Source organism: Carex rostrata, chromosome 27 (assembly GCF_964058835.1).
Source record: "Carex rostrata chromosome 27, lpCarRost1.2, whole genome shotgun sequence".
Classification (NCBI taxonomy): Eukaryota; Viridiplantae; Streptophyta; class Magnoliopsida; order Poales; family Cyperaceae; genus Carex; species Carex rostrata.
Window position 1 is genome coordinate 639,357 of NC_135944.1, and position 72,089 is coordinate 711,445.

Genomic DNA, 72,089 nt, shown 5'->3' on the forward strand with positions numbered 1-72,089 from the left:
GAGGTTGTGGATAATTAGGTGGCGGCATTTGAGAGGAACTATCAAAATAATTTTGTGAATAATCTTGTGGATAATTTGTAGTTGGTATTTCGGGGCCAAAAATATCGGTCGACATTCTCGCGATATCTTCTTGCACCGAATCACGATGAGATGACATTTTTAATAAATCTAACATATTCAAAAATAAATACAATTACTTAACATATTCAACAAATATATCTAACCTAATTATATAATGAATTTCAAATACAACTTTATTTAAAAAAAACAGAAAAAAATAAAATTAAAAAAATCTGGAAAAAAAACAGAAAAAATAGGAAAAACAGAAAAAAAAAAAAGAATTTGAAAAAACAATGATAAAATCTAACCTATTGAAAAATAAATCTAACATATTCAAAAATAAATACAATTACTTAACATATTCAACAAATATATCTAACCTAATTATATAATGAATTTCAAATACAACTTTATTTAAAAAAAACAGAAAAAAATAAAATTAAAAAAATCTGGAAAAAACAGAAAAAATAGGAAAAACAGAAAAAAAAAAGAATTTGAAAAAACAATGATAAAATCTAACCTATTGAAAAATAAATCTAACATATTCAAAAATAAATACAATTACTTAACATATTCAACAAATATATCTAACCTAATTATATAATGAATTTCAAATACAACTTTATTTAAAAAAAAACAGAAAAAAATAAAATTAAAAAAATCTGGAAAAAACAGAAAAAATAGGAAAAACAGAAAAAAAAAAGAATTTGAAAAAACAATGATAAAATCTAACCTATTGAAAAATAAATCTAACATATTCAAAAATAAATACAATTACTTAACATATTCAACAAATATATCTAACCTAATTATATAATGAATTTCAAATACAACTTTATTTAAAAAAAAACAGAAAAAAATAAAATTAAAAAAATCTGGAAAAAACAGAAAAAATAGGAAAAACAGAAAAAAAAAAGAATTTGAAAAAACAATGATAAAATCTAACCTATTGAAAAATAAATCTAACATATTCAAAAATAAATACAATTACTTAACATATTCAACAAATATATCTAACCTAATTATATAATGAATTTCAAATACAACTTTATTTAAAAAAAACAGAAAAAAATAAAATTAAAAAAATCTGGAAAAAAAACAGAAAAAATAGGAAAAACAGAAAAAAAAAAAAGAATTTGAAAAAACAATGATAAAATCTAACCTATTGAAAAATAAATCTAACATATTCAAAAATAAATACAATTACTTAACATATTCAACAAATATATCTAACCTAATTATATAATGAATTTCAAATACAACTTTATTTAAAAAAAACAGAAAAAAATAAAATTAAAAAAATCTGGAAAAAACAGAAAAAATAGGAAAAACAGAAAAAAAAAAGAATTTGAAAAAACAATGATAAAATCTAACCTATTGAAAAATAAATCTAACATATTCAAAAATAAATACAATTACTTAACATATTCAACAAATATATCTAACCTAATTATATAATGAATTTCAAATACAACTTTATTTAAAAAAAAACAGAAAAAAATAAAATTAAAAAAATCTGGAAAAAACAGAAAAAATAGGAAAAACAGAAAAAAAAAAGAATTTGAAAAAACAATGATAAAATCTAACCTATTGAAAAATAAATCTAACATATTCAAAAATAAATACAATTACTTAACATATTCAACAAATATATCTAACCTAATTATATAATGAATTTCAAATACAACTTTATTTAAAAAAAACAGAAAAAAATAAAATTAAAAAAATCTGGAAAAATACAGAAAAAATAGGAAAAACAGAAAAAAAAAAGAATTTGAAAAAACAATGATAAAATCTAACCTATTGAAAAATAAATCTAACATATTAAAAAATAAATACAATTACTTACCATATTCAACAAATAAATCTAACCTAGTTATATAATGAATTTCAAATACAACTTTATTTAAAAAAAAACAGAAAAAAATAAAATTAAAAAAATCTGGAAAAAACAGAAAAAATAGGAAAAACAGAAAAAAAAAAAGAATTTGAAAAAACAATGATAAAATCTAACCTATTGAAAAATAAATCTAACATATTCAAAAATAAATACAATTACTTAACATATTCAACAAATATATCTAACCTAATTATATAATGAATTTCAAATACAACTTTATTTAAAAAAAACAGAAAAAAATAAAATTAAAAAAATCTGGAAAAAAACAGAAAAAATAGGAAAAACAGAAAAAAAAAAGAATTTGAAAAAACAATGATAAAATCTAACCTATTGAAAAATAAATCTAACATATTCAAAAATAAATACAATTACTTAACATATTCAACAAATAAATCTAACCTAGTTATATAATGAATTTCAAATACAACTTTATTTAAAAAAAACAGAAAAAAATAAAATTAAAAAAATCTGGAAAAAACAGAAAAAATAGGAAAAACAGAAAAAAAAAAAGAATTTGAAAAAACAATGATAAAATCTAACCTATTGAAAAATAAATCTAACATATTAAAAAATAAATACAATTACTTAACATATTCAACAAATATATCTAACCTAATTATATAATGAATTTCAAATACAACTTTATTTAAAAAAAACAGAAAAAAATAAAATTAAAAAAATCTGGAAAAAAACAGAAAAAATAGGAAAAACAGAAAAAAAAAAAAGAATTTGAAAAAACAAAGATAAAATCTAACCTATTCAAAAATAAATCTAACATATTCAAAATAAATCTAATTATTTCACAAGTTCACATAATAAATCTATCATAATCGAAATAAATATAACTTATTCAAAATAAATTTATCATTTTCAAAAATAAATCTAACATATTCAAAATATTTCACATATTCACAAAAATGAATCTAACATATTTTTTTAACCTATTAAAAATAAATCCGAATTTCAAAAATAAAATCTAACATATTCAAAATAAATCTAATTATTTCACAAGTTCACATAATCACATCTAACAAATCTAACATAAATTAAATAAATGTAACATTCAATAAATCTAACAAATCTAACATAAATTAAATAAATCTAACAAATCTATCATAAACTAAATCTAACATTCAATTTAAATTATACATTTATCTACAACAATAAATCTAATATCAAATTTTAAATTACTCTACAAAAATAAATGAATCTAACAAAAATGAATCTAACATATTTTTTTAACCTATTAAAAATAAATCCGAATTTCAAAAATAAAATCTAACATATTCAAAATAAATCTAATTATTTCACAAGTTCACATAATCACATCTAACAAATCTAACATAAATTAAATAATTGTAACATTCAATAAATCTAACAAATCTAACATAAATTAAATAAATCTAACAAATCTATCATAAACTAAATCTAACATTCAATTTAAATTATACATTTATCTACAACAATAAATCTAATATCAAATTTTAAATTACTCTACAAAAATAAATTAATCTAACATAAAATAAATCTAACCTTTAAATTTCGCGGAAAAATCTTGCGGGAGGTGCCGAACTTTGTAATTTTGATACCTTCGTAATTCCGTAACGGGTTTAGCGAACCTCTAATTCCGTTTGCGTATTGGTAAAATGAATTAAATTACAACTATATATTTTTTTAAAAATAAATTTAAAAATTGAGAATAATGAAAAATGAGAATTTGAGATTGAGTTTGAGGGATTGAGAATTTGAGAATTTGAGAATTTGAGAATTTGAGTTAGAATGTGGAGAGGAAGAGGATTAGAGGGGTGTATTTAAAGAAAAAATTGGAGAGGGAATAAAATTTGAAAAAAAAAAAAAAAAAAAAAAAAAAAAAAAAAAAACCGACGTGACCCGGGTGGGTCCGGCCGGGTTTGATTTGACCCGGACCGGGCCCCTCTTGAACCGGCGGTACAATTCAAAATTTGAATTTCAAAAGTGGGTACGGGTAAAGTTGGCGGGTACGGGTAACGGGTAACGGGTACGGGTAACGGGTACGGGCAACCGGGTAAAGGGTACGGGTAACGGGTACGGGTACGGGTACGGGTAGGCGGGTATAGGGGTACGGGTAGGCGGGTACGGGTTGGCGGGTAGACGGGTACGGGTACAACGGGTTATTTTTTAAATCACGTTCTCCGGTCCGTTTATTACCCGTACCCGTCTACCCGTCTACCCGTTTGTACCCGGGCAACGGGTACGGGTACCACGGGTAACGGGTACGGGCCGGGCAAAACGGGTGCTACCCGTTCCGGGTTTAGCAAAAGTCTAGTTCAAACAAGAGAATTGTTATTAATTAATATTAAAAGAGGTATTTTTCTAACCAAGTGTGCTATCTCTCCTTTTCAATTTGCAAGATTTCTTAATAGACTACTTCAAGTGAAAACCATAAATATAAAAAAAAAAAAAAAGGTTTGTGAAAGAAACAACAAAATTTCAGTAAAAACTTTATGTTACTCGACCATCGAAAATTTTGGCGGTCTAATTCTTTTCTCGGTTGTCAAAATTTCGTCAGTTTGAGCATTTCTAATTTTTTTTCAAAATATTTGAATATTTATATTATTTTTTTAATGTTGGATATTAAAAACAAGGAAATAAATCTACTGTGATTCAAGAATCACAGGACCTTGCTATTACAAATCCTACCCTTTACTTTATAAAATGTACAAATCTCAAAATCAATAGTTTTCCAGTGTACGAATCTCGAAATAAATGAAGAGATGGATTTGGAATAGCAGGATCCTGTTATTCCCAATGTTTTAAAAGTCGGTTTAGTCTTGCATAACGCAAACTTACCGCTGGCCTAGTAAAGTCAGTAGTAATACCATTTTCTGAGATTTTGACAATATGATGTTATGCTTGAATTTGGGAAAAAAAAATCGACTATAATATTGATAATTACATGCCACCAAAAGAATAATGCAATACAGTCCGTTGAACATGATAATTATCTTGACACGTGTTTTCAAAAGAAAAATAAGGTAATTATATGTTGTTTCGCTCTAGCTAATATTGATAATTACATGCCACTAAAAGAATAATGTGATGTGATTTTGGTAGCTTATCAATTTAATCACTAATCCCAATATAATTCGGTCACAAGGGCATGACCTTATCGCTTAGTAATTTGGGTATCGAACCACAATGAAGTATTTTAAGTACTGGCTTACCGGTTTTCAGTAATCTAGACAAGCAAATATTGAGTGGTTTTCTTTTAAACTAAATTATAAAAATGCTGGATGAATTAACTAAGTGCATAATGAATTATAAACTAATGTAGACTAAATTCCAGAACCTCAGCCTGAATTCCAGACAGAATGCAGATTGAATTATCTGAATGCAACTTGAATTAACAGAATCCAGAATAAATTCCAGAAACAAAAAATGATGAGAAATATCAGAGGGAATAAATATCTAGGATTATGGTTTCACTATGATACTTTTAATTATGTATTTCTAATTGTTTTTATAATATTTGGGTTGCAATTATTGAGGGGATGTTATCTTAAGGTAGATGTTTATCCACTTTCGTGGCTTCGCACCGTATCTAGATTAAATAGGTCTCCTATGTTTGTAGCTTACCAGTTTTAATCTAAACTCATTAAGCTATTTGATAACCCGTGTTTTTCCCCAAAAGCCTTTTGGACTACTTTCGTAGCTCCGAGTACTTAAGTTTGTTTATGTTGTTCTAGCAATTCAATTTCTCCTTTCGGTCCATCACCAAATTCACCTAATATTATTTGCATAATTATCATTATTTTAAAAAGTACTTCTAATATAAATTTCTCCTTTCGGTCTCAATTTATTATTAGCGGATCCCTTAATAAAATAAGAAATAACTAAACAAACCAAGCAAGCATTTATAAACAAATCAACATCACAACCACAAATAAAATTCAAACAATTAAATTAGCATAACAAAAGTATCAAGTTACTCTCATATCCCTAGATAAAATGTTTAGCCAAGCATAATTTCAACACAAACACAAGTCATATTTGATTACATTAAAATCAGAAAAATAAAAGAAAAAGAGAAGAGTAAGGGCTCCCTTAATCAAGTGCAGTTCTCTTCCTTCGATTTTTGCCTCTGACCCGAATCTCCTTTGGCTCCTTTCAATTTCCTTCTCTGGCCGAAATCCCCAAAAAATTACAAGCAACGAAATTTGATAAAAAAAATGCTAAAGTGAGATGCCCCCCTAATTTTTGTCCCTGGCCAAATATATATCCCTCCTCTGATTCGATGAAATTTTGGTAAGAAATAAAAAAGTTGCTATGCGCCAGCTATATATCCCAATTAGCTAAATAGAATTGGCCGAATCAAATGTATTAATCGGCAGCCAAAATAAGTAATAAAGGTCCAAATGATTGATGCCCTGCCGATTACTCTCCAATTCTTTCTTTGTAAGATTTTCATTGATTTGTCTCTCCATTCGGCTTGACATTTTCGATCTTCTGTGCACATACAAATTGCGAGGTTTCGTGCTCCAATTCTGCAATAATTAACAATTTGCGCAGTATCTTGTGTCTTGACTAACATTAACTAATATTAAATGAAATGATAAATAAAATGCAATAAAATATGGTAATTAGGACCAATTTTGAGCTTAATCATATGTCAAATAATGCGTCAAGTTATGGTTCATCAAACTCTCCCAAACTTAAACTTTGCTTGCCCTCAAGCAAAACAAATCCAAACTAGGGTACGTGGTTGGTGCCTAAACTAATTATATTACCATGAATTCCTTGAGAAAAATGTGTAAGTGAAAAACCTAGAAATCATGTTTGAAAATCAAATGTTTACCACTAAAGGCCAAAGAATACTAAGGATGTAATTAGGGTAATTTTGGTTCACACCACACATAAACAACGAATTTGACATGATTATACTACAATACGAATAATAGACCTCCTAAATTATTTTATTCTAGATCATGTAATTGAGAACTCTAAATTTTCTCACAAATTGACTTTTGGGGAATTGTTTCAAAGTTGGGGCATAATAAGATATTATTTATTTACCCTTTTTTATGTTTTTTTTTCTTCTTCTTTTTATTTTTATTTTTTATATGACACATGTCTATTCTCGATAAATTGACAATAATTAGGGTGCTTTGCATACTCATAATCCCTTTTTTCCCTTATCTTCGCGCGAATGCAAACATGGGGCACATGAATGCACCCGACTACTTATCGGGCCGAGATCAGCAGAGTAGTGTGTCAGTTTTTTTTTTGGTGTGCTCCTTTCTGTTTTTGAGCTTTCTGTTTTTCTTACACACCCCTTCTACTAATTCCAACATGTTTTTGCAAAATCATTTAGGTTCTCAAATCTTTGTTCTTAAAGAAAATAAATTCCAAAGAGCTATTAATCGAGCAATTTAATCAAAACAATTCGAATGTGTATTGTGGTGTTATTAAAACATCCCCTCACTATCTCTTGATATCCCTTAAAATTCAGTACTAAACATCCAATACCAAGCATAATTCCTAAAATTTTGCCATTTTCACATTTATCCCAAGAGAAATCATAGTTTTAACCTAAATGCAATATGAAACCTATGAAACCTAAATAAAACAAATAAAATCAAAGAGACTTTTAATTCAACACCCCCAAACTTAAAATCTGCATTGTCCCTAATGCAGACATAGAGATAAAGAGAGGAAGAGAAAAATAAATAGGGAAGCTGAAAAACAATACCTGATCATGGCTGGTGTGAGGCTCAAGGCCTTGCTTGATGAAGTGGTCGTACAACTCCTTATGACAGTGGAAGTTATGCTCAGTTATCAGGTCCGGGTGTGCAGGTGGTAGGGGTGGCCGTGGGATGTGCTTTGGGATGGCACTCATTTGTCAAATCGGTGGTGGTGCGTCGTCTTCAATGTCGTCTATGGCCACTCCTTGGACTGTAGCTGCTGATGTCTGAGAGAGAGAGGAGGCAGTCACTGTGAGAGAGGGTGGCAGTGGGGATGGTGAGAGGGAGAGGAGTTTCGGCGGTGGAGATTATGGGGCAGCGTAGGAGAGGGTGGAAGTGGGGGCGGTGGCTGTGTAGAGAAAGAGGTTTCAGTGGTCGGTGGTGCTGTCGGTGAGAGGGAGGAAGGCGGAGCGGCGGTGCTGTAGAAGGAGGAACGGCGGTGCGGCAGTGCTATGTTGTGGCGGCGGGAGAGAGAAAGGTGGAGCGGTGGCGGCGTTGTTGCTAGAAGAGAGAGAGAGAAGCGACGCTGTGAGGGAGAGGGGTTTCGGGACTGGAGAGAAAGAAATGAAGAAAGGAAGGTGGTTCGGTTGGTAGGGTTTAATGGGATGGGGTCGGTTCAGGTTGGTTTAAGTCTGAGTCTGAGTTTGATTGCCCTCAAAGTGTGAAAGGGAATGCAACCTGCATTGTTCTGGATGCAGCCTGCATTTTTCTGTGCAGGCACGCGATCATCAGTGCAGCCTGCATTGTCGATTTGGGCTACACTTGCTGGTGCAAGTAGTTTGGAGTTGAGAGAGTCATGCTCGATCTCATCCTCTTCACTACTCGGGGAAGATTGGTCTTCGGGATTGTTCGCACATAATATATGCTACAAAGTTTCGGTATAGCAAACTATACCTTTTAAACCTTTGTTATACTCTGTCAAATCAGATAGCAAGTGTACTATCCTGTCGATGAGTATGCTCAGGTATCGATCCACAGAGACGGAAGAAAATGATCGGACTCGTCTTAAAATTACTTGAGATTCTAGAAGTGAGAGAAATTGGTTTGATTTAGTTCTAATAATTCTACTGATTTATGACAAATTTAAAAGACAATGAAGAGAATTAAAGTTGTTTTCAATTGATAAAAAGGCGTTTCCAGGGTTCATATTTCATTTCTGTTCAGCCCCGAGGCATACGGCCCGTACGGTTTCCCGTATGGTCCGTAGGGGACCCCGAGTTAATGCTGCAGCTACTATTTTTTGCATTGATGCTAATGTTTAGGGTTTCTATCGACCAGATCTAGATATCTAACCTCAACTTTCGCATTTTGGCCTAGTACCCGATTACCGGACTCAAATACTTCCCTCTTAGATGTGTTAAACCTCAACTTTCGCATTTTGGCCTAATTTATCCAAGTTACTTGTTGGTTTACTAAAAGTATCCAAGGACTTTCGCCTCAAGGAAAGTTTCACCTTTCGGGTACTCCTTGGTTTCACCCTACTTCATATACTTTATTCGGTTGGATTAAATGTCATAGACTTGGCTCCTAACACTTAGATGTGCACATTCATCTAACGGGATGACTAATCAATTCAAGCAAGCACAAATAAAGCAATCAAAATACTACTCAACAAGGTAAAAACAAAGCATTCAACACAAAATCCAAGTAGCATGCAAACAAAGCCAAACTAGAAACTACATCTTAGCCCTAGAAACAAAATAAATTAGCTACTCATGTTCACAAGATAACACAAATAACAAGAAATGAAAGAGTTCATGACAAAATAATGGAAAATCCGAAAATCCGTTGCAAACTTGCGTTTTTCACTTCTCTTCCTCTTGTCTTTTGCTCCAAGAAAAGTTGTCCCAGTTCCAGTAAATGAAATCCCTTTTTTTGGTGTGGAATATCTCATTTAATGCCTCAGATCACGCCCCCAGGGGCTTCCTTTTTGGCCTCCTTAAATTATGCTCATTTCAGATTCCAGCTGAATTTTCCGAATTAGCGTCCTACGGCCCATAGGGGACCCCGTACGGGCTGTATGCCTGTGCTTTGTCTTGGAGACTTTGTGCCTCTATTGTGGAACCTTTTGTGTGGTTGGGCAGATCTTGTACGGTCCGTAAGGAATGTCATACGGGCCGTATGAAAAGTAGTCAGATCCAGTTTTTCGCCCCTTCTCCTGCAAAATACCAAACAAAGCATAACAGTACCACATTTCAAAGTAAAAGTCCACATTTATAGGCTTTAAAGCATAGGTTTTAGTGTAAATCAGGGCTGTAATTTAGATATAATATGGAGATATCAGGGATCACTCGAAAGGGATTCAGAAGTGTTTTTCAAAATAAGCTCATCAAAGAACTCTCTAACAATCCCATCAATCGCCTCAATCATGTAACATGAGTTATCATCATCAGAGGGATATTTGATGGTTTTAGAAAGATTGAATTCCACCTTTTGTTTCCCTGAGTTCAGGGAGAGCTTGCCATTTTTCACATCAATTTGAGTGCCTGCGGTCGCAAGAAAAGGTCTCCCTAGAATGATAGGAATGTGTGAATCTTCTTCCATCTCAACAATGACAAAGTCCGTGGGAAAACACATTTTGCCCACTTTTACAGCAACGTCCCTAAGCATCCCCTTGGGATATTTAACTGATCGATCGGCCAATTGAAGAGAAATGCAAGTGGGCTCCAACTCACCGAAGCCAAGCTTCTCAAAGACACCTAGGGGCATCAAACTCACGCTCGCTCCAAGATCGCACAAGGCTTTTTTAAATTTGGTGTTGCCAATGACACAAGGGATTGAGAAACTCCCAGGGTCTTTCAATTTTCGGGGCAACTTGTTTTGAAGGATTGCACTACACTCCTTCGTCAATGCCACTGTGCTACACTCTTCGAGTTTTCTCTTATTGGACAAAATATCTTTCAAGAACTTAGCGTAAGAGGGCATTTCTGTCAAGACATCGATAAATGGAATGTTGACTTGGAACTTTTTCAACATTTTAGGAAATTTACCGAATTGTTTATCAAGTTTTACTTTGATAAATCTTTGTGGGAAAGGAAGTGGGGGCTTGTATGGGGGTGGTTCGACGTACTTAGGCTCCTCACTTTCACTCTCTTTGTTCTCAATGACACCTGCATTGTTGTCAGTGCGGCCTGCATTTTGTTGTGCAAGTGTATCTTTGCCAATGTAGCTTGCATTGTTGTCAGTCAATACGGGCTGCATAGGTGGAGTCGGATCAATCGTTTGCTTCCCACTTCGCAGGATCACCGCATTGCATTGCTCTCGAGGATTGATTTCTGGTTGACTAGGTAGTGTGCCTGGAGCTCTTGAAGAGGAGTTCGCCTGTTGGGAAAATTGGACGAATTGTGTTTCTAGCATTCTATTTTGGGTTGCTAGTTGGTCAATTTTTGATGCCAAATTGGAGATATTTTTGTCCTGATCATTCATTCGTTGGTCTTGTTTTGTCACAAAATTCTCAAGCAAGGTTTCTAGACTAGACTTTTGTGTGGCTGGTTGAGGGTTAAACTGCTTTGGAGGGAAACCAAGAGGTTGATTGTTTTGTTGGGGAATTGCATTCGGGTTATTATTCTTCCAAGAGAAATTCGGGTGATTCCTCGAACCAGGATTGTATGTGTTTGAAAAAGGGTCATTTTGGGGCCTACCAAAACCATTTAAGGCGTTTACTTGTTCAATTTTTGACTCTCGAGATTGAGAATTGCCAAACTGGCACTCAAGAGTCGAATGGTCACCAATCCCACAATTGTCATAAGAAAAGAGATTACCTGTGCTGACTGCATTTATGTTAAGTTTATCTAACCTCTTTGTGAGAGCATCAAACTTGGAAGAGAGAAGCGTGACTGCATCGACCTCATGCCTACCTGGTGTAGCCCTTGGTGCGGCTGGTGTAGGCCTTTCTGAAGTCCATTGATGGTGGTTGAGAGCTATGTCCTCAATCAACGTGTATGCATCATCCACCCCAAGATTCATTAATGCTCCATTTGCAGCTGCATCAATGGTTAATCGAGTGTTATAATTCAATCCATTGTAAAAGGTCTGAACTATCAACCATTTCTCTAAACCATGATGTGGACAGGTCCTAATCAATTCCTTGAACCATTCCCAAGCCTCATAAAGAGACTCACCATTTTTTGCACAAAAGAGATGATTTGGTTCCTGAGTTGAGCTGTTTTGCTAGGCGGAAAATACTTAGCAAGAAAAGCCTGAGTAAGCTCCTCCCAGGTAGTGATGGTACCGGCAGGTAACGAATGTAACCATGCCCTAGCCCTACCTATCAGTGAGAATGGGAATAACCTAAGTCTAATGGCATCATCAGACACACCATTAACCTTAAAGGTATTACAAATTTCAAGAAAAATGGACAGGTGCAAGTTTGGGTCCTCATTTGGTAAACCAGTAAATTGGTTTTGTTGGACCATTCCCAAAATTGCAGTTTTAATTTCAAAATTGTTTGCAGCCACTGTAGGTGCACGGATGCTAGAAATGATGTTTTGCGTGGAGGGGATGGTGAACTCGCGCAAAGATCTCGGTTGTTCCGCCATCAGTGGTGGTTCTGTGCCAACAGGGATGGTTTGATTGGTGGGGTCAGCCAGTTCTGGATGATTTCTCAGAAATGCACGAGTTATCGGCCGATGAGCTACAGGGGCCAGTATCGTGCGAGTCTAGAAAAAGAAATAGATTAGTTTAAAGAGAATAAGGAAATACAAATAAAAAGAGAATATCTAGTCTCACTTACACACCGGTTATACTAATATTTCGTTACCTCCCCGGCATCGGCGCCAGAAAAGCTTGATGTGATTTTGGTAGCTTATCAATTTAATCCCTAATCCCAATACAATTCGGTCACTGATAGACCTAAATTATATACATATTCGATCTGATTTTTATCACAAAATAACATCAAATATCTTGTATTTTGAATATAAAGTGAATAGAATACATCTAGGATCGTATTCGATAAGGCGGATATGGGTAAGATTTTTTTTTCGTTAGCTTATTGGGTATGGGTATGGGTAAGAATTTTTTTTCGTTAAATAAATGGGTAAGGGTATGGGTAATGACTATTTCGTACCCGTTACCCTATAGGGTAATTATAAAATTCAAATATATATTCAATTCAATTTCCAACCCACTTAAATGTATATTTAATTCAATTTCTAATCCACTGAAATGTATATTTGTGTTTTTAAATTTTTATTCTTTATAAAAAAATAATTTAGTTGAAATTAATTGTACATTTATTTTATTTTTTTATTAGAAATGCAATTATATATGTGTTAAAATGAATGAGTTTTTGATGTTTAATTTGTAAAATATAATAAAACTAATTATTATACTAGTATTATTCGTTATTCACCCGCTACCGTTTCGTTACCCGATAATATTAACGGCTAAGGGTAGGGTAGGGTAAGATCAATTTTTAATGGGTATGGGTAGGGTATGGGTACGGTCAATTTTAATGGGTATGGGTATGAAAATGTCTCCACCCGACCCGTACCGTACCCATTGACACCCCTAGGGATCAAGTTACTGCGTTTGCTTGGTTTTAACTTGCAGGAACTGAAGAAAAATGCTCAGTGCGGACACACAGTTTGCGATATGGCCACAATAAGTACTTAGATCGATTTCTGGACGTGCACCAATTTTAAAAAGGTATAATAAGCTATACGTCAAAATCCGTGCGAACGCACGGATCTGGATGCAGCCGCACTCTGGTCGCACAGGAAAATTCCGAGCCTAGTGCGGGTGGTGCAGACGTAGTGCGGATGGTACTGTAGCAGTGCGGACGCACTGTAGCAGAACGCATAACTGGAGCCTGATCTTAAAATAGCCATAACTTTTGACTCGTAACTCCGATTTAGGCTTGCGACCACTTTTTGGAAAGCTAGGAAGAAGATTTACAACATGATAAACTAAAAAAGAAAATTTGGAGTCAGTAGGACGCACTAAACTCGCAGACAGCCAAAATTACACGTTTTCTATACGGTTTCTATTTTTGGCGCACCAAGGACACGTTTTTACAACTAAACTTGGACAAGGCATCCTGGGGAAATAATTTAAATATAGCACCCACTAACTCCACTTCCTAGCCTCTTAATTGGGCATGACTCTTGGCTATAAAAGATGAGGTTCATTTCCATACAAAGGATAACACATGAATCCATCATCCATCCATTATCTCACTCTCTCTCCACACACGCAATACTTAGCGATAAATTCTGAAGTAAGGAAAGCTTTCAAGCAAGGAGAAGAAGGGTTTCCTGAGCAAGATTTCGGCAAGATAGAGGTTCTTGATTCAATAAAGGGTGTAATCATTTCTTTATTTCATTTCTTTTTACTTTGCCAACTTTTTGTAATGGATATCTCTAAGAGAGAGTAGTTCTCTCTCTAGGGGTTTAGGTCAATGCATGAACTTGTTTAATTGTATCTTATTCGGTTATTTATTTTTGTTATGATTGTTTTATGGGATTTGATGTTAATTTCTGTGATTTATCATTTGTGTTAATTACATAGTTAGTACTTAAAATCGCAGTAGTCCCGTGTTGGATTCGAAAGAACCAATATTGCTAGGATGAGAGGAGAGTACCAAATTATGAATGCAAATACCCTAGGTTTGGATTAGGATTTAACCAATTTGTAATCTAAGCCGGAACTATAGAAATTAAGGTTAGGAATTTGGTGAAGGACCTAACCGTGAAGGCAAATCCTAATTAGGACATCTCAAATCGAATCAGGTATTGGTATGAAGGACTTAATCGTGAAATATCAATATTTGAGGAGAGGAGAGACTAACAAGAGCATATGGTCTAGGTAGCTAGGATGAAGGACTTAATCGTGAAGTTCGAATTACTTAGACACGTTATTAATTCACGAAAGTGACCCTTAATAATATATTAGGTTAGAAACCTCATTAAATCATACATGAACTTAAACAAATACCGAATAGATAGAGTTAGCAAGGAATTGTAGACCGAATGCCCCTAGATCTTCTCAAACTAGAAAGCAAACCAATCTTTCTTTCCTTTATTTACTTTAATTGTTTTTAATTCATCTCTTTAGGGTATTGAACCCAAACTTAGGATTAATTAGAACAAAACCCCCCAATTTACTTTTATTGCACTTTACTTTCCTTTAATTTTCCGAAATTAATTAGTAAAGTTTAAACTAAGTATTTATCATACTCCCTGTGGATCGATACCCGACAATATACTACTTTGATAAGATTGTATACTTGCAATCTGAACCAAAAGCGTATTTAGGATTTAAAAGGTACATCTCGTTGTACTGAAGCTTTTTACCATACCCTTTGGACGTATCAAGTTTTTTGGCGCCGTTGCCGGGGAGTATAGTTTAAATACTAAGTTTTTACTTTACAAATTTATTTCAGATTTTTTTCTTTTCGTTTGAGAACTAACTTTAATTCTTTTAGCATTCTATGAGCTTTGGGAGAACCCCTTTAGGAACGCTTTATTACGAAGAAGAAGAACATCGAAGCATGGAAAACGAAGACAACCAATTCCAACATGGATCCCACCATGATGAACATTTTCACTATGGGAACAAAACAACAACGGAAATGGCCGTAGCCGTCAACAAGGCCCCCGCTTCGGTTTCATTCCTCATGGCCAAGATCCACGCGACATCAAGCCCTCTCTTATCCACCTACTTGGCCAAAATCAGTTCGGAGGAGCCCTAAATGAAGACCCACATGCTCATTTGGCGGTTTTCGAAGAACATTGCGGCACTTTTTGCGCGAGAAGGAGATGAGCTAGACAACCTCAAACTCAAATGCTTCCACTTGTCCCTCTGAGACAATGCGAGAGAACGTGGCTAAGGACCGTCAACCGGGACCACATCGAGACATGGGATGACATGGAGAAGTTATTCTTATGAAAAAAACTTTCCTCCATCCAAAACCCAACATTTTCGGACAAAGATCACGACGTTCAAGCAAGCCGAGGGAAAATCTCTAACCGAGGCATGGGATCGATGGGCGTGGGCTCCAACGCCTGTGCCCTAACCATGGCCTTGACATGTGGTTGTTATTTCAATTCTTTTATGGAGGTTGCACTATAGCTACTAAGACTCATTTAAATTCAGCTACAGGGGGAAACATGTCACGAATGGATCCGGCACAAGCCATGGCAATGATTGAAGATATGGCGATCAACCAAAGGGAGTGGACAGCCGAGCGAGGGGGACGGACCCAAACCACACCAGGAATCATAAAGGTCGATGAGGTTATCAGTCACAAGCGCATGACCTTATCGCTTAGTAATTTGGGTATCGAACCACAAGGAGGTATTTTAAGTACTGGCTTAGCAGTTTTCAGTAATCTAGACAAGCAAATATTGAGTGGTTTTCTTTTAAACTAAATTATAAAAATGCTGGATGAATTAACTAAGTGCATAATGAATTATAAACTAATGAAGACTAAATTCCAGAACCTCAGCCTGAATTCCAGACAGAATACAGATTGAATTATCTGAATGCAACTTGAATTAACAGAATGCAGAATAAATTCCAGAAACAGAAAATGATGAGAAATATCAGAGGGAATAAATATCTAGAATTATGGTTTCACTATGATACTTTTAATTATGTATTTCTAATTGTTTTTATATTTAGGAATAAATATAAGAGAGAATAAATATCTAGGAAAATAAATCGACTATAATATTGATAATTACATGCCACCAAAAGAATAATGCAATACAGTCCGTTGAACATGATAATTATCTTGACACGTGTATTCAAAAGAATAATGCAATACAAATCATGCATTTGTTAATTATCTTGACACGGGTTTTCAAAATAAAATAATTTATTACTCTATGCTACGCACAAAAGTTGTTGCACATGTTAAAAATATGAGTGAGTCTATGGTACTATGTATATTACGATTTGGCACTGTGCTACGGCTCTACACTACTACAGAATAAGTGATTGTACACGGACATAAATAGGAGAGCTACACGGATTTCCTACCGTGTGGAATGTGAGGGTTTAGAAATCCCTGAATATTTACACACTGATATTTACCCGTGTGCGATTATCGAGAGCTACACGAATTATTACATAAACAACCGTGTACAAACGCTTGCCAGCGTCGCTCTCAAAATAACCGAGCTACACGGATATTTACATAAACAGCCGTGTATGATTACTCTTTCTACGTGGACATTTAGCTAAATGTTCATGTACAATTACTCTTTCTACACGGATATTTAGCTAAATGTCCGTGTAGCTCTCTTATTTTTTTTATATGTTTAAATACCTTTCTACACGGACATTTAGCTAAATGTCCATGTACAATTACTCTTTCTATACGGATATTTAGCTAAATGTCCGTGTAGCTCTCTTATTTTTTTTATATGTTTAAATACCTTTCTACACGGAATTTAGTTAAATGTCCATGTAGAATTGTTCTTTTTTTCCCTTTTTTTTGTGGCTAGCTTCCAATTTTGTTAGCCATTTAAAATTAGAATTCCAAAACAGAGAAACATTAAACAGAGGTCTTTTAAACTCATAATTCCAAAACTATACAACAGTATAAATAATTTATGTACACTAAATTATACAAAATTATACAAATCCATATTGAGCATTACAAAATTTAAATTGAAACTGCCTTGTCCACATACATCTGACATCGTCAATTTGCTCCTTGATGTAACACTTTTGCTTTGGTCCATACTACAATTATAATTTGGTATTAGTTAGTAACAAGAAAAGGTAGAAGATTACAATTCATGCAACATATATATATACAAAGCCTTTTGTACATGCAATCTCATGTGATAAAACATAACATATACTCCTCAGGATCCAATACAATGTTTGTATAAAAGTTATATCCTTACCACTTAGTAATCACATGATCAAGCTTTGGCCCAAAATTCGTTAAGTTGGGCTCAAATTGCCAAAACTCTTGGTTATGATCTAGTTTGGACCGAAATTTCATACAAACTAAGGCGTATTAGATCCAACATATCAAAAAAGGAGCTCCCATGTGATCCATGACATGATGCCTCTTGGTTAAAGGTCTCCAACATATTGCATCTCCAATAAGAATCCATTGATCAACATATATGTGCATACATAATAGGGAATACAAATTCTCCTTTAAAATTTTCATCCAAAATTATAAGAAAATATTTATATATAAAATTAGTTGAATCTGTCTAGCTTTTATACGAACCATTGAAAATCAATTTCATAAAAAAAAATTATTGCATCTTATATGAATTTACGATGGCTCTGATACCAAATGATAGTCTTAATAATTCATGACGTGTTTTGCAATTAAAAAAACACAAGCAATCCAGAATCTGTAAATTCAAAATAAAATAGCAAAGTAATTTAAATCTTACAGTTCTGAAGTGCAGACATATTTAGGTGGAAGCGTTAGTACTGATCTTCAACGGTTTTTCTCAGATCTGATGATGGAGACCTTAGGCGTTTTCTTTACTTCTCACTTTCAAAAAATGGTCCACATTACACTAATTATTTACATTATCTTAACAATCAAGCATGCATGCATTAATTAATAATTGACCTAAATAAGCAATAATAAGCTAGTAACAGAAAAGAGAAATATATATATATATATACATGACTAAGCTTAGCAAGATAGAGAGGAGAAATACAAATTAACTTGAAAGATCTCAGATCCTAGCTCTTTGTGCACAGAAATCAGAATGACACTTCTGGAAGGAGAGAGAGAGAGAGTATTAATTGATCAAAACGGCGCTGCTAGAAGGAGGTCTTTTATATAACCAAAACCCTAGAATAACCTTTCTACACGGATTTTTTAGTTAAAAATCCGTGTAGCTCTCTCAAGGCTTTCTATACTGTTATTTAAACAAAAAACCGTGTACAATTTTCACCTTTCTACACGGCTCTTTATTAAACGTCCGTGTTGCTCTCTCAAGTTTTCTACACTGCTATTTAAACAAACATCCGTGTACAATTCTTACCTTTCTACACGGTTCTTTAATAAATATCCGTGTAGCTCTCTTAAAGCTTTTTACACAGTTATTTAAATAATAATCCGTGTACAGTTCCTAATAAACGTCCGTGTAGCTCTCTCAAGGCTTTCTACACTGATTCTTTAATAAACATCCGTGTAGAGATCCCACAGATATTTCGGGCTTTCAAAAAATTACAATTTCTCCACGGTTTTTAGGTAAAATTATCAAATCCGTGTACAATGTGCAGTGTACAATGACCATTTTTGTAGTAGTGCTATATTCGAGTTTTTAAATCCTAACGGTCGATCCGAACCGTTCATCTTGTTCTACATATTAATATGTGTTTGGAGACTAAATTTTACATTTTTAAAATTTTTTTACTATTTTTTTTAGATATGTAGAAAATCACTTGATCTGAAAATTCTGCACCATCCAAAAACAGTGATTTTCAATAAATTTAAAAAAATAGTAAAATTTTTTTTAAAAATGTAAAATTTGGTCTTCAAACACATATTAATATGGAGAAAAAGATAAATGGTTCGGATCAACCGTTAGAATTTGAAAACTCCAATATAAAACCGTAATACAGTGCCAAATCGTAATATGCATAGTACCATAGACTCACTCTAAAAATATTGTTGTTTTATATTGAGTACAATGATAAATATAATCTTGCAAATAAGAAAAAAAATAAATAAATAAACTATATGTGCGCATGTTTGCTACATACCACGTGCAAAACGGAATAGACAACACAACAAAGGACAATAACACAGTATGGTTGTCGGGTGTTAGACCAAACGCTAAGGGACAGAAAAACTTTAACAACAGAGGGGTCCACAGAAAAACAATGATAACTAATGTATATGATTATAATGATGATTTTACACTTATTTCACGTGTATCTTGTGAATTTTCGCAAATTCACTTAACAATTTTATAATCAGCACCCTGCAAATTTGAACCCACTGATTTTGAAAATTTATCATACAAGAAGGTTATCTTATAAACTTGGTGCTTGATCAATTCAACACAAACCAATTAATTTAAGGTCTATACAATCAACTCATAAGCGTAAACTAACAAAAATAGTAGAACTTTAGGAATAATAAAGCAATTAAAGATAGAACGAACAAGACCACTTATTCTATGAGAAATCTATCTGAAAAAATAAATATTACTTGAGAAGCAAGAAATTCATTTAATTCTGAATCGCCATCCGTCTCACCCTTTTCTTTGGATTTCTCGAGTCCCCTCAACAGGAAACAGATTAGTTACAAATTATCAATTGAAAGAAACATAATCATACAGATTAAACACAAAAGAAACAATCATTAGAACCTGAAATTCACCTAAAAGATCAGACAATTTATTTTTCTTCTCATTCTTGTCAAGTGGTCTCATGGCGACAAACTTGATGAGTTTTGACGAGATCTATCGATTTGACAAACTTGAACAGCTTTTTGAACACCAGTGTCGTCTTGTTCTCGTCAAGTGGTCTCATGGCGATGAAGGATCTAAAGGATTTGACGAGTTTTGGCTTGTGCATTTAGGGTCTAAAGAGAAGCGGCTAGGGTTAAAGAAACAGATATCGGAGAAAGAAAGAAATCACAGTGGCACTGAAAGAGGGGAAGCAAGATTGACTGCGCAGGTGGTGAAAAAACCCTAGACGGGAGTTGGAAAATTTGGAGGAGACGAAATAAGGAGAGGAGCGGCTAATTAAGGAAAAAAAATCAGCAATGGCCGTTTAAAAACCACCGTTCCTGAGAGTACACAATCAAGAATGATTGTTTATAAAAAAAATCGTTTCTGATACGTCAGAACAAATAAGGAACGATCGTTTATAAACAACCGTTCTTGATTTGTTTTGACCTATCAGGAATGTTTTTTTATAAATGACCGTTCCTGATACCTAGTTTTAGGGTTGGCTTTTAAGTTTGCCCATTCCTGATATATACCAGTATCGTGTTTTTGCTTTGTCTGATGATGTGCCAATACTAAAAGTACATTCTCCACTAGTGTTAGTTGGTTCATGCATTTTGCACATCAATCAAATACTATATATGAACAAATGCTATTGTATTACAAATTAATTTATCCAACTCAAAAAAAATATTTACACAATTTATTCTGAGAGATTGAAGAAAATTAATAACAAAACATCTCATTGGCATTCATATATATATGTCCATGAAAAATATAATAGATATTGTCTAATTCTTGGATTCTTATTTTCTATATACACAAAAGGCCAGTCATATATATAAATGAGGTAAGATGCATGAACATAACTTTCATATGACAAAAACTTGCACAAATAACATATTTAATTATGGCGATATGATATTAGACATTAATTAGTATACTTCACGATCATATTTACGACACTATAAAGTATCTATTAAACTCTTATTTTATAACGTACCTTATGCATATTACATTAAGTAGTCTATTATGAAATCTTACAAATTGAGAAAGGGAGGTAGTATACTTGGTTTGAAGAAAAGGTTATAGAACTGTTGTCTGTTGATTATTTAAAGGCTGAGAGTTTGATTTCTCCCCACAACTTTGCTATCTCTGCAAAGGTTTTTTTTTTTTTTTAAATCTTGCAAATTTGTTTTAATTTGGTCGTAAATGTCATAAGTATATGTTGTCACATATAAATGCGAAATTAATTAGAGGGAGATTGTGATTTCCCATATTCATGTAGTTCAAACAAGAGAATTGTTATTAATTAATATTAAAAGAGGTATTTTTCTAACCAAGTGTGCTATCTCTCCTTTTCAATTTGCAAGATTTTTTAATAGACTACATCAAGTGAAAACCATAAATATAAAAAAAAGGGTTTGTGAAAGAAACAACAGAATTTCAGTAAAAAATTTATGTTACTCGACCATCAAAAATTTGGGCGGTCTAATTCTTTTCTCGGTTGCCAAAATTTCGTCAGTTTGAGCATTTCTAAATTTTTTTTTCAAAATATTTGAATATTTATATTATTTTTTTAATGTTGGATATTAAAAACAAGGAAATAAATCTACTGTGATTCAAGAATCACAGAACCTTGCTATTACAAATCCTACCCTTTACTTTATAAAATGTACAAATCTCAAAATCAATAGTTTTTTGTGTACGAATCTCGAAATAAATGAAGAGATGGATTTGGAATAGCAGGATCCTGTTATTCTCAATGTTTTAAAAGTCGGTTTAGTCGGCCGAATATTCGTATTCAGTTGGAATCCAAATAGAAAATGAGTAGGTCCAATATTCGGTTTCGAATATTTGGCCGCATATTTTGTTTGGGGGAAATAAAATTTGAATTTTAAAAATAAAAACATTTTCTTTTTTTAAAATTTGAATTTTCGGGTACCGGTAGGCGGGTATGGGTAGACAGGTACGAGTAGTTCAGGTGGCTACGGGTTTGGGGGGAAATAAATTTGAAAAAAAAATACGTTCTTTTTTTAAAATTTGAATTTTCGGGTACGGGTAGGCGAGTAGGGGGGTTCAGTCCGAGCTGGTTCGGGCGGGGGGTTCGACGGGTAGGCTGTTCGGATCGAGTGGGTACAGGTTTGGCATAATCCGGGTTATCACGGGTTTTTTTTTTTAAAAAATCAGTCCCAATCCGTTTTAACGCCCACCCGGGTTACCCGTGTACCCGTTCCAAACCCAGGCATGAGTCCAGTCCGGGTTAGACCCCCGGGGGTAATTTCAATACACTTTGTAGGTGCATGGTCTCCATTACAAAATCCATATTTAATTCTAAGAGGTTCTGGTCCACTGACCTTTGTCAACGTTTTGTCCATAGCACTATCCACCAACAGACTTCCAATGACACTTCCAAACTGTGTTAACCGTCTTATTTAATAACTTCCCGATCTCTTTCTTTCTCCGTTCTTTTTTCTCTTCTCAATTTTTCCGATCAATCTCTTCTCTTTCATCAAGTTCTCTGCTCTGATAGATCTACATCTCTTTTCTTTCGTTCATCAAAATTTCTCTTCTGATCTGATCATAAGAGAAATCAAATCCACTGAACTCTCTCTCTCTTTTCATTTTGTTCTCTTTTGATCTACACCTTTACATTCGCGTGTAAAAAATTATTAAAAACTCGAATCAAATCTAAAGAATCGATTCCAAAGCGTATCTGATATCACGCTATTATATCTATATTTTTGACCGAATTTTGTACCAAAACCTGTGTCCAAAACAGTGAAATCATGTTTATTCCATTAAATATCTATAGAATATGGTACTGCTGCACTTTTATTCTTATCTTGCAGGAAACGGGCGAAAATGGGAAGAAAATATGTTTTCTGAACATTCTGTCGAGGTCGGACAACATTTTGTTAAAATTTCAGCATCTGAACTTAAAACAGTCACAACTTTTGGCTCGTAACTCCGTTTTGAGTGTATGACCACTTTTCGGAAAGCTTGCGAAAAGATCTACAATCTGAGCAAAAGACACAGTTGTACGGGTCGGACAGGATCCTCTCCAGGTCGTACCAGACAAATTCGAAAACAGATCCAGAATCTGAAAACAAGGTCTAATGAAGGAAGGTCGGCCAGAGATGGATATATACAGGATTTCTTGCACCTGAGAGCGAATTATGGAGCAGAGAAGCATTCCTAGGGTTTTGGATTGGCAGCTATTGCTTGGAGGCGAAGTTGAGAAGCAAAAGACGCGAGTTTTGTTGTGGATCTTCTTCTTCTTTGGGTTTTATCATGACTTTTCTTTATCTCATCTATTTTTATTTGTTTTAGAACCATGTTTGATTAGATTTCTTTGTTTCTAGGGTTAAGATGTAATCGAATATTTTGTTTTGCATTTTTGATATTGGAATTTTTGTGTTGAAATTTGTGTTTGCTTGATTGTGTTTGATTTTAATTGCTTAGCATAAATTGTTTGATTATTATTGGTTTGCCAATAGATGAATGGCCACGTCTGTAGCGCATTACAACTCTTATAATCTCTCGACGAAACTAAGTACATGAGGTACGATTAGTGACCCGAAAGGTGAAACCAAGTAGTAGCTGAAAGGTGAACATTTCCTCTTATCGAGGGATAAGAGGTTACCTTTAGTATACCAAATGTAACATCCCGAAAAATTAGTCCATTATTAATTAGTTATATTAATAATAATTTGTTTTAACATTGAATACACTATATAAAAATATTTTTTTGTTCAATTGTAAATTGGATTCTCCATCTATTTCTATTTTCATTTGATTTTCTAAATCACGGAAGTAGTCCTGTAATTATTTCCATTCAAAATTAAAATAATATAAATGGAAACCAAGAGGCACCAGAAACGGATCTCTAGTTCATTCTTAATATTTATCCGATTACCATAATTATTTTATTTAATAATTATCTTTAATGTGCATCTCCAGATAATTAAGTCTCTCCGATTAATCCACCCTTTTGATTCAAAGATTTACTATCTATACAGATTAAATATCAAAATTGTTAAACTTTCCTTCTCTCTCTGTTTTATATTCGACAGACGCTTCCCTTCTCTCATTTTGATATATGAGATAAATACAAAAATATGAAAATTCATTTTTCTTACTACCACTCGATAATCACTTTGATTGATATCTCATTTTCCAACATACTCCATTAAAATTCTCATTTCAATCATTGATGGATTGTTTGTCTGATTCGAACTCCGACTACATCACAGTGATTTTGGGTTATTACAATCGAATTTGAAGTTCTGAATATCTCACTATCAGGTAACCGGACTTCTCTATAAATGTGTTTTCGTTTTGTATGGTTGATTTGAATATTGGTATATGTTGCATATTGAATTATGATGGTATGTTTAACGGGATAGTGGGTCTGAGGTTGGAATTTGGTCTCTCATTGTTGGATGGATTTCCCAGTGGGTTGGCAGTTTAAAGAAATTGTGTTATGAGAATGTGGGAATCGCCTGTGACAGGGATTACACATGTGTGAATATGATGTGACTGGTTTTATGGATAACCTAGACCGACGTGCTATTACTGGTTAAATATGCGTGCATAATTTGATGTGTATTTGTGCAGATTAATCCAGCTTATTTGATTGATTGTTAAATTAAGCCAATTATAGAGAAGTACGTCATTAAATAACCAGTTACTGAGCTTTGTAGCTGACTCCGTTTTGTTATTTTGTTTTCATTTCTGTTGGTGACGTAGGTTGACGGGCCAAGGAAGATGTGAAGATGCTTATATAATCACGCTCCGGATGGTAAAAATCTGGGGTGTGACACCAAACAAGCAACTAGGTAATTCAGACCAATATACGACAGTTGAGGTCTAGAACCCGACGAGGGCAGATATTGCAATTCCGTACCAAGTTAATGAACCAACATACGACGGTTGAGGTTTAGGAACATTATGTCTGGTCAGTAAAACCCTACATAAAGGAACAACACAAAGAAACTGTATCTGGTGCATTAACTCGAAGTCAGTACGGGTCAGACAGGAAGTTGTACGGCCCGGACAACCTGATACGACCTGTACAGGAAGCTGTATGACCCGTATCAGGGACTGAGAGGCAGAACTTAGATGAGTCTGAAACCCTGGAAACGCTCTTTTATCATTGATTTAAAACCAAACTTTACTTTCTGTCATTTAATTATTGCAATTGAACTTAGGAAACATAATTACCCAAACCAACTTTTCCAACTTCTAGTTTTTAGCAACTTTAAGTAGAATCTGGTTGATACCTGACAATACAAACGATAGGATTGTGCACTTGCAGTCTAAATCAAGAGTTAGTCAAGGTTAAAAAGTACAGCTTGCTGTACTGAAACTTTGTGCATACTTTTGTGTGAACAAGTTTTTGACGCCGTTGCCGAGGACGACATCATTTATTTTCTAGATTTTTACTTATTTTATTTAAATTCTAGATTTTATTTTGTATCTATTTCTTTTATTTTTCTCTCTACAGGAACAAGACACCATGGATCTGATGTACAACATGGCGACAAACCAATAGTGGTTTGGCCGCGACAGTTCTCGAGCTGGAGGAGGCAGCCAATCCAAAGTTGATCAGATCACAGCTCTATTTGCTAGAGCTGCTGAGCTGGAGGAGGCCATGCAAGAGGCTTTCATCAAAATGAGCGTGAAGGCAGTCAGTAACCATCAACCACAGCCATGTGTCATGTATGGGGATAGAAGGCACTCTTACGAGTATTGCCCACTAGCGGAATGGGATAAGGAACCCGAACAGATCAACTATCTCAGCAACTACAATCGCAATTTCTACAACAATGCACCATTCGACAACTCAAACAACTGCCCATTCCAATCCGATCCACCCGAGCTGTACATTGATCCCACTGTGAGTAATTTCATACATGAGCAAGAAAAGATGAACCAGATGATGTTTGAGCTATGTTGCATGGATACGGATACGGGTATCGTATCGGATACGATACAGATACTGCAATACGGTAATTTTAAAATATCATGGATACGATACGTCTATTATATATATATATATATATATATATATTAATTGAACACATGTATATATAAATTAATTATTAAAAATTCTATGATGTATTCCAGTGGCAACATAGGTATAAACACAAATTGGTCTACGCACGGGATCTGGTACGGCACCATCCGTTACTATTGGTTCATATTAGCACACACTCTCTACAATCGCAACTTTATATTAAATAGTAAAGCAGCTCTGTTTCAACACCAATTATGATGTATCCCAGTGGCGAAGGGGTGTGTTTTAATTTAGACGTTCTAGGGTTTGATTCACGCCAAGCGCTAGAATATATATTTTAGAAGTTGGTCTATGCGTGGTGCATGCATGCTTTGGCGCTAGTTTACAGTGCACGGGTCTACGGGCGATCTGGCATATCCAAGTTGGTCTATGCGCGGTGCATGCTCTAGCTCTAGTTCACAGTGCACGGCTGGCGTATCTGAGTGCGTATCCAGACATAGAACGCCGTATCCCTGTGTGTCAACGCATATCAGAGACCGTATCAAGCGGTAAAGGATACGCCAGCTCATCCGATACGCCACCTGGCGTATCTGATACGTATCAATGTCGTATCGGGTGCGTATCCGTATCCGTATCCGATATGCGTGTGATACGGGTACGGAGCCTAAACTGGCATATCGGGGTAACATAGTGTTTGAGCAAATGAATCAAATGGCTGCTCAGAATAAGTTGATGATGGAGCAAATGGCTGCCCGTAACAAGTTGATGATAGAGCAAATGGCTCACCGAGCTATCTTTATTCAACCACCTCCTGGAAGGTTGTCCAGTCAACCAGAGATCAACCCCAGAGGAGAGGTCAAAGCCATTACACTGCGAAGTGGGACCAACTATGAAGGACCCTCCATGTCTGGTACGGGCTGTACCAAATCTGTACGGGTTGTACTAAGCCCTGACCATGCAAAACTAGCTCAACCAGTAACCTCATCTGACTCCACACCACCTTGCACGGACCGTACTAACCCAACACGGGTTGTGCCAAAGCCATCTGAAGAGACCCCTGACCGTGCAGATCCGACACGGCCAGTAGTGAATGTTGAAGATTCTTCTGACACAAGTCGTACCAACCCAGCACGGGCCGTACAGAGAGAGCCTGAGAACCAGAGAAAGAAGGGGGACACTTTTCTTATGTTAAGCGTTCTAAAAGAGGCTGACAACCAGAGAAGGAAAGGAGCTGAAAGACCACCACCCCACCAGCCACCTGTTCCTTTCCCTCAGAGGCTAGCTCAACCGGAAACATGCTGCACAGTTGACATGGTCGGTCATTTGGCCAAGGGACAACTTCATGAGGAATATGGCAGCTCATTTAAAAATTACCCTGATTATTTGGCTGACTTGCAGGAAAAGAAAGCTGCTCAAGAGAAGGCATGTGTACGAAAAGCAGTATCTGACAATCTGAAGGAACTGACACACGGACCATATACATCTTGCACGGACCGTGCAACACAGTCAGAGAAGTTGGAGAGTGGAGCACTCGGGGAGCACAAGGCTGACATGGGAGCAGAACACGGACCGGACAAGTCTCACACGGACCGTGCAGAAGCCCAAACAGATTAGCCCACTCCTGAGCTCAAGCCTCTCCCAGCTAACCTAAACCTCAGGTATGAGTTCCTAGACCCAGATAAATCTTGTCCTGTGATCTTAAATGCAGATCTCAACCCTGATCGGACCGCCACGCTCTTGGAGAAATTGAAAGCTCACATAGGCGCGATTGGGTGCTCGATCAAGGACTTGAAAGATATTGGGTGGATTTTCCTTTTGCAAGTGTTTGAGAACACGGCGCTCCACCCAGATCCTCCCCCGGATCGCACCGCTGGACTCTTGGAGGATTTAAAAACTCAGTGAACTGTGATTGGGAACCTGATTGAGAAGCTGACGGGCATGAACCCAGCCGCATGCATACAAAGGACCTTACCAACGAATGATCACAGTCACACGGACTGTGCAGATCGACCAGCATACGAGCCATGCACAACTAACCTGGTCTATGCATTCTCTCCCTTGGCGCGTTAAAAAGGAAAGAATGGTGTATCCCTTCGGCACATTCAACATTGCGTTCCACCAAAAACCACCCGACCCACCTTCCATCAACCGGTAAGGCGCCCTGCTTCACCCCTCACTCCATATTTGGTTAGTTTCCATGTTTTCTTCTATTTACTTTTTCTTGTGTGAATTCAAGCATTGAGGACAATGCTTCATTCAAGCTTGGGGGGAGTGGAATAGAAGAAAACTGTATCTGCATTTAGGTCATGTTTATTTTTCAAAAATTTGTATTTTTAGATGATAAATTTGCGTGATTGCTTGAATTAGGGACTTTTGTGAAAAGTTTTGGTTGTGTTTGGAATGACCTTGAGAAATTACAACTAACCCCATAATTGATCAAAGAACTAAATAGGAAGGGATGTTTTGAGAACTTGAAAAGATGAAAACTTGAATTGTATCGAAAAGTCATTTTGAAACTGAACTGTGTTTTTTTAATAGGGAAATGAGATTTTAAATAAAGAAAGATTGGGGTATCCACTGGTATGAATGAATACCATTGGATGTGTGTATTCATGGTGTATACGAAAAAAAAATGTATATATATAATAATAAAAAGAAAAAAAAGTGATGAAATAAATGAAAAGATGGAGAAAATAAGAGTACTGGCAATAAGTCCTATTGGGCGCTTTTGAGCTCGTCTCCCAAACTTAGAAAATAAAAGAACTTTTGCATACATCAACACACAAAGTCCGCGACTTTCTAGCCTAAGCTTGTTCCAAGCTTGGGGGGGAGAAAGGAAAAAATCACCACAAATGAGGACATAGTTTCAGTAAAAGAATGAAATATTGAACAATTCGGGTAATTAGCTTTGCAAATATTAAAACATTTCATAATTTGAAGTTTGATTAGTCAATTCGTGGGGTGAATCAAAATTGATCAAGGAAAGCCTAAATTATACCCAAAATGATTCTCGGGATTCTTAACTATAGCAAACTCACGTAAATTCTTCACATTTAGAATTTAATCTGCATTTAGGTAATTCAAAGTCCAGCCCGATACCTAAGTTGGGATTTTTGCTTGAGGACAAGCAAGATTTCAGCTTGGGGGAATTTGATATCACGCTATTATATCTATATTTCCGACCGAATTCTATACCAAAACCTGTGTCCAAAACAGTGAAACCATGTTTATTCCATTAAATATCTATAGAATATGGTACTACTACACTTTTATTCTTATCTTGCATGAAACAGGCGAAAATGGGAAGAAAATCTATTTTCTGAACATTCTGTCTGGGCTGGATAATATTCTGTCCGGGTCGGACAACATTCTGCTGAAATTTCAGCATCCGAACTTAAAACAGTCACAACTTTTGACTCGTAACTCCGTTTTGAGTGTATGACCACTTTTTGGAAAGTTTGCGAGAAGATCTAGAATCTGAGCAAAGACACAGTTTTACGGGTCGGACAGGATCCTCTCTGGGTCGTACCAGACAAATCCAGAAACAGATCCAGAATCTGGAAACAAGGTCTAATGAAGGAAGGTCGGCCAGAGATGGATATATACGGGATTTCTTGCACCTGAGAGCGAATTCTAGAGTAGAGAAGCATTCCTAGAGTTTTGGATTGGCGGCTATTGCTTGGAGGCGAAGTTGAGAAGCAAAAGACGCGAGTTTTGTTGTGGATCTTCGTCTTCTTTGGGTTTTATCATGACTTTTCTTTATCTCATCTGTTTTATTTGTTTTAGAACTATGTTTGAGTAGATTTCTTTGTTTCTAGGGTTAAGATGTAATCGAATGTTTTGTTTTGCATTTTTGATATTGGAATTTTTGTGTTGAAATTTGTGTTTGCTTGATTGTATTTGATTTTAATTGCTTAGCAGAAATTGTTTGATTATTATTGGTTTGACAATAGATGAATGACCACGTCTGTAGCGCATTACAAACCTTTATAATATCTCGACCAAACTAAGTACATGAGGTAGGATTAGTGACCCGAAAGGTGAAACCAAGTAGTAGCCGAAAGGTGAACATTTCCTCTTATCGACGGATAAGAGGTTACCTTTAGTATACCAAACAAGCAACTAGGTAATTCGGACCAATATACGACAGTTGAGGTCTAGAACCCGACAAGGGCAAATATTGCAATTCCATACCAAGTTAATGAACCAACATACAACGGTTGAGGTTTAGGAACATTAGGTCTGGTCAGTAAAATCCTACACAAAGGAACAACACAAAGAAACTGTATCTGGTGCATTAACTCGAAGTCAGTACGGGTCGGACAGGAAGCTGTATGGCCTCAACAACCTGATACGACCCGTACAGGAAGCTGTATGACCCGTATCAAGGACTGAGAGACAGAACTTAGATGAGTCTGAAACCCTGGAAACGCTCTTTTATCATTGATTTAAAACTAAACTTTACTTTCTGTCATTTAATTATTGCAATTGAACTTAGGAAACATAATTACCCAAACCAACTTTTCTAACTTCTAGTTTTTAGCTACTTTAAGTAGAATTTGGTTGATACCTGAACCGTCCCTTGGATCGATACCTGACAATACAAACGATAGGATTGTGCACTTGCAGTCTAAATCAAGAGTTATGTAAGGTTAAAAAGTACAACTTGCTGTACTGAAACTTTGTGCATACTTTTGTGTGAACAGTATCTATATCCAATGAACTCTCTCTCTCTTTGTAATTCTCTATTTCTTCATTGGATGGAGCGACGACCGCGACAGTCTCTCTCTTCGCCGATATCTCTCTCCACCGAGTTCAAGAGATTGGCAGCAATAACTGTTGATGTCATCTCTATTTCTTCATTGGATGGAGTGACGGCTGTGATGGCAGCGACGGTAGCAACGGCAATGACAGCCGCGACTATCTCTTTCTGTTGGAGTTTAGTGCTACCCTTGTACTGGCTTAAGTGCGGAACAAGATCGAAAAACAAAAAATTTTACGTCTAACTTAAGCGAGGATCTATATCCATGATTGATTTCTAAAACTAAATTTATTTAACAATTAAATAAATTAATATAACATTATATCTTGGTTCAAAATTCTGCTGGTCTTGCCTCGCTGTTGCTGCTCCTCGGACAATAGCACCAGATGTCTAATGTATCTATCAGTAGTACACCAGGAATGATCAAAGAACAAGTATTTCTTCTGCCAGAAGTACTATACTCACAACACTCAGCTAAACAAGTTATCTCACGCTTTGCAGATACTATGATTCACAACTTATGTCTAAAAGCAGAGTTACCGCTGACTACGCAAGATTACAACCGCTCACCACTCAAAATATATACGTCTATACGTATATATTTCTTTCCTAACCCAGACACTATTTGAGAGAAAAAACCGAGAAAGAAATGAACCTGGCTTCCGAAGACGATCAGTCAGATTTTCAATCTTTCAATGGAAATTAGTATGCCTTTACCATCACCCTCCACCCCTATTTATAGGGTTAGTATGGTGATTTCAAGGGTGTAAAGTCGGTTTTGGCTTGGGGTAAAAAGACCAAAATGCCCTTGGCCCAATAATATATTTACAGGGTCCAAAATGAATAGTTCTGGGCCCAGAAAAGCCCAGAATAAATGGTTATTGGGCTTGGACATTTTGGGCTTTGATTTGGGCCCAATATGAATAGTACAAGGGCCTATAATGGCCCAGACTGAATAGTATAAGGTCCAGAAAGGCCTAGAATGAATAGTATTAGACCTGGGCTTTTTGGGCTTTAACTCTTGGGCTTTCTTAATTATATTGTAAATATAATTAAGGCCCAAATATACTATTAAATATATATAATTGTTCTGAACAATTATATTTCAGTTGACGTTGTAACAATAATTACACGTATCATACATGCTTGTAATTTTAATCTGTTTAAGCCTATCATCTTTATGATATTTCTATATTAATTATAACATTTATAATTAATATTTTTCCATCTGATTTATTAATTATAATTATTTATAATTAATAATAAGATTCTCTGATCCGGTTCCTATATGGTGTGACCTGATAGGATCTGTGTTATGTTGGCAATAGAATTAAAAGTTGTTTAAATTTCTATAGATCATAGTTGGCACCTGGCAGTGCACTGTGACCCCCAATTACACAGATGATATTGTCCAGTACAATATCACGATCCTACAGTAAACTTATTAATTTTCTTGTGTTAATTCTTTTGTCTCATAGCAACAGATTAGGTTCAGGGTAGGTATGTGTCATCCTTGCAAACCTAATATTTTCTTGACGTTTGAGTAGATTATTTTATATGATTAATCTCTATTAGTCATACCGTATACGTATAATCCTACTCCTATCAAGGGGCCCAGTGTTACTATCACTTGTATAATAATACGAGGGACGACAGTACTTTTGGTGAGCATCTCTTCCTCCGCATAAGTCATGTGTACTGAAATGTCACCTTTATAACTACTTTTTACAGACAGCGTTTGATAACACTTACGAATACACATTTATCATGTAGGAAAGACCACACCTCATACTGTAGAACATAACACTGAAATGAAACCGTTAATGACACAAACACATTACCATTTAATGTCTCATTTAGGGTCAGTCAAATACCATGTTCTTAACATGTACCTATGTGATTAAATGACAACTCTTTGTCTATGATCTTTGAAACTTAACTATCATCTAATCCACATACTAACCTTATAATGGCTAATTAGTGTTCCTGCTAATTACCACGGTTAGTGACTATTTAGAGTATTTATCATCTATATTATGAAGTTTCACAATTTCAGTAATGAACTTAAAATGATTTATAAAGGCAATAAAACTCATGGAACAAAATGATATATATTAATCATCTAATTCATGAACAAAATGATATATATTAATCATCCAATTCATGAACAAAGTACAATTATGATTGATTACTAGATTACTACCTAACAATCTCCCACTTAAGCTAGAGTCAATCATTCCAGACTCTACTATACAAGTCTCTACATGTTCTCAAAGGTCTCGTAGATCCTAAGAGAATCTCATAGCCAATCCCCTATGTGTCTCAAACCCATAGAAGCAGTGTGCATCTGATGCTTGGCTTGAGGAAGAGGTTTTGTCAGTAGATCAGCTGTGTTCCTGATTGTGTCAATCTTACAAATCTTTACATCACCCTTTTCACGATCTCTCATATCAGGTGATAACGCCGTAAAACATGCTTTGACTTTGCGTGCGATCTAGGTTCCTTGGCTTGAGCTATAGCTCCATTATTGTTGCAGTAGAGGTCCACAGGGTTTTGAGCACTGGGGACTACTCCTAGCTTGTTAAGAAACTTCTTGATCCAAAAACCTTCCTTAGCTGCTTCAGAAGCATCAATGTACAGCTTCGGTGGTTGAGTCTGCTGTAGTTTCTTGGTTGGAACTTTTCCAGCTTACAGCACCACCGTTGAGTATGAATACGTAACCAGACTGTGATCTCGAATCATCTCGATCGGTTTGGAAACTAGCATCGGTGTAACCATTTACAATGAGCTCAAAATCACGGCCATAGACAAGGAACATATCCTTAGTTTCTTAAGTACTTAAGGATGTTCTTCACAATATTCCAATGCTGCATTCTTGGATTAGCCTGATATCTACTTGTCACACTCAAAGCATACGAGACATCAAGGCGAGTGCACAATATGGCATACATGCAAAACAGGTCTCGTAGATCCTTAATTCATGAACAAAGTACAATTATGATTGACTGCTAGATTACTACCTAACACTCTCTTCGCCGATATCTCTCTCTACCGAGTTCTCAAGATCGGCAGCGATAACTATTGATGTCATCTCTCCATGCGAGTTCTCGTGCTCAACTCTGTCGTGTGAGTGTTGATATTGTCATTTTACAGCAATCACCTAGTTAATTTTACAGTATTCATCTTGTGATTTTACAGTTTCATCTTCTGAAAATCTGGAGGTAAGAGATGATAGAGAAGCGATATGGAGTATTGATCTTGTCATTTTACAATATTCATCTTGTGAAAATCCGGAGAAAATAGAAGATAGAGAGGCGATATGGAGTATTGATCTTGTCATTTTACATTATTCACCTAGTCAATTTTACAGTATTCATCTTGTGATTTTACATTATTCATCTTGTGAAAATCTGGAGGAAATAGATGATAGAAAGACGATATGGAGTATTAATCTTGTCATTTTATTGTATTCACCCTGTTAATTTTACAGTAATCATCTTGTGATTTTATAGTATTCATCTTGTGAAAATCTGGACGAAAGATATGATAGAGATGTGATATAGAGTATTGATCTTGTCATTTTACAGTTTTCACCCAGTTAATTTTACAGTATTCATCTTGTGATTTTACAATATTCATCTTGTGAAAATCTGGAGGAAATAGAAGATAGAGAGGCGATATGGAGTATTGATCTTGTCATTTTATAGTATTCACCTAGTCAATTTTACAGTATTCATTTGTGAAAATCTGGAGGAAATAGATGATAGAGAGGCAATATGGAGTATTGATCTTGTCATTTTACAGTATTCAACCTGTTAATTTTACAGTATTCATATTGTGATTTATAGTATTCATATTGTTGAAATTTGAAGAAAAGAGATGATAGAGGGACGATGTGGAGTATTGATCTTGTCATTTTACAGTATTCATCTAGTTAATTTTATAGTATTCATCTTGTGATTTTACAGTATTTATCTTGTAAAAATCTGGACGAAAGAGATGATAGAGAGGCGATATGGAGTATTCACTCTATTAATTTTACAGTATTCATCTTGTGATTTTACAGGATTCATCTTGTGAATAGTTACTAATGTTTAACAATATGGTTGTAAATATTTGATGTATTGATGATTTATAGTTTACATCTGTTAGTTTTACTGTTTACATCTTTTAAATTTATAGTATTTAATTTTGCAACGTGTTTATCTCAATTTTATAGTGTTTTAGGTTTCAGATTTACACTTTTATTTTTTGGAACTGCTAGTTTTATAGTTTACATTTGAAAATTTTACAATATTGGACTTCTATAGTTTGCATCTATATATTTTACACTATGTGTAGTGTTAATTTATAGGATACAGATGCATATATAAATATTAATAATTGAAGAAAATAAATTATTAATTTTTTTTCAAAAAAATTAAAATTAATTTTAATTTTGAAAAAGAAAATTTGATTCAAAAAAATTAATTTTGATTCAAAAAAAATAATTTTGTATAATTTTCGGGATTATTTTGAAAATATTGTAAGTTTGAGAAGTGGTTCAATTTTAAAATATTATAGAAGGTTTTAAAACTGTCATTAACTGTAAGTTAGAGAAGTACATCAAGTGGTTCTGTATCAAATATAGTTAGTTTGGCAAGTTGTGCAAGTTGAAAGTGTCCAAAATGGTTCCGCTGGATGTTAGAATTTTAAAGTGTGTTTTCTATGAGATTAGATACGTAAGTTTATAGCATTGAATATAAAATTTAATTTACAAAATTCGTACAAATCAAATGACAGCTTTTTTTGAACAAAACATGAACAGCTAGGACTTGTTGACAATTTGATGCTTTTTTAATTCTAAATAGTCTGTTCATCATTTACATGTAGGTGCATGGTCATTACTCATTGGTCCATCTCCATTTTTATGTAATCAGATTGCACGTGCAAAAAGTACCGTACAGTCAACCATGTGATTTTAGTATTGTCCCCCGTGGCCATGTTAACTGGGACGAGAAAAATCATTTCAAAATTAAGGGGGAATTTAACGTATATTTAACGTATACCCCCCTAAAACATCAAAATTACAGAATTTCTTTTATAAACGAAAAATAAAAAAATTACCAAACCAACTTGAGTGATTTGGTTTTTACAAAAACCACAACTACTGTGATGGCATCTCGCCTAAATTTTGGTGCATGGCCTCAGTCATTAACTCATTATCAGATCTCTTGTTCCAAATACAGCATGATCCTGGTGGGCCATGTGTAGGAGAGTACTAGTTGTTCGGTAATCAGACTCTGTATCTATAAATGGAAGAGTGTAGCAATCTTAAATGAACATATGCACAGCTACAAGTGTACTCCTATAATTTAATTACAATTCATTGTATAAATGGCTCTATGCTTTGCACTGCCATCTTTCATCCCGGTTCGCCGGACACAAATGAGAGTGCTTTCATGTCGATTCCGTATTTACGCAAATTTACAGTCTCCAAGGTTTGAGCGACGGTCGGGAAACTATCCACCGACAATATGGAATGATAACTTCATACAGTCGTTAAATATTGAAGACGAACATGTAAGCAAATTAACAAATCTGTAAGAAACCGTTCATGAAGTTTAGTTGTATCTAAAGAAAACTTCTTAAGCCCAATACACACACACACACACACACACACATACGTACAATCATTAATCAGCTTGATTAATGACAGACACATTCTGTTAATTCTTTGTTTTTGTTTATGAACATGAAGGAGGGTAAAATCATGGAAAGATTATGCAAGCTCAAGAAAGAGGTGAGTCAAATGATATGCAAGGAAGAGTTGCTCAGGGATAAGTTAGAGTTTGTTGATGCCTTGCAACAGCTTGGAGTTGCATATCATTTCGAGGATGAGATAAACTGCGTGATTACAAACATCCATGCATCAATGGATCATAATTCTCCATCTGTAATGCTTGGTGATCTCTATGAAGTATCACTTCTTTTCAGACTGTTGAGGATGCATGGATTTAGTGTACAGGAAGGTATATATTTTTGTATATTTATATATTCCTACATACATACACGGACACACACACACAACCAAAAAAAAATAGATAAAGGGAAAAAAAAATGTGGCGTTATATATTTTTGCTAAACCATGGGCCTCTGGTTTAGCAAAATTATGTATTAGAATTCTTTGAGAAAGCCGTGTTTGAGTTGGGTTCCGAATAAAATAATGTTTTTTTTAATCTCGCATATAAAATTTTCACATTAAAGATTGAAATTGGATTTATACTAGACGATATATAGGTGATCAGTTTTACATAATTTTGGTGTTTTTAAATAATTTATTTTAAGTTAAAGATGAAAGTCAAGCCTATTAATTTCGAATATTCACAAGAAATTTCAGTCGGGTTTCCAGACTTGAATATACTATACGAAATGTACTGTTGCCTTAGTCAATAGACTAAATGCTCATCCTCAACTTTTAATATTTACTTAACTTTGAAAATATGTGGCTGATGTCATACGTACACACAAACTTTGAGCAGATATATTCCATAGTTACTTCGACGACAAAGGAAACTGCAAAGTAAAGCCATATTCAGACATTAAAGAGATGATCAGTTTGTACCAGGCTTCTTTTCTCGCGAAAGAAGGAGAAGAGGCATTGGAGAAGGCCAGGCACTACACAACCAAACACCTAACAAATTTTTTGGAGAGCTCTAAGTATGATAATTCAAGGCTTAAAGAAGAAGTTACCCATGCACTGGAGCTCCCTCTGCATTGGAGGATGCAAAGAATGCACAATCGGTGGTTTATCGAGCAATACAAGATAGACAAGCATATCAGACCTGCACTGTGGGAACTGGCTGTTTTGAATTTTAATTTAATGCAGAACTTGTACAAGAAAGAACTGAAGCAAGTATCAAGGTAAATATCAATAATATATAAATAAAATAATTCAATAAATAAGGAAATGATATTTCAAATTGATCCCTGTTTTATTCTACGGCTATATAAAAAAGGTGAAGTATTCACGTGTTTTACTTTGAGAAAAGCTTTATTTGTACGTATCTTTTTAAATTTCTTTTCACTTATCCCTTGTCCAGATGGTGGACTGATTTGCGGCTTTATGAAAAACTACCATTTATTCGCGACAGGCTCGTTGAGAACTACATGTGGAGTGAAGGCTATGCTTATGATCTACCAGAGAATTCAAGTTATAGAATAGCAAACACACAGGCAATCTGCCTAATTACAACAATTGATGATATCTATGATGTTTATGGGTCATTGGATGAACTTGAGGTCTTTACTAACGCTGTCGAACAGTAAGTGTCTACGGTTGTAACTTATATTTTGATTTATTTTGAATAATATATAGGCTATTTCAATTCTTAATCATAATTTTCTTTTGAAGCTGGGATGTCACAGTTGCAGCAGGACTTCCCGAAAACTGACCAGCAATTTTTTAATTGTATACATGATATTGCATAAGGTCTGATGATTGGTATCTGGCAAAATACAATTCCACTGACCAGCAATTTTTTTTTTCTTTTGAAAACTGGAAATAAAAGAAATAAGTATGTGACTATATATGTGTAATATTCTTCTAACTGTAAAAACTCCTATAACTATTGACTTCATTTGCAATTTATATGCTCTTGTGGAAATGGAGACGTCAGTCAAGCAAACATCTCTTGAGAAAACAAGAGAGGCTACATTGTAAGTAGCCTTGACTTGTCTTTGTTAATTTCACCATTAAATTGTATCATTAGCATCTTTTTTACAAGTAAAAAATAAAAGGCTGAGAAGTGGCAGCAATTATTTGCTCTGTGCCATGGCGAATAAAGGTTGCTTCTACTTGCAAAATAAAACTTATGGGACTTCTGGCTTGTTATTTGATGGATGAGTTGATGTTTGAAGAAGGTTATATTTTTTATGTTTTGTATATGTTTAAAAACTTTTCTTTTTTTTTTTAATTGACTTGATATGCTGGTTAAATTGGAACAAACAGTTAGTACCAACAACAGTTAACGGTACTGGCCAATTCCAAAGTAATAGACGAAATTGAGCAAACGAAACTCATCTCAAACCAAGTCTGACACAAAGCATAAACACTGGAAAGAAATTTAAAAAATTTACATCAAATCCAAAAATTTATCACCATCATCTTAACCAGTGAACAAAGAGATGCGAGTATACATGCAAAATTTCACATCCAAAACAAAACCATATTATAACAGCTTTGCCAAGGTACAAGACATTGGGTACTGACATGAACAAGTGAGCTCAGCTAACTAACTGGCAAATTGACAGGTACCAAGCAGAACACGGTACCAATCTGCTGCTTAAACTAATTTTGCATCTGACAAGACTTGAGTTAAGATACACCAATATTACCTGCATCAAACTCACTCAATTTCTCTTGCAAGTGTGACATACACATCCCATATGTCTTGGTCATCCCACTAGATACCAAAAACAGAAAAGAAGTAACAGCTTTATTTGCTTTTCTTAAAAACATTTGTACAGCTCCAATTAGGGGTGCAAACAGATCGGATATTATCCGACTGTATCCGAATCCGTATCCGAAAATTTGATACAGATATCTGATATCCGAATATCCATGCAGATACAGATACGGATATGGTTTTAAATTTTAATTATCCGTATCAAAATAGTAGATATATACTATATAGTTTAATATATATTATGAAAAAAATTATGTTATTTACTATTATAACAAGCGGATATCCATATCTGTATCCGGTTAATATCCGATCCGTATCCGCATCTGTATAATATCTGATCCATATCCATATCTGAAAAATAAAAATGGATCACTATCTGATCCGTATCCGATCCGTTTGCACCCCTAGCTCCAATGCCTTTTAGGAAAATATATATGCTTGTAATCCGTAGATTGTGAGTTTGTGACTATGACAAATTCATTCAATTAAATAAATTTTCACTTTCCAACAGAAGCCTTCAGATTGTTACCCCTCAATAGTATCTTCGAGAAGTGATCCTGTCAAAATGTCAAATACTAAAAGAAGTCAAGTGATATAGCCAAATAAATTAGATGTGAAGGAAAGGAAAATTAAGTACCAATCTAATACCAGCAGCAGCAATAATGACTGAAGGTGGCAAAAAATAAGTACCGACTGATACAGCATAATTTCAGCTCAGGTTTAGGTTTGAAGCCTTTAAACCATAACTCAAATTAATTGACATACCTCAATTTGACAAACAATAAAACCCCAGAAGAACTATAGGTACAGTTTAATCAAAAAGAAAAAATTTAAAGCTTTCACTTCTAGACGTGCTACACTTTTTGGCTATCAATTAAACCAAATGAATTCACAGACAAAACAAATAGCAAAATAAAGAGAAAAAAAATTATAATAATGCAAAACATGCATACATATAAAACATGGCTATAGACATATAGAATACTTATTGATATGTTTCTCTCATAATGAAGTCAAATTTAGTCATATATACCCTTATTCGAGAAAGTAAGCTTCATTATGGCCGATATTTGCTAATCCTAAATGAAACTGATGTTCAATGATGCATACTTAATTATTAAAATAGAGAGTAAATTGCCTCCCACTATTTCCAGTAAGAGTGAACATGGCTGCTAAGGTCAAACTCAGGTGGAGAAATGATCTCTAAAGCAATTTCTCAGGTCTGAGGCATGTAGCTTATCCTCCCTTTTATCTACAGCAATTTCTCAGAATAGAGGTTAACAATAACTGATAACATGATTAATAAGTAATATGTTAACAAAAGAAAGAGAAAGAAAAAAAAAAAAAAAAAAAAAACCACTCGACTATTTGAGCATGTCTAACACCATATCAGTTCATAATTTGAAGCTTCATAATTCAATTTAACACTTTAAAGTCAAACACCATATCACGTCATAATTTGAAGTCAAATATCACTTGACTATTTGAGCAAGACAAACACCACCATATCAATTCATAATTTGAAGCTTGATAATGCAATTTAACACTTGCAACAACTACTACTAACTAACTAAATACATCAAAACAGTCATCACAACCACTCGTAATCCTAAATGCTGCAAGGATAATCAACTCTAGACACGGCCTTCCCAGAGGCACCGGAGCTTTGTGCCAGGTGTCACTGACATAGCAGCTGGTGCTGCAAGGAGATCCCGCACATGAGGAGGTGGATGGAGTCCCATGGCTGCTGCACGCTCCCAGCGATCGAGGCGATCTACTCCAATGCAAGGCCCATACTTCATATCCATGTCAAATTGCCTCAATACTTCCTCTTCTTCCCCAAACTCATCTTCAATCACAAAATTAATTATTAATTTGTTCCTAATAAAGTAGACAACGAAAGCCAGGGTTTCAAAAGGGTGGTGGGGTTACCTTTGAGGTCGATAGCACCGCTGCGAGAGACAAGTGCGGGAGTCTGAGCAGAATCGGAAGCTCCGACTGAGGCGCCTCCGGTGTAGTGCTTTGATTTCTTGGAAGAGGAGGTGGTAGAGGGTTTGGCGACACCGCCTTTCTTCTTCTGGCGATAGAAACCCTTGATATCTCCCGATGACATCTCTATCTCCTCGATCGTTTCTTCTCTCCTAGTCTTCTCCTCTCGGAAATCGCGTTTCCGGCCTCTACTGAACTTTTGAAATTGTTTTTTTTTTTTTTTAATTTAACTTTTGCCTTTTCAAATCATGAGAAGTAGTTTAATCCGGTGCGTCCGATCTCGATGTTTCGCTTGTACGAATTCATAAACTCCGTTGGATTTGCCTGGGAGGTTGCGTATCTGGTTGAGGGATCCTGTTCTCTTTTCCCTGTGTGACCTTCTCTGTGGAATTCATATCCTCTGAGATATCTCAAACTTTGCGTGACTTTATAGTAAATCCCAACCGTTTAAATACGTTCTGCACGAATCTCAAAGCATACATAATTTCTGACCCCCTACATCACCCCGAATAGGCACCGGACACGTCGGTCACGCAAAAGTTGAGATATCTCAGAGGATACGCACCCCTTCTCTGTGTGGAACTGTTGGTTAAACCTTTTCTCACCGTTTATCAATTTGAATGGTTGGGTTTGCTGTTGTGTGTTTCAGATTCTTCGTGGGATCTACGTTAATAGATCTGGACCGTGTGATTGAGATCCGCACTAATATTAACGGGGAAGGATTGGCAAAGATCATGATCAAACGGCCTACATGCATTAAACTCAAAAGATTCTCATTTGAGTTAATGCAAAGGATATGCGTTCGTGCGGCTGACAGCGGCTGTGCCTTGTATGCGCTGGAATTCGCATCCTCTGTGATATCTCATATTCTGCGAGACATTTTGGAAAATTACGACCGTTCAAAGACGTTATGCACGAATCTCAAAGCTTAAATAATATTGTCCCCTGCGCTATCCCAGAATAGGCACCGAATACGTCGGTAACGCAAAATATGAGATATCTCAGAGGATACAACACAATGTGTGCGCTGTAAGGTCCTTGTAGTTGTGCCTTTCTATTACTTTTCGGGTACCGATTTTAACGGTAAATTTGACAAATTAACCTACATTTGAAAAAGTTCAAATAAAATACCTTTCCTATAAATCTTTTGACAAAATAACTTTGTGGGTCTCATATTTTCCTTTCCTCTCCCTCTCCTCTACTTCTCTCCCATTTACTCTAATTTTTATTCAACTCCTAAACATATTTATTACTATCTATATAATATATTCCATATCATAAACCTCATCTCCGAATAATATATTCCATATCATAAACCTCATCTCCGAATAATATATTCCATATCATAAACCTCATCTCCGAATATATGATTTTGAGAAATAAAATATTCCTCCCCCATATAGTTTAATATTACCATATATAATTTTTATTTAAAGAAAGAACAAATAAATTCATATGCAATTATTTAACTAATTTGTGAGAGTAACATTTATATCATCCAACAGAATGTTACTCTGTAGTAAATTTTTGAATTGGTCAAGCGAATCATCCATGGTTCTATATGCAAACAAAAAAAAGAAACAATTAGAAATACTTCATATGAATTTTTGTATTTATTAACTTTTGGTGGTGGAAAATAAAAACTATGATTAAAAGCCGAATAAATTATTAAAATGAGTTAGTTAACCATGATAACAAATCTCCAACCATTCTTAATAAAAAAAAACTCAAAATATTAATCTCAGACTCGACAAAAAATATATTTATAAATATTTCATCATTCACTGGACCATTTGAACACCAATTTATCATTATGTATTTTTATCAAGTTTTCTAAATTAATTTGAAATTCTCTGAATTGCTACATATAGGCTCCCAAAATTGATTAAAAAAAAAAAAAAAACTCATGCTTGAATTTGAGTGGATTGTCTCATTGTCTGACTTTTTATAAGAACAAATAAATAACATATAAGAACAAGTTAACTAATGTAGTGAAAAAGTAAAAAAAATACACATTACGAGACAGACTAATGTAGTGAACAAGTTAACTAATGACTTTTTATCTCCCTTTCGTTTCGCAGGGCAAAACTTGCCTTTTTTTATTTTTTCTTTTGGGGCAGGGGTTAGGTAATTTTATCATGAGGAGTCCATTCTTTAGAAAAATTTTGTAGTTAAGAAATTTCTAGCAAATCAAGTACGAGAACTAAATGGAATTGGACTGCAACATCTATTTAATCATCTAACATGCAATGAAATAATATTGATCCAAAGAGGGGGGACGGAGTACCTCTGTCGAGGGCAGAGTTGAATCAGAGAAGCGAACTTGATGAGGCGGAGAGAGATGTTCGGAGAAGAGACAGTGGGCAGAGTCGAGCTAGGGGAATAGAGAATGGAGGAAAGTCAAGAGGTGGTGTTCTTTAACATAGACAGATCAAAATTTTCTAGAAAGGTCAAGAGACAAGGAAAGATTTAAAAAAAAAAAAAATGGAAGTAAATTGAGAGAAGGATAAAATTTTACATGTGTAGTATTTTGTCAAATAATTTATACATAGAGTGTTTTGTCCGATTTTTTATGAAAATAGGTCATTTTGTCAATTCTCCTGATTTTAACATATATGACATGACAGGAAAAAAACAAATTTGACCAAAATATCCCATCGAAAAGGAAATAATAAAATTAAGATTCCTAATCTTTGAAATTAGGAAGTTATTCTGCTAACATTAAAAGTTGTATTCTAATTAAGTAAAAAAAAATTAATATTCACATATAGCATAGAAGATCCATTCAGCTATAATATGTGGGTGCTGATATTCACACCACAAAAAATATTATTAACACAATAATCTTTAAATATTTTAATAAATAGACAATTTTACCCCTGAATTTGTTTCTCAATCAATAAGTCATTTATTTTTTCTTTTAATTGACAAGTTTTTTAAATATCAACTTCTAAATTTGATATCCTTCATTTATGTTATCTTCTAATTGTATACTATATGATGAAAAGAAGAAAAAAAAAATTTAGCATGTTACCCAATCAAATTTTGAAATAACATGCCCCAATTACCACTTTTTTTTTTCTCCTATAGATGTAATTGCTTCCTACTTTTAATTATGTTAATCAATTGATTGAAAATTATGTTGACAATATTTTTTGTTAATTGTAAATTGTATAATTTAATTAAATCTTAGATAATTTTATGTTCACATCTGATCATTTCAATTAATAAAATCTACAATTTATTATCTGTTAATTTAAGTATAAGTTTTATTTTTGTTGATTCGTAAATTGAATTTTCAGCTTGTTAATTATGAGTTTTAAATTTTAATTATTGTCTTTCGTTCTTTAGGAAAGAAATGCATCTAGAGACAAATATTTTGATTTTGGAAATAAAATGAATCATAATTATTAAAATAAAGAAAGTATTGATTGCACAATCAAATAAGGAAAGCTATAGCAATAATAAAAGAGGGACAAAGTTGTCTATACAAATAAAAAATTTAAAATTGTTGTGTTAATAAAAAAAATAGTTGTGTTAAAATCAGCACCCATAATATGTGATCAATAGACATTCATTAAGAACCATACGCATTCAAACTATAAAATCAACATAAACATAACATAAAATGTAGAAAATAAAAAATAATATGAAAAGCATACCATCTAAAATAAAAATCACTACTCCTAAAACTTTAATTTTAAGTGAATCTTCACGGATTCCATACTTAAAATTGAGTAATTCACATTTTTCGACCTTGTGTTCGAATGAAATTACTGACTCATCGATATTCATTTAGTAAACTAAAATATATATAAAATAATTAACTTTTTTGTTTTAATCAAAAGCTAATATGTAAATTTATTATTGCAATTATATTTTTATCATGTAATTCTATATTTGCAAAAGAAAAATAGAAACAATTTGAAATTGTTTGAAAAATAAAACTAATAAAACTTTTTTAATTAAGAGTTGAAATTTGAGAACTTGAGAATTTCAACTTTTTTACTCAATAATAGAAGCAAATAAGTTGCATAAATGTTCTCCCAAAAATAAATACTGGTGGGTACACGAGATGACTTTTGAATTTAAAAGATTTGGATTCCAGTTATTATTTCCTGTTCAGAGAAAGAATAGTTTGATCCAATTTTGTTTTTTTCTCGCACTTCGGATTTGCATTGATTAAAATGATAACTGTTAAAATCTACACCCAATAAATGTCGGTGGGGTCCATACCAAAATAATTTTTTAATTTAAAAGATTTGAAATCCAACTTTAATATTTCCTTTCCGAACAAAGGACAGTTTGGTTCATAAAAAGATTTCTCTCACCATAGATCTGCACAAATTTAATTTGTAGCTGTTAAAATCGGCACCCAAATTCTCATTGTCCCTACTCAAATTCAATCTGGGGTGGGTAGCGGTTACGAATCTGTATCCTCTCCGGTATTGCAGAGAATCACCTTCACTTTACGATTTGAGATTAATTTTCAACCGATTTGATATTTGGGCCACAATAGGGGGCGGTATTTTTGGACTTTGAGATTCGTGCCAAGTTAAAAAGAATGGTTCAGATCTAGTAATTGTAAAATATTCCCTTATCATCAGGGATTGGAGAGGATGTGAATTCAGCGGTTACTGCATTGCCCTGAAATTATCGCCTGTAGAATCATTAATTTTACCCTTCACTGTTTCCAATGACAAAATTTTGAAATAAGTTCTATCGTCAGATGAATTTAGACCATCGAATGATTGTTTAACTCGTCTGATTACTACTGATTCATTCGATTCCAATTCCATGGTCAACCGACCAATTCCGCTTTATCTTCTGATTTTCAGAATCATGCATGGAACCTTGTATATGTATTAATAATGTTTAATTCTGCTTGAATACAAAATTAATGTCCTAGTTATTATGAAGTAACTATAAGAAAACCACTTAAATTATGACCGCATAAATCCTAATTATAAATATCACCCTCATATTTCTCAGTCCACTTAATCTGCATCTAGAAATTTACTCCTAGCTGCTGTTGGTAAATAATTAATAATCACGCAACTCAGAAAAGCAGGAAGAGAAGAGATAAAATTATAAATAGGAAGAACAATATGTTAGCTGTAAGTTTATAACCTGTGTGCATTCTATGTAATTAGCTGTAACCTATGTGCATTCTATATTAGCTGTAAGTTTATAGACCGAGTAATTCGACAGGGTGAGCTTGAGGTGGAATGCACTGGCGAGGGTATCTGGTTTTTCGAAGTGAAGGCGAATTGTAGCCTTGAAGAAGTAAATTATCTCGAAAGGCCATTGATGGTACCAAAGGAGCAACTCCTGCCCCAAGCCCCGCCAGAAACCAAACTTCAATATGAAATTGAAATTGTTATGGTTCAGGTGATTTTATAATTTTTCTTCTTCTTTTTTTCCCCATATTTTTGGCTTGTACTAATGGACAGGAACTATTAAATTTTAGGTCACTGAATTCACCTGTGGTGGTTTCACGGTTGGTGTTTGCTCAAGCCACGTGGTATTTGACGGCCTAGGACTTGCACAATTCTTGAAGGCAGTCGGTGAGATGGCATGTGGCCTTCCTGAGCCGACTGTTAAGCCAGTGTGGTCCAGGGAAAACATACCAAACCCCCCACCCAAGGTACCACATGCCGGCCCCCCTCCATCTTTCACACTCATCAATTTCGCAACCTTAGAGTATGACATCTCCGTTAATAGCATCAATTGAATCAAGGACCTTTATATGGCCGAGACAGGCCAGAGGAGCTCCACCTTTGAGGTTGTGATGATCGTAAAATGTCGTGCACGTGCTATTGATTTGACACCTGAAGCTGAGTTTCGGATAGGATTTTCCGCTAGCATACGACATTTGCTACACGGTGTGTTACCCTCTGTGGCAATGTTATCAGAACCGGACCGGATATCGAACCGGCATAGCTTCGGTTCAACCGGTTCAATCGCTAGTTTTTTAAAACACATATAACTTATTATCTTAAAGCCTAACTGATTATTTATTTGCATTTTCTGACAAGGAATAATAAGAGTAGGTATCTAGTTAAATAAAACATGTAACTTTAACAAAAAATAGCATGTCGTCAAAAAAGGTTATGAAATATATTGCAAAAAATGAGGTTGTTCAAAATTGAGCTTGTATACTGAAAAGCTTATACTGGAATCAAACTAAACTTATACTATAAAAATTGAGGTTCTTGAACATTGACAATATTGTCAAAGGATAAATTTCTTTGCCATTATAGAGCAAATCTTATACTGTAATCAAACAAAAATGAATAAATGTATTGCACTGGAATCAAACTAAGCTTGTGTGCCGAACTTTTTGTCAACAATAACTTGTACTAGCAAATAAAACTAAACTATATAATAACCTAACTTACTAGCAAATAAAATAAAAGTATATTACAACCTAGACTGTACTTGAATCAATTTGATTGTAGTTTCAAATGAAAAAAGAAAAATAAATTTTGATTATACCATAAATCAATACTGAGGACCAATGAAAGTATTTACATAATGAGAATGAAAATGAAGGGTGATATATGGAATTGTTAAGATCAATAAGGATTGGAGGAGTTTCAATTTTTGTTTTACCAGTATAAGGTCATTTTTCATTTCTTCTTGTTGTATGTTGCTGGTTACCAATATCCAGTTTACCAGTAATCGGTTCACTTTGGTTTTTGTTATTTTTCCTTTCTTTTTGAAGACTCAAGCTTCTTGAATTCTTAATTAAATGTTTTGTAACCGTGTTTTAGTTTGAAACCTAAACTTGTGTAATTTCATCCTATCAATATCTAAATAAGAAGCAGATCATTATTTTTATTAATTAAAGTTAAATCATTGCACCATACATCTTATTTCTCAATCACCATAGTCACCATAAATCATTCAACATATGGTTACCATTCGAGTTTCAATTTACCATTCGAGTTTCATATCACCTGACTTTGATTTTTTTTACCCAATTCAGGTCTGACATTCATAGTTATAAAGACTAATCATTCATAGTTATATATATTAGTCATTCAACTTTGACTTTAGTTGAGAGAAAAGTATATAGACTTATTAACAGACAATTGACAACTCCAGTACTTTCATCTAAAATCTTATTTTGATTTGGGCATTTCATCAAACACCTTTAATGCATTTCTCTATTCAATAAAATCAACTCAAAGCTTCATGCTTTTGAAGTGCACCGTATTAAAAATTCCATTTAATAATTAAATGAGATTATTTACCGTAATTGATGAAGGATTTTTGGTGATTCCGTTTGAAGTCTAACTTTCAGAATGAGAATGTGTCACTGTGTTAAACACAAGAATAAATCTAAGAAGATGAAAGGAGAAAGCCAATTTGAAGGAGAGAGCCAATTTCTCATTTCTTTCCATCTTAGCTTCTGGAGAAAAGGCAGGAAATTGATTCTACCTAAAGAAAAATAGGAAATACGTGAAATCAGGAAGAGCAACAGAGCAAGATAATGAAATCAGATTTGAACCGCGGTTTGTCGAGCGATATAATAAAGAGAACCGTCCGGTTAAATCGTTTTTAACCGATCTGATTGCTTACCCGGTATTTTAAAAGAACCGAACCGGATAGGTGGCCGGTTCCGGTTTTTTCCGATCCAACCAACCGGTCCGGTCCGGTTCTGATAACACTGCTCTGTGGATGGGTATTATGGTAATTGCACGTACATGACAGCCCGTGCAATGTCTACTGATGAGATCAACAAGGCTTCTCTTGTAGAGGTCATTAGTCTAATAAAAGTTGAAAAGGAGACACTTTCGTCTAAGTTTGCAGATTGGATGAATGGGGGCACCAACTTTTACCACCACATAAAAGATTGGATGTGCGATTATGGAACAATGATCATGTCAGACTGGAGCAAGATTGGGCTCAATGAGGTCAATTACGGGTGGGGCCCACCAAGTCATGTTATTCCATTGAAGGGCGCTATCGGCATCTTTGGTGCAGCATACTATGTGAATCCGCCTTTGCATAAAACGGAATTAGGCTGATTTTGCGGTATGTCAAGGAGGAACACTCAGCTGTGTTCTGCGATGAGTTGTCAAAGTTTGCATAATTCTGCGGTTCATGTTTAATTTATATGTATGCAATAGAGTGGGCATCTTTTTTCTCATAAACTATACTTAATTCTACAGTCATTACTATCTGTAGCCCATAACTTTTTAATGTTCTTACTTAGATGTGCTTATTTTGTGCCTTGTTATTACACTACTCTTCTAGCTTCTTGTTTGATTAGATATCATAAAGATCCTTTAGATCTTTATCGGGTTTAGCTTGTTTTAGCTCCTGTTTTAGTATTTTGTTCTCAATGATCATCATGCCATTGCTTTTGTATAAACTATTTGTTTTAATATGAAACAGATGGGCACTCCCCACTTTTATCAAAAAAAGAAAAAAAAAATTTCTACAGTCATTAAAAGTTTCTTGTTATTACAAACCGTTTTGGATATGACTGATTTTTTTGTCTAAAAGGATTTAATTTATTAAGTATGTATTTTGTGCCGTTATGGGTGTCATCAATTGCAGCATATAAAGACTGTCTAGTGTATCTTTTTATCAGATAAATAAATTTAGGAAAAATTGTGAAAATGCCACTCCAAAATCTTGAATTTGGGAGAATGTCACTCTAAACTTTGAAATTGAGAAAATGTCACTCTAAAGTTGATTAATTTGTGAAAATACCATTTATACTGTATTAATCTTTGTACTGCCTAAAATACCCTTCATCAAAAAATATGAACCTAGTCTGGACTGTTGGATTTCATCAATTAAACTTGATGAACGGAGCACTACAATATTGATCTTGATTTATCAGATTTAGATCCGATTGAAAGATTAAACCCAATAAAATTCTCTTCTCAACTCCGACTCTTCACCTCCTCCCTGACTCCCTCTCGCGTGCGTCGCCTGCTCTCTCTCTCACGCGCTACACCTGCGCTCTACCCCTCTATCTTCCGATCAGACCTTAGCTTGCGCCCTAGCAGCTCCAATCAGATTCAAAGAAAAGGAGAAAAAGAGTACTACTAGCCCTTTGCCCTCGGGCGGTTCAACTTGACTCCATTGCTGCTCGGTTCCACTGAAAAATGTAGAAAGTTTACTGATTTTGATTATATTAACTGGTTTCAGTTTATTGGTTGATTCCATCATTTGTTTTGCAAACCTCTTCCTTAGTCATACCCGATTAAGCCCTAAGATAATTTACTGATAGTTGATTCCCGTCAGTTCCAGTATTTTATTGACATTCATGCCTCTTTGAAGTCACCATAAAACATATTGCTATGTCTGTTGCATGATATGAGGGTAATATTGCCTCTGTTTGAACAACCCCTAACAGTGCCCAAGGTTGAGACAGCTTCAGAATTTGGTACCAGAGATTATTCAGATATCGACTAATGACGACACATCTCTTATGTAGCTTTGTACAGTTGGTATGTGACACGTGGGTTAATACAGTTGATATGAGAGGTCAGTATCTTCAGAGTAAAGGGATTTTAGTTTGGAAGGTATACCATTAATATAGTTTTTTAGTTACAATTTGAGTGAATGTCTCCTAAACAAACCCAGAATTGTTGGCAATTTAGTAAATTAAATTGTTAATTTTTTATACTTGGACCTTCTTGTTTCCTATAAATGTGGCACTGCTAACTCAAGTATAACAAGGAAGACACGATGTATAGTCCTCTCCTTTTTATGTTTAGGTTTACTGGTACCATCTCTCTAGCGCACTCTAATACTAATGGTGCTTGATTATTATACCGGTACCATCTTTCTAACAGTTTATTGCTTGATTATTATATTGTATTATTTTGTATTACCCAAATGCATGTACACTTGATTTGGAACAAACTGCTCAAGGCTATTGCTGCAAAGAATGACCTAGTAAGAAAAAAGGAGTCATTACTGGTAAAAACAATGTCCTCAAGGCACTTGATTTCATATTTTTGCAACCAACCTATCATTAAGATTGTTTTCTCTTCTTCTCATCAATTTTTTTCATTAGTTTTTTTTTTTTTTATATATTTTCCCTTCTTCTATTGTAGAAATTGTCATTGAAGATGCCACTTCTGCAAAGGCGATGCAAGGCAGATATAACTTTGAGAATTCTAATTTTATTCCATTTTGAAAAATTCTTCATTTACAATGAAGAACTAGATGACATATTTTATGGACTTGTGCCGATTATGTTTATATATTGACATATTTGTGTAAGTTTGAGACTTTTTACTTCATTACATTTTTTTTATTATTTCTATTGAAGAAACAATCCTCTCAAAATTGCTGCAAATTCAAGGAGTTGTGAAGTATCTCCAAGAGCAAAAGTTGAAAGAATGGGTATTTTCTCATAATTGCTGAAAATTTCATTGTAATATGTAAACTTTATTTCTTTAATAAAATTTTGTAATGTAATAAAGTGTGAATTTGATAAGTGTTTATTTGAGCATTTTACTTCTTAATTCATTAAAGTCATGCTTACCATGACTTAATTTTTTTTTTCTGTAATAATGTGCATTTTTTGTGTAGTTGTATGTACATGATAAAGTTCATATCAAATGCTTTATTACTTCTATTAATTACATATAAGTCCGCTAAGTTAAAGTTTGAAAAACAAAAAAAAACACAGCATCTAAATGAAATTTTTTTTCTGCACACACACTTACATAAACAATACATTATTTCAGAAACAATTCAATTCAAGGCAAGAATAATTCTCAAATACATATTACAAAGAATAATTCTCAAATACATATTACAAAGAATAATTCCCAAATTATCCTCTAGAAAAGTATCCCTCCCTAACATAACATCTTAACAAATCAACATATTTATCATCAAAGCATCACTATGAGCAAAAATGCACTAAAAAGCTATTATAAGTCTTGAATTCCCACTTTTGCCCCTGTAAAATCTTCACTGGAATTCCTTCACTTTTCAGCAACTCTAAGAGGACCGGCTTCAGTAGTTGGCCCATGACAGCCCCATCGCTGGTGCTACCATGCGCCCTGACGACCACAAAACAGGCTAACCAAGGACAGATACCAATTCCTGTACTGTATGAGAAGTTCATAACACAAGACTACATGTAATGTACCAGATAGAATCGATGAAATAATCCAAGATCAAGTTGGATTCTTCATTCATATATACACTCAAATTTAGATATTTGAGTTTTTTTTTCTGAATATATTTTATTGATTTTGATCATCATATTAAGCTTCTAACTATTAATTTACCAAAAGAGGCTAACTATTACTGTCAGGTTCAGTATTGTCAGTCAAACCGATAAAAGCCAATGTACACCTCACAACAACAAATTGCAATTTCATCAAATATTAGAAGTGGAGTTCAGTTAAGGCTCAATTGAGTTTAAACATAAAAAATGTGAAAGTCTAATTAAATAACCTGGTTTGTGACAACCAAAACAGCTACAAATTGACGTGCCTGGTCCTTCAACTTTGCGGCAACCCTAAAAAACATCCCTGTTCTACTCTTCAAATCCCCCAAATTATTATCAAATTCGGACCAAAAAATAGCCGCAATTGAATCCACCACCACAAGCCTCACTGACATCTCACCTGGCGACTTCTCGAACAACCTATCGACCTGGTACAAGAGCATCATCAGATGCTTCGACGACTGTGCCGAGGCGATGAAGATGTGATCCAGCGGAGAGATGTGGAGAGGGGAGGGAAGAAGGGAGAGACACCTTAGGAGAGAAGAGGGAAGGAGAGATGAGGAGGGAGAAGGGAGAGGCGCCTGGACTGATCGCCGAGTTTGGCAATATCGCACAAAGGAGATTAGAAGAAGAGGCGTTTTTGAATGGAGGCATGCATCAAAATAAATTAATTGTATAAAGGGTATAATTGGAAATACATAAATATGTATATCAAGATAGTATAAAAATACAGTATAAATGGCATTTTCACATATTAATCAACTTTAGAGTGGCATTTTCTCAATTTCAAAGTTGAGAGTGGCATTCTCCCAAATTCAAGGATTTGGAGTGGCATTTTCACAATTTTCTCATAAATTTATGTGATCTATTTAAAATCTGGGAAACAATGTTTAGAATCTTGCCATATTCCTCTGATCTATTGGGAGCACATGCTGTGGAATCAAAACAGTTAATTAATTTATCGAGTCAGAACTGCCTTTAAAATAGTGGAATCAAACAATAGTGATGTTAAACAAGATTCAAACCATACAACAGTGACAAAATAATGAAGTCAAACAATAGCGAAATCAAACAACAGTGGTAAACTGGTAATAGCAATACACATTTCTTTGCTAGTATCTTGCTTCTGGCTCTGTAAAATGGTGAATAAATTCAGTGAAATTTATATATGACGAACCTCCTTCCTCCATTGCCTTTTTCGCTTTCACAGATAAATCTTTAATCCTCTGTCTTCTTTCATCTGCTTCAATTCCATCCATCAGAGCAGACACCGCCTTCCTGACATCATTGCTCGTCACCATGATATCATTCTCATAAATACGATTCGGCACTTTTACACCGAGACTAACTCCAATTTTGAGAACATTCACCAGCAAATGCTCACACAAAAAATGGTCTCCAAATCGTGGCCATGTGATCATCGGTACTCCCATAGAAATCGCCTCCAGAATCGAGTTCCATCCACTATGATTTATAAAGCCACCAACCGCCGGGTGTGACAAAATAACCATCTGAGGAGCCCATCCGACAATAATAAGACCTCTATCCTTTGTTCTCTCTTCAAACCCTTCACATAGCCATTTTTCAATCTCAGGATTCATTTCTATCTTCTTAATCACCCATATAAACGGTTGGTTTGACGCCTCTAAGCCGCTCCCAAATTCCATAAGTTGCTGAGGGTTTGTGTATGGAATACTACCAAATGTGATCAACAAAACCGATGCGGTATCCCTGCCATTGAGCCAGGTTAGCACTCGATGTGAATGATCAATTGCCTCTTTATCTCCCCGACATACTTTCATTCCAAAATCCTTGTTGTAAAGGCAAAGTGGCCCAATTGTCCAAACCTTTTTCCCTATCACCTTCTCATAATATTCAACAAGCAATTGCTCCAACTCAAGGAAGGTATGTATTACCACCCCATCAGCTGTCGAAAGTTCTTCGAGACACTTCTTATTAATATCCTCAAGCTTTGGGATATTAAGGAATTCTGGTGTCTGAGCTCTGGTGACTTCTAATTTAATAGGAAAATCCGGCACGGTGACATATTCATTCTCATCGGTGACACTATCATACACCTTGTGATGCACAATATTATAAACTGTAGATGCAATGCATATATGGGATTTTCTTTCGGATCAAAGGATGGCATCTAAGAGATAAATGGCGATTTTCAGGCGAATTTGGGCGATCACTAAAGGGAGCTGGGTTACATGGGAGGCAAATTCAAGTTTATCCAAACTGGAGGGGGGTGGACCAAAAAGGTACGAGTACAGTACCGCTCTCATCATCCTTCTACACAAGGGAACCATTTCACTCCAGGTAAGTACCATTTTAACAACGGCTATAGGGGTAATAAATTAACGTCAACTCACAAACATCAACAATTCAACCCCCAAAGGTCTGATTATACCAAACGACATGTACCCTCTAAGGTCTATGAGCAACATGGTACAATCTCAAACCTGGTACCTTACCCACACGCCTATCCAAACTCACAATTTCACTCCAATATTCAACCATACAAAAACCCTTACAACTACTCATCAAGCTCTACTATCCTTACCCTCATAAAACCACTGAACAACACCTCCAGCAATTTACATCTGAACAACCCAAGGCCTATGACAAACCGCAAAAAAAGAAACACTATTAACCATTCCAACAACCACATTACACCTGCTGCCAACCAACCATCACCAACAGCCATGACCCCTCCTGCCAGAACTTATTCGCACCCAGTTACAAACACCCACAACAATAACATCCACTTGATTCAACATCCAAACCGATTCCCAGAACCAATATGGAAGAGTTTCCTTGACTCTAACCCATGGACCTTCGCATCCCCTCCCGTTGAGCCACAACAACTCACACCAGAGCCACTTCCACTCCCCCCGGATCCCACTCACCATCGTTGGAGAGGGAGATGTTATAATTGTTTGAACTTGGTCCATGATCAAAACACATGCACGAAACGCGAACGTGTATGCGCTAAGTGTTGGAACACCGGCCATGAAGCTCGTGCATGCACCTTTGTCCTCAACAGCAAGCCACCACCCTTCGATCCCCTGATGCCAAGAGGGAACTTTGGTGAAGACTTAATGCCGAAAGACAGACCTCAGGTGAACACAGTTTTCATACCTGAGAGGAATCAAATGCAGCAGAATGCGTGCGAAATGCTGGGTGCAGTGGTAATTGATGCAAGATTGAGAGAGAACCACAACATTCACATTCTACAGTCCGTGCTGATGGCGACATGTGCAACGCCATATCCATTCCCAATCACCAAGATGAACGATCAACAATACTTCCTTCTTCTCCCTCCGGGAATTGATCGTGACGCTTTTCTTAGTGCACACGCTACACACCTCAGGGAAACGGGGTATGTGGCGTTCCCTTGGAACCAGGCAGTTAATGGTAAGCCACTGCAACTGCAGTTCAAGGTTTGGGTGGAGCTCAGGGGAATGTCACCTTGCTCATGGACTATTGAGCATCTATTGCATGCGGCAGGCTCATTTGGAATAGTGCTCGAACACGGCCCGATGGCTAGTGTGCCATCACTGGAGAAAATGAGAGCGGTGGTCGCTGTTCCCAACCTTTCCCTTGTTCCGCTTAATACTGCGGTTTGGGTTAGAGGCATCCTCAGAATTGTGCGAGTGGTGGTCCATGCGTGGATAGAGGAACCAATACCACTGTCAACACCTCAAGACTCCACGCCGCCTCCAAGCTTCTTCGACCAGGCACGGGGTAACTTCATTAACCAGGCGGCTGGCTCGTCCACCAACTTGGAAACCTCGGACCAGTTCGTGCTCGATTTCGACACCCTGTTCTCAGTGTGGAGCACCTTAGACTCGGGCAATGAAAAAAATCGAATTGAAGTGATGCTAAACAACTCTCCCCTCTTCAAAGAGCGACTCAACAGACAGGCAACGAGTCTAGTCGGCCTACCGCCGGCGGAAATAGCGGTGGTAGAGAAAGGTTTACCGTTTCAAAATTCACTGGAGAATACCATTCAAAACTCAACTGGAGAGAATTGGGTTCCAGTAGAGTCTCAATCGGCAATTAATGAAGGCTCGAATTTCACCAACCCTATCGCCGATACAGTGCAGAGAGTGGTACAGCGTGAGGGAGTTGATTCGGCGCAACAGGGAAATGAGGGAACAAGGGTGGGACCCGTTGTACCCTATTTCAAGGAATTAGATTCTCTCGGCCTAAAAGAGGCAGGAGAAAAAATATTGGAAGCTATCCAGCGAGGCCCAAATGAAGAAGCCCATTCAGAGAATGAAAATGATACCCCAATTAATTCACCTCATGCTATGTCTAACAGAGGCAGCCCAAGTCCTTTTCACACTAATACAAACTTAGACACTTACAATATGGGCTTATATCCGAAAGAATTAACTGGGGGAGTTGAGCTTCCAAGTACAGTGGATAAAGAGATAGCGGCAAATTTTGCTGCAAATACGGGCCCACACATCAGATGTCTCACACCATATCTCCCCCTCCCACCGACTCCTAATTCCCATCCAGGGCTTTACACGGCAAAAGAAATTGAGATTTATAATCAGAGTCTACAACTGACTATCGGAGTGTCAGGAGATGCACCGCAACCAAACCAGACTACAGAAATTAATGAAGAGAGGCAGAATATAGGTCAAACGGAAAAGTATATGGGTGAAGAAGAAATGGATTATGAGCAACAGCAACAAGAAGAACCAGCCGCTGACTACCAGTCTGACAAAGGGGAAGAGCACACGGACAGTGGGGGTTCGGATGGTGACAGAAGGGCAAAGAAGGTGCTCAAGAGTGATGCACCGACCCCAAGAAGGTCCCCCCGTATTGCTAAAAACCCACCAAGGAAAAATTACTCACCAAAGAAAACTCGTCCGAGAAAGGTCAATGTAGACACGGCCATCCCGTCGGCCTCCAATAGCCCTGCAAAAATAGAAGAAATTAACAAGGCACTACAAGCCGAGTCCATGGCTGCTGCTCCATTGGAGGAAAGCACTATTCAATCCGTCAGACGCTATTGTGGCACTCACTTGACAGGCCAACTTATCCCACTACAGGGAGCAGCTGACAATGAAACTCTAAAAAAGGCATTGGCAGGAGACATTAATTGGGAGGATGAGTCGATTCTCAAGTCCCTCGAGTACGACCCGGAAGAGGATGCTTTCTCAACTGATGAAGACGAAGAGCAGATTATTGCGGCAGCGGTGACACAACTAGAAGAGGAAGAACTGGAGGAGGAACTATACGAAGAGGAGCCGGAAGAGGAAGTAGTGCTGGACGAAGAACCAGAGGAAGAGCCTCTGGAAGATTCTGAGTAATTAGTTTTAATGATTAGCACGCCACAGGAGAATCGTGTTTTTGTTGTTTATCTGGTTTTTAATTTAATTTCTAGTCTTTTGTGTTTCTATTTTATTAAGTTAGGATTAAGAGTCATGGGGTTGACTACTACTCTGTTAGCTGCTGAGTCAGCTAATGAGATAGGTTTTGGTTTTATCATGAGTTATTTAGGTGAGGCGATTCTTGCCTGGTGGATTTTGTGTAAGGTGCTAAATTAATTTATCAATGAATTTAAGCTTTCAAATTAAATTGTTGTGTTGGAATGTTAGAGGTTTGGGGGATATTAATAAGTGTGCCGTAATTAAGGATGTTATTATGGATTCGCAGTGTGATATTTTCTGTTTACAGGAAACTAAATGGAGTGACAATTCTATATTTCGAGTTAGACAATTGTGCACTCAAAGATTTCATTATTATGTGGCATTAGATTCAGGGGGTTCCAAGGGTGGAATTTTGCTTGTGTGGAGCAACACCTATAATAAATTACAAAAACATATTAAAGCATATTCTATTACAACTATTCTTAAGAGAGACAACTTTGAATTCATGTTAACATGAGTGTATGGGCCGCAACAAATCAGGGATAAAATTTCTTTCTTATCTGAGTTGAGATCAATAAGAGCATTAAATAATTTGCCGTGGTTAGTAATTGGAGACTTTAATATTTTAAGAACACTTGGTGATACAACAGGGAACCGTAATGAGCTTAATTCAATCTTACACTTTAACACATTCATATCCGATGCCAACTTATTGGATATACCAATCCAAGGCCGCCAGTACACATGGTCCAGTAGACGTCCTATTCCAACTTTCTCAAGATTGGATAGGATACTGACTTCAGAGGATTGGAATGCCATGGGGGTTACACACTCTCTTACAGACCTTCCGGCATTGGCCTCGGATCATGTTCCGCTTTTCCTTACAATAAAACCGCATGAAAATAATCAGAAGAGAATTTTTAAATTTGAAAACTATTGGCTTAGACACAGTGAAGTTAGACAATTGGTAGCACATGCATGGGAGATGGGGACGTCGGTTACACAGCCGGCTAAGAATTTCCAAAATAAACTTAGAGCGGTGGCGAGAGAGCTATCAAATTGGGCACAAGAAAAATTCAAAAAAAAGGATACGTTCTTGGAGAGATCTAAATGGGTGGTAAGGCAGCTTGATAGGGCGGAAGAAAATAGAACCCTTACGCAGATAGAAAGAGCACTGAGAATTGAATTGCGAGAACACATCTTCGCCTTAGCTCTGATTAAGGAAACAAAATGGAAGCAAAGATCGGGATGCCGATGGTTGCAACTAGGCGATAAAAATACTAAGTACTTCCACGCATCGTCAAATGCTCGTAAGAACAGGAACTACATAGGATCACTGATTCGAGATGACGGTACGGTAATTGATCAGACAGACTTGGAATCGGCCTTACTGATTCACTTCAAAGGAATCATGAGCCAACCTGTTAGGAGTGCGGGTTTTGATCTAACAGGGAGAGTGGGAGGCAGAATGGATGAACAACTGAGATACCTTGATGATGAAATTTCAGAGGCAGAAGCTAGACAAGCCATAATGATGCTACCTAAAAATAAAGCAAGTGGACCGGACGGGTTTCCGGTGGAATTTTACCAATCCTTTTGGGAAATCATTAAAACTGACTACATGAGGTTGCTGACTCAAATCCACACGGGAAGGGCAAACATTAATGGTATTAATAAAGCGGCGATTACTCTCATACCTAAGAAGGATCAGCCGGTGATGATAGGAGACTACAGACCGATTAGTGTGATAAACACCTCTATTAAAATAGTGACGAAGATTATGGCAAATAGGTTACAACCATTGCTTTGTGATCTGATTTCTAATAAGCAGACGGCATTTATAAAGGGGAGGTCAATAATGGAATCATTCTTGGTGGCAAGGGAATTCCTTTCGTCATGTACGAAGAGGAAAATCCCCTCAGTTTTGTTCAAAGTAGATTTCGAGAAGGCATTTGATACAGTGAGCTGGTGTTACTTGACAAATCTATTGATTGAGAAAGGATTCCCACCGAAATGGGTTTCAACGGTTCTATTGTTACTGAACTCTTCTTCATCGACAATAAAGTACAATGGTAAGTACACCGAGGCTATTCAACATGCCAGGGGACTGCAGCAGGGGGATCCGTTGTCCCCGATGCTTTTTATTTTGGTGGCGGATTCATTGCAGTGGTTGATTAACAATGCGGCCTCAGAAATGCAGAGGCCGATTCATTTCACACCTCAATTGATCCAATATGCTGACGACACTATAATCATTGCAGAGGCGCACCCTCGTACTCTGAGGGTTATTTCGTTGGTGTTGTCCATATATGAGAACTTGACGGGTCTGAGAATAAACAAGCATAAATCAGCCTTCGTGCCGGTGGCAGTTTCGGAAAGGTTTTGGGGAACACTGCAAGGTATCCTGGGATGTCAGGTCGAAAAATTACCAATCAGATACTTAGGATTGCCTCTGTCGGCAAAGAAACCAAAAAAATGTGATTTCTTGCCACTAATTGCGGCAGTTGAAGCGAGAGTTGCTAGCTGGAAATCAGCATTATTGTCATTCGGAGGTAGACTAACATTGATTAAGGCGGTACTGTCTGCATTGCCGCTACATTACATGCAGGCACTGAGAATTCCTAAATGGGTTTTCAAGCGAATAGATGGGATCAGACGAGCATTTTTGTGGAAGGGGAATCAACCATGCAAGCCGATCAATTGCTTGGTTAATTGGGAAAAAACTTGCTCCCCGAAGGAGAATGGAGGATTGGGCATCATAAATCTTAAAATACAAAACGAGGCACTATTGACGAAATGGATTTGGATTATGCAATCGAACACACAGAGCAGCTGGGCGATATCCTTGAGAGTGTTATATGGGACCACAGAAATTGACCAAATAGGCGAACAACAACATCAATCTTTCTTTGTAAAAGATCTTTCCAGCCTATTACCATTCTATAGGGTATCAACAACAATACAGCGAGATTCAGGGGAGCTAAAATGGAGATGGGGGCCTACGGGGTGCTTCTCGACATCTTCGGCATATAAGATGTTGCACACCACAAGAGTACTATGCCCATATCAGAAGAGGGTTTGGAAGGCCAGGACGCCACCGAAGGTAAGGGTATTCATATGGGTAATGTTACACAATAAACTATTAACTAGAGACATGCTACGTAGAAGAGGATGCCAGATTACCAATGGATGCGGATTATGTGCTGGTCATATGGTGGAAACGAGTAAACACCTTTTTTGGGAATGTTCAGTATCTAAAGCATTCTGGATTCAGTTGCTTATCAAATTGGGTTTGGGTACAATACATAATAGTGTTACCGATCACGTTAGACTATGGGCAGGAGCAGGAGCTATGCACACGGAAGAACTGAGGCTGGTGTGGATAACAGCTTGGGCAGCGGGATTATGGTCGTTGTGGCGAGAACGGAATAGTAGAATTTTCAATCAAAAGACAAAGACAGTTAGGTTACTCGTAGAAGAAACGATCAGGGATGTTAGGCTATGGATAGATAATGGATGAGGGGTTTTAGAGGAGCATGAACCCTCGGTTTTCTTAATTTTTTTTTTTCAAAGACTAGAATATCTCATTTAATTGAGTAATGTAATATATGTAGGAGGTGTTTGAACATTTGTAATTATTCTTTTATCAATGAAAAATTGTAGGCTGGCAATTGCCAACCTACCATCAAAAAAAAAAAAACTGTAGATGCATAAATGCAACTTGATGGTTCAAATATTACCCTAGGTATGCTGAACTTTCGTGCAACAGGACCCGTCCATGCATTGAAAATATCAGTGATCATGCAATCTGGCGGTTGTTCAAGGCTTTCTAGAAAAGCTTCCAAGGGCTCATTGAGGGAGTAAGTAGCATCATAGAAAGCCCTGAGAGATTTGCCTCTTTTGCCTCTAGAGCATTCAACACTTTCCTGCCCCGGTAGCAAACCGAACTTTACACCGGGAAAACTGTGCACAACGAATTCTATTGAGAGATTTGCCTCTTTTGTGCGCTCGATTATGGGTTGGATACGGTCGGCATTTGCTGGTGTGATGATAAGGCTTACCCGCACCCCACGCTCGGCAAGGGTGCACCCCATGTCAACCATGGGGATAATATGGCCTTGAGCAGGTAGTGGCACTAAGATGAAATGAGGTTTATTTGATTCTTCTCTGAAGCAAGCCATATTTTTGATGTGTTTTAATGGATCTAGCTAGCTCTAAGTTTTTTGTTATTTTTTTTTTCTTGGTATTGCTAGTTCCTAACTCTTCTTTTTTTTTTTTAGAGAAAGGAGCTCCAGTTGTGTGAAGGTATATGTAAGATAGTGTGGTTTTTTTTTTTGGTGAACATTGAGGTACGGTTGATCATCTATATCTATATATATATATGAAAAGGTAAGTCTGTTCTAACTTTTTTATATTATTTTGTTTCAAAATCCATTTCTTTCTCTGTTGCCAACTGAAATGCATGGAGCAAGTGTGTCAGCAGCAAGGCAATGTGCGGATTAGATAGAAAAGCAGGTGAAATTGAATTGTCAGATATCAGATTCAGATTGAATCATTTTTTACGTTATATGGATTTGATTTGATTGAAATTGAAACTAAACCGACCCCAAATAAAATAACAACTTGCCAAATGAAATAACCAAACTCTACTATTGGCTGTTGTCTGTTTTATTCACTGTGTAATCATGACATCATTTTCATTTTAAGGCAATGAAAACATTTTATTGATACTTATGCAGGAATATTGACAGCCTGTTGTTGGGGTATTGACAGCCTGTTGTTCAAGGAATATTGACAGCCAGTTGTTGGGGTATTGACAGCCTGTTGTTCAAGGAGAAACACCATTTGTTTTGGGTTTTTTCGAACCTACGAATTGCGAGACTTTACTAATATACAAATTGTGTATTTCGATTCTTAGGCAGTTAGGCCCGTCAATATTATTGCCTATACCAATTTAGTGCGAAATCAAAAGAAGCAATTTTTTTTAAATATCAAAATAGTTGAATGATTTCTCAGTTCCATCATCTGCAATTTTAAAAAAAGGACTGATTTATCAACCTTTATTCAAAAAAAAAGGACTGATTTCTCAACCTTTATTCCAACCTTTATTAAAAAAAAAGGACTGATTTCTCAGTTCCATCATCTGCAATTTTAAAATTGAGTAAGGCTACGGTGCTATGGGTTGCGTAGAGGGCTACGGTTGTACGGCTCAATATTCGAGTTTTTAAAATCCTAATGGTCAATCCGAACTGTTCATCTTGTTCTCCATATTAATATGTGTTTGGAGACCAAATTTTACATTTTTTGAAAATTCTTTACTATTTCTTTAGATAGGTAGAAAATCAAATATCTGAATGGTGCAGAAATTTTTAGATCAAGTGATTTTTTATCTATCTAAAAAAATAGTAAAATTTTTCCAAAAAATGTAAAATTTGGTCTCCAAACACATATTAATATGGAGAACAAGATGAACGGTTCGGATCGATCATTAGAATTTTGAAAACTCGAATATTGAGCCATATCACCGTAGCCCTCTATGCTTCCCATAGCACGGTAGCCTTACTCTTTAAAATTATTGTCTATACCAATTTAGTGCAATATGTACATGTTGATTCCTTCTTAATTATATGTAATGCTAAAGAATATCATTTTAGGAATGTGTTATTATCATATTTAGTTTGCGCATAACTATCATTTTTGCATTTTAAGAAATGTATCATTATCATGTTATCATGTTTGATTCGTATATAACTATTGCAATGGCTATCGAAATACATTTTCATTCCTTTTAAATTATCAACTAAATTTTGTTTCTTTATTTTTAGTACATTTACACATGTCCACCATTCATTCTCTGAATGTGAAAATCTAAAAGTCAAAACAAACATACTGGTAACTTCCAAAAAAATCTGAAAAAAAAAAAAATTTGTAAACATACTGGTAACTTCAAGAATAAAGATGTCAACTTAATTTTACCATACTTCATATGACAAAAAATATATATATATTCTATAGACAAGCTCATTTAAACAATGATTGCTGGGGTTATTCCTGGTATCATCGTGTTGTATCAAACCCACATGTAACTATGCAAGTACCTTTCAAGCATTCCTCTGTTGGAAACTTCATCTCAAGAACAACTCCAGTAAAAATTCAAAATAAAACAAATTTAAACTTTTATTTTGTTTCGTACAACAAACCAGCTCCTACTCTGTTGGTACCAAGAACACTATTGAACCCCTCTATGTACCAGTATAGAAATTTAATTCTATGATCCCCTCTAACCAGAACTATGTACCTTTGATTCAACCTAACAAATTCCAGCGCAAAAGGAAAAAGAAAGAGAGGGAGGCTTTTACTTCCCTTTGTTAATTTTACTGTTAAAAAGTATCATAAGCTTCTTTAATTATTACAAGTTTCATTGATTTTTCTGTACCATACTGGCACCAATAATGTCAATTGGACTTTATTTTTGCAACCCCTGAGTTTGTCTCAGGATTTCAAGACAAAATTGGTTTGAATAATTTGATCTATGGAATCTTTGATCGATGGTTTTTGACTGATTCAGGTTTCATTTATGATATCCTTTAAATAATGACTGAATCAGTCATTAAAGGATATCATAAATTAAACCTGAATACAAAACAATCTCTTGTCAAGAGACAGCCAAATAAACTAGATGTGAAGAAATGGAAATCTAAGTACCAATCAATATTAGCAGCGGCAATCATGACTGAAGATGTAAAAAACACAGGTACTGACTGGTACACCCCAATAACAGTTCAGGTTTAGGTTTCAAACCTTTAGACCCACAAACCCAACTCAAATTAAATCCACAAACTTAAATTTCATGGAGAATAAAACCCCAGAAGAGCTATAGGCACAGTTTGGTCGAAAAGAAAAGCATTTAAAGCTTCAATTTGACAGAGAATACAAAAAATGCATGAAAATAAAACATGACTATAGACATATAGCATAGTTATTGACATGTTTCTCTCATAAAGAAGTCAAAATTTAGCCCTATATAGCCTTAATGTAGAAAGTAATTAAGCTTCATTCTAGCCAACATTTGCTGAACCATACTGGTAACTGTATTCCATTCCTACAATAAAATACAGAGTAAATTTTAACTAGCACTTGATTATTAACATAGAGAGTAAATTGCCTCCTTTAGGGACTACAACCATACGAATGAAAATTGCTGATAAGGTGAAAATCCGGTGGTGAAATGATCTCTAAAGCAATTTCTCAAACCTGAGGCATGCAACTTATCTTCCCTTTTATCTACAGAAATTTCACATAATTGATAACAAAATTTTCCTTTTATCCTCCATTTTATATACAGCAAGTAATTGATAACATGATGAATGAAAATGTTACCCTTTTATCCTCCCATTCGAGAACGCGGTTTGCACTTGACTATTTGACCAAGTCAAACACCATATCAGTTCATAATTTGAAGCTTGAAAATACAATTTAACACTTTATGTCAAACACCATATAAGTTCATAATTTGAAGTAAAACACCACTTGACTATTTCAGTTCATAATTTTAATCTTGATTATGCAATTTACCACTTGCAACCAACAACTACTACTAATTAACTAAATACATCAAAACAGTCATCACAACCTAAATACTGCAAGGATGATTGACTCTAGACACAGCCTTCCCAGAGGCACCGGAGCTTCATACTGGTGGGATTTGCAAGGAGATCACGCACACGGGGAGGTGGATGGAGTCCCGTGTCTGCTGCACGCTCCCAGCGATTAAGGCGATCCACTCCAATGCAAGGCCCATACTTCATATCCATGTCGAATTGCCTCAACACTTCCTCTTCTTTCCCATACTCATCTTCACTCACAAATTAATTCTTAATTTGTTTATTGCTAACAAATTAGACAATGAGAGCTAGGGTTTCAAAAAAGAGGGTGTACCTTTTAGGTCAATAGCACAGCTGCGAGAGACGAGTGCAGGAGTATGAGCAGAATTTGAAGCACCGACTGAGGCGCCTCCGGTGAAGTGCTTTGATTTCTTGGAAGAGTAGGTGGTGGAGGGTTTGGCGACACCGCCTTTCTTCTTCTGGCGATAGAATCCCTTGATATCTCCTGATGACATCTCTACTCCGATCGTTTCTTCTCTTCTCTGGAATGGGGTTTCAGGCGCCTCTTGGAGAGTTCTTGAACTTTTGAAATCCTTTTTCTATTTCGACTTCTTTTTCTACTTCCAAATTTTGAAATAGAGAGAAGTGGTTTAATCAGGTGCGTCCGATCTGGATGCTTGGCTTGTACGAATTCATATACTCCATTGGATTTGCCTGGGAGGTGGGGGATCCTGTTGTCTTTTCCCTGTGTGACCTTCTCTGTGTGGTGCTTCTGATTACTCCAATCGCGCTGTGTATGTAGATTATTGGTTGGGTTTGCTGTTGTGTGCTCGACCTTCTTCTGGGCTCATAATCTCCCCTTCCAATCAAATCCAGTAAAGTAACTGAAATATTGAGCATGGATTTCGACCGTCCGATCTGTTTCGGCCGAATATTAATGGGGTTCCGTGCATATCACCTCGGACCGGATTCTAATTGGACGGTCCTGATATTAAAGGTTATTTTAGGTGATTGGACTTCTCGCCTTGTCGGCCTATTTTATGATTTCGTGTCCTTAAAAAAAACCGCTGTGCCGGCCCAATAATAAAAAAAACCCGTTGAACCATTCGTCCGTAAAACTCGGTTTAAAGGGGCACTGGCACTTCAATCTTTCTAAAAAATATATTATTTTTGTTCAAAATCTTATTACAAAGCTTCTGATCCTGTCCACGTAGGAATTTCATCAAAATCGGAACGAATGTTGACTCTGCTGTGATTTGGGTTATAAATTCATTGGTTGGACTGGTCAGTGAGTATGTTAAATTGTCATTTTTTTTTCTATTGAAACCTTTTATTTTATAAAGGAATATATTATATAACAAAGTCTTTTTTAACGAAGGTTCGGAACATAAATCCGTACTTATTTATTATTGTATTTTTTTTATTCTGTGAAATACACTATTTGATAGATGGTATTAATTCTGGAAGTTTCTTAACAATTCTTGTTTAATCGATTCAGAAAAAGTCAAGTTGTGTTCTGGGTCATTGGGCCTAATTCCTTTGTTCTTTAAAGGCCCTAATTTCATGTCTATTCTCTATTTTTTATTTACAAATTTGAGTAAGATTTTTTTTATTTACAAATTAAATTTAAGATTACTACAAATAAATAAAAAAAAACCCTGAGGATTCAAGGTGGAGAAGATCTGGACCGTTTTTATATCTCCTAGATTTGTGTATGATCTGAAATGGACGACAAATATTGGAGCCGATTTTCATCAATATAAGTCTGCAGCAAATGTGATGAAACATTTCAATACAAAAAATAAATACTTTGATGAGAAACTAACAAATGAGCCTGGCAGCGTCTGCCTGGTTACACTAAAAAAAAAAAGAAAAAAAAAAGAGGGAAACTAACAAATGAGTTGAACTTTTGACAAGTAAATATTCTAATTTGCAATTTTTGGATGGAAACAATTTCAAATTGTGAAGTTTTGATGAGTATACACCCATTTTTTTCATAGTTTAACTCTAATCTCGAATTGGATGGTTGAGACCGTATCAAATTTTGATTGTTTAAACACATTCATTAATGGGTTACACTCTTATTTCGGTTAGACTAATATATATCTTGATAATTATTTCTATGATTATTAAATGTATTTATGTATGTATTAAGTTTTGATCTTCAGATATTTAATCTCTCTTATCATTTTTCTTGTTTTGGTTAGATTTTTAAAAACTGAATAAAATTTTAGTTTAACTATAATCTTACTCCCCCTGTGTAGTTTCTGCACAATCTGTCCCAAACCAGGATAAAGGATGAGGGTTCGTGATAGGCTTGGCGAGCCAGTGGTAAAAAACCAGCCATTCTCTTATGAAATGAAACCCATATATATTTCGTTGGGGCGTAACCCTCATAGCGACGCGCCATATCGGAACCCGGGTGTGGTGTTAAATGAGCAAGGGCCGGGTCGTCACCTCATTAGTGGCGCGCTACATCGGCACCCGGATGTAGTGGTAAATGAGCAAGGGTCTTCGCACCTTACTCGACGGGTGTGGGGGGCAAGGAAGCTAGCCGAGGAAAGTAGGATTCGTTTAGGTAGTTGGAATGTAGGGACCTTAACAGGTAAGCTAAGAGAGATAGTTGATACTACGATTAGGAGACATGTAAATATCTTATGTGCTCAAGAGACTAAATGGATGGGCCAGAAGGCGAAGGAGGTGGAGGATATAGGCTTCAAACTATGGTATACAGGAAAAGAACGAAACAAGAATGGGGTGGGCATCTTAGTTGATAAGCGCCTCAAGAATAGAGTTGTCGACGTTAGGAGACAAGAGGATAGGATCATTCTAGTTAAGTTGGTAGTTGGGGATAAGGTTTTGAACGTCATTAGTGTGTATGCCCCACAAGTAGGTTTAAGTGAGGCTACCAAGAGAAAATTTTGGGAAGATCTTGATGGCATGGTTAGAGGGGTGCCTAGTAGTGAGAAACTTTTCATAGGAGGAGATTTTAACAGCCATGTTGGTACAACTAGTGGGGGATTTGAGAGGGTGCATGGAGGTTTTGGATATGGAGATAGGAACCAAGAAGGAGAAGAGATCTTGAATTTCGCCGTAGCTTATGACCTCATTTTAGCTAACACCTTCTTTAGAAAGAGACAATCCCATATAGCTACCTTCAGTAGTGGCCAACACTCTAGTCAGATCGATTTTGTCCTTACTAGGAGAGAGGACAAACGAGCTTGCATAGATTGTAAGGTGATACCTGGAGAATGTGTTGTATCACAACACCAGCTTCTGGTATCCGATTTTCGTCTTCGGATACGTGTTCGGCAGGACAAAGGCGCCAGAATCACAAGGACGAAATGGTGGAAACTCAACGGGGACGCCTCACGGGTGTTTAAGGATAGGGTTATTGGAGAAGGGGCATGGAACATAGAAGGAGAAGAAAATCGCATGTGGGAGGAGATGGCAACTTGCGTTCGAAAGGTGACTATGGAGGTGTTTGGAGTGACAAGAGAAAATAAACGAGAACCTAAAGATAGTTGGTGGTGGAACGAGGACGTGAAAAAGGCTATCAAGGAGAAAAAGGAATGCTACAAATGCTTGCATCATCACATGAGTGAGGACAACATTCAAAAGTACAAAGCGGCAAAAAAGAACGCAAAGAAGGCGGTGAGTGAAGCAAGGGGTCGTGCATATGAAGATCTATATCAGAAGCTAAGTATGAAGGAGGGCGAAAAGGACGTCTATAGGATAGCTAAACTCCGCGAGAGGAAGACGAGAGACTTTAATCAAGTTAAATGCATTAAGGACGAGAATGGTGGACTTCTGGTAAAGGATGACGAGATAAAGAATAGATGGAGAGCATACTTCGACAAGCTATTCAATGAAGATGATGATAGCACCACGATCGAGTTGGATGACACTTTTGATGACACCAACAGAAGATTTGTTTGGAGAATTCAAGAGTCTGAGGTGAAGGAGGCGTTAAAAAGGATGAAAGTAGGCAAGGCGTTGGGGCCTGATAACATCCCTATCGAGGCGTGGAGGTGCCTTGGAGATGTAGGAGTAGCTTGGCTAACTAAGTTGTTCAATACAATTTTCAGATTAAACAAGATGCCTGATGAATGGAGGAGAAGCATATTAGTACCAATCTTCAAGAATAAGGGAGATATTCAAAGTTGTACAAATTACAGAGGAATTAAGCTTATGAGTCATACAATGAAGCATTGGGAGAGAGTCATCGAGCATCGCTTAAGAAAAGTTACAAGCGTTACGAAGAACCAATTTGGTTTCATGCCTGGGAGGTCGACCACGGAGGCAATTTTCTTGACGAGACAACTTATGGAGAGATATAGGGAGCCGAAGAAGGATCTACACATGATATTTATCGACTTGGAGAAAGCGTACGACAAAGTACCGAGAAATGTTATGTGGTGGGCTCTTGAAAAGAAGAAAGTTCCAACAAAGTACGTTACTCTCATCAAGGATATGTACGATGACATTGTGACTAGTGTCAGAGCATGCAATAGCGAAACCAATGACTTTCCTCTTAAGATAGGACTACATCAAGGGTCAGCTTTGAGCCCCTACATTTATGCCCTGGTGATGGACGAAGTTACAAGGGACATACAAGGGGAGATCCCTTGGTGTATGCTCTTTGCTGATGATGTGGTGCTAATCGACGAGAGTAGGATAGGAGTTGATAGGCAACTAGAGTTGTGGAGACAAACTCTAGAATCGAAGGGTTTTAGACTTAGTAGGACTAAAACCGAGTATATGAGGTGCGAGTTCAGCGGTGTCCGGTCAGATGATGGAGATGTCACTTTGGCTGGACAAGTAGTGCTTAGGAAGGACACCTTTCGATATTTAGGGTCGATGTTGCAGAGTGATGGTGAGATTGATGAAGATGTTAGTCATAGGATTCAAGCGGGGTGGGTTAAATGGCGACAGACATCTGGCATTCTATGTGACAGAAAAGTCCCCCAAAAGCTCAAAGGCAAGTTCTACAGGACGGCTATCAGACCTGCGATATTATATGGTGCAGAATGTTGGGCTACTAAAAGGCAACATGTTCAGAAGATAAGTGTAGCAGAGATGCGTATGTTGCGTTGGAGTTGTGGGCATACAAGACGGGACCGCATCAGAAATGATGATATACATGACAGACTTGGGGCAGCACCGATTGAAGAGAAGATCATCCAAAATCGTTTGAGATGGTTTGGACATCTCCAAAGGAGGCCTCCTGAAGCACTGGTGCATACTGGAATTATAAGGCGTATCGAAAACACAATGAGAGGCAGAGGTCGGTCACGATTGACATGGGACGAAGCAGTAAAAAGAGAGTTGAAGGAGTAGAATATAGTTAAGGAGTCGACTTCGGACAGGAGCGCGTGGAAGCTAGCAATCCCTAGTGCTGGTTAGGGATTATTTAGAGATAGTATTATAGGTCTTAGGGGATAGGAGTAGGAAGTTGGAGTCTAGGATGTAAGCTTAGGACTTTGACATCTACGATTAGGTAGAATATAATTAATATTAGTATTAGTATTATTACTATTACTTTTACTTTTACTTTTATTACTTTTATTTTATGACTACTTTATTATTACTTACACTACAGCAAAACGGAGCTTCAGCGACCGGTATCAGCGACCAGTAGTGACGCCGGTCGCTGATGTTCAATTTTTCATCAAATATAAAAATTTCCACTCAAATTTCGGCGACAACTGTATCAGCGACCGGCGCCAGTACCGGTCTCTGAAAGTTTTTTTTTTTTTTTTTTTTTTTTTTTTTTTTTTTTTTCGCTGAAATTTTGGGAGTAAATCGCGTGGGCGCCAGAACCTTCTCCTCCGCGCGCCAGAACCCAATCGAAACCCTTCAAATTTTGATCGAAACCCCAAACCCTTTTTCAAAATTGATCGCCTCTCTCTCGCCTCAGACCAATGGCCCTCAGCATCTCTCTCTCGCTCTCTCGCCTCTCTCGACGCACCATCTTTCTCTTGCTCTCTCGCCGGACCAGCCAAGACCGAGCCGTTTTCGCATGCGGGTTCACTTCCGACTTGACCAGGTAACTCTTCTCTTCTTCTCTTCCCTCTGATCTAGAACTTGGCAAATCTCATCAATTGTAGTCATGGAAGAAGGAGACAGTCAAGATTCTCAATGCATTGATACAGGTAACTCTCCCTTATTCTCTCTCTAGATGGAAATGATGGAGGAGCTTGGATTGGATGCACACCAAAATCAGCCTCAGTTGAACCAGAAGCGAACAATAGAAGTCGATGTGTGAGTTCTAGCTCCTCTCTCTGATTCTACCAATTTATTATTATCAGTACTAACATTATTAATATTGCAATGCTTATTAGTTCAAGGAAAAAATAAAAGAAACAAAACAAAAGGTCATGAGTTTTCTTTTTAATGTATCACAGTGTGGTATCAGCCGTGCTCAAGGAGATGACAAATGGCACCTTCTCATCTGAGGTAGCAATCATGCTTAACAAGGTGAGCTTCCTTTATTATTAAATTGTAAAATAAATAGGACAGATAGATAGAGAACATAAACTCTGATTCTGGTAAAATAAATAGGAAAGATAGATAGAGGAT

General features: G+C 36.0%; 3 protein-coding genes, 1 long non-coding RNA gene, 1 other non-coding gene and 1 pseudogene across 7 annotated transcripts; 3 read left to right on the plus strand and 3 right to left on the minus strand.

Annotated features, from left to right (window-relative positions):
• The first annotated feature begins 11,734 nt into the window (after positions 1-11,734).
• On the plus strand, positions 11,735-11,840 carry LOC144545387 (small nucleolar RNA R71). The gene has a single exon (XR_013508489.1). It is a non-coding gene; the product is annotated as a small nucleolar RNA R71 (small nucleolar RNA).
• A 24,350-nt stretch (positions 11,841-36,190) lies between these two features.
• On the plus strand, positions 36,191-38,289 carry LOC144544790 (monoterpene synthase 8, chloroplastic-like). The gene is made up of 5 exons (XM_078293343.1): positions 36,191-36,418; positions 36,597-36,867; positions 37,378-37,759; positions 37,939-38,160; positions 38,250-38,289. The coding sequence occupies exons 1-5, from the start codon at positions 36,233-36,235 to the stop codon at positions 38,287-38,289; spliced, it is 1,101 nt and encodes a 366-aa protein (XP_078149469.1). The 5' UTR covers positions 36,191-36,232.
• A 1,898-nt stretch (positions 38,290-40,187) lies between these two features.
• LOC144545078 (uncharacterized) lies at positions 40,188-41,497 on the minus strand. Of its 2 annotated transcripts, XR_013508382.1 has the most exons (3): positions 41,236-41,497; positions 40,849-41,152; positions 40,188-40,730 (listed from the first exon to the last, which is right to left on the minus strand). XR_013508382.1 is itself a non-coding variant. In XM_078293633.1 (2 exons), exons 1-2 carry the CDS (start codon positions 41,414-41,416, stop codon positions 40,938-40,940), a joined length of 396 nt encoding a protein of 131 aa, XP_078149759.1. In that variant the 5' UTR covers positions 41,417-41,497; the 3' UTR covers positions 40,756-40,937. The 2 variants fall into 2 exon arrangements, 1 of the variants encoding a protein (XP_078149759.1); XM_078293633.1 differs by lacking the exon at positions 40,188-40,730 and having other exon boundaries at positions 40,756-41,152.
• Positions 41,498-50,189: 8,692 nt separating this feature from the next.
• On the plus strand, positions 50,190-51,768 carry LOC144545149 (uncharacterized). The gene is made up of 2 exons (XR_013508398.1): positions 50,190-51,240; positions 51,378-51,768. It is a non-coding gene; the product is annotated as an uncharacterized LOC144545149 (long non-coding RNA).
• Positions 51,769-53,622: 1,854 nt separating this feature from the next.
• LOC144544753 (UDP-glycosyltransferase 73C4 pseudogene) lies at positions 53,623-55,220 on the minus strand (annotated as a pseudogene). The gene is made up of 2 exons (XR_013508335.1): positions 55,077-55,220; positions 53,623-54,588 (listed from the first exon to the last, which is right to left on the minus strand). The product of XR_013508335.1 is annotated as a UDP-glycosyltransferase 73C4 pseudogene (transcript).
• Positions 55,221-65,369: 10,149 nt separating this feature from the next.
• On the minus strand, positions 65,370-66,219 carry LOC144545267 (uncharacterized). Its single transcript, XM_078293857.1, has 2 exons — positions 65,842-66,219; positions 65,370-65,758 (listed from the first exon to the last, which is right to left on the minus strand). Exons 1-2 carry the CDS (start codon positions 66,020-66,022, stop codon positions 65,562-65,564), a joined length of 378 nt encoding a protein of 125 aa, XP_078149983.1. The 5' UTR covers positions 66,023-66,219; the 3' UTR covers positions 65,370-65,561.
• Positions 66,220-72,089: the final 5,870 nt, after the last annotated feature.

Excerpts from the sequence above, each read along its gene's own strand:
- LOC144544790 (XM_078293343.1), top strand. The coding sequence starts at position 36,233 with ATGGCTCTATGCTTTGCACTGCCATCTTTCATCCCGGTTCGCCGGACA. Across the intron at positions 36,419-36,596 it reads TAAATATTGAAGACGAACAT|GAGGGTAAAATCATGGAAAG; the intron begins GTAAGCAAATTA and ends ATGAACATGAAG. Across the intron at positions 37,760-37,938 it reads GAACTGAAGCAAGTATCAAG|ATGGTGGACTGATTTGCGGC; the intron begins GTAAATATCAAT and ends TCCCTTGTCCAG.
- LOC144545078 (XM_078293633.1), bottom strand. The coding sequence starts at position 41,416 with ATGTCATCGGGAGATATCAAGGGTTTCTATCGCCAGAAGAAGAAAGGC. Across the intron at positions 41,153-41,235 it reads CGGTGCTATCGACCTCAAAG|ATGAGTTTGGGGAAGAAGAG; the intron begins GTAACCCCACCA and ends TTGTGATTGAAG.
- LOC144545267 (XM_078293857.1), bottom strand. The coding sequence starts at position 66,022 with ATGTCATCAGGAGATATCAAGGGATTCTATCGCCAGAAGAAGAAAGGC. Across the intron at positions 65,759-65,841 it reads CTGTGCTATTGACCTAAAAG|ATGAGTATGGGAAAGAAGAG; the intron begins GTACACCCTCTT and ends TTGTGAGTGAAG.